The sequence below is a fragment of the Nycticebus coucang genome, chromosome 12 (genome assembly GCF_027406575.1).
Source record: "Nycticebus coucang isolate mNycCou1 chromosome 12, mNycCou1.pri, whole genome shotgun sequence".
Lineage (NCBI taxonomy): Eukaryota > Metazoa > Chordata > Mammalia > Primates > Lorisidae > Nycticebus > Nycticebus coucang.
In genome coordinates, this window is record NC_069791.1 from 49548277 (window position 1) to 49620365 (window position 72089).

General features: G+C 36.1%; 2 protein-coding genes and 1 pseudogene across 4 annotated transcripts; 1 reads left to right on the forward strand and 2 right to left on the reverse strand.

Annotated features, from left to right (window-relative positions):
* The first annotated feature begins 7916 nt into the window (after positions 1 to 7916).
* Positions 7917 to 33996, forward strand: KLRK1 (killer cell lectin like receptor K1). Of its 3 annotated transcripts, none has more exons than XR_008373464.1 (9): positions 7917 to 8028; positions 9068 to 9178; positions 10483 to 10590; positions 17743 to 17835; positions 18075 to 18110; positions 18459 to 18610; positions 18918 to 19021; positions 24921 to 25520; positions 33962 to 33996. XR_008373464.1 is itself a non-coding variant. In XM_053557652.1 (8 exons), the coding sequence occupies exons 2-8, from the start codon at positions 9139 to 9141 to the stop codon at positions 25036 to 25038; spliced, it is 651 nt and encodes a 216-aa protein (XP_053413627.1). In that variant the 5' UTR covers positions 7917 to 8028; positions 9068 to 9138; the 3' UTR covers positions 25039 to 28265. The 3 variants fall into 3 exon arrangements, 1 of the variants encoding a protein (XP_053413627.1); XR_008373463.1 differs by lacking the exon at positions 33962 to 33996 and adding an exon at positions 29878 to 29988; XM_053557652.1 differs by lacking the exon at positions 33962 to 33996 and having other exon boundaries at positions 24921 to 28265.
* LOC128561952 (C-type lectin domain family 9 member A-like) lies at positions 30492 to 37159 on the reverse strand. Its single transcript, XM_053556607.1, has 3 exons — positions 36913 to 37159; positions 34010 to 34137; positions 30492 to 30618 (listed from the first exon to the last, which is right to left on the reverse strand). The coding sequence occupies exons 1-3, from the start codon at positions 37111 to 37113 to the stop codon at positions 30492 to 30494; spliced, it is 456 nt and encodes a 151-aa protein (XP_053412582.1). The 5' UTR covers positions 37114 to 37159.
* A 29058-nt stretch (positions 37160 to 66217) lies between these two features.
* On the reverse strand, positions 66218 to 67988 carry LOC128562316 (G protein-coupled receptor kinase 5-like; annotated as a pseudogene).
* Positions 67989 to 72089: the final 4101 nt, after the last annotated feature.

Genomic DNA, 72089 nt, shown 5'->3' on the forward strand with positions numbered 1-72089 from the left:
GGTGTCCTGTGGGGTCAGTATTCCTCAGATCCCTGTTCGGGCGCCACCTGACCGAAACCACCCTAGCTAAGTTATTAGGAAAACCCAGGAGTAGACCAGTGTAGGATGGAAAAAAGAGACACAGCAAATAGCGGGATCAGGAGGACCTTTCCTCAATAGGACAAGGCAACCTCAACTTTATTGCACAGCTTTTATATATAGTAGCTTGAAGGAATGATTTTGTCATAATTGCATAACTTGATTAAAAGCAGCATAAAAGCAGAATAGCATTCTCAGCAGTCTGAGATGACCAAAAGGGCATGTCTCTATTCTAATCTGGTTCAAGAAAACAGCTGGGGCCAGGTTGCATTCGGTATTTGACTCAGATGTGGTTCCTCAAAACTTGGGACCTTTCCTCCCAGGAGGTTGGCTCCCAACAGCACACCTCCTCTCAAACATGGAAGCTAAACAGGAGGGAGGATAAGACACCACAGCCATTTCTTAAGAAGACTGGGGAGCCCGCCACAGTGGGTCCTAGGTGTGGGGGGAAACCTTAGTCAATCAGCATTCCAGCCCTCCTATGTGGAACCTGGGCTGCTGAGAGAAACCCCTACTTGTGCAACCAGGCATCAAGAGCCTCCACACTGGTGTAACAGCATCCGCACATGGGAGGCCCTGCCCCTGAAATCCTTAGAACTAGTCTTAAGGTCTCATTATGCTCAGGACTCAGGCTCTGCCACTTTAGGGTCCAAGATGGGACTGTGATTCCACATGTGATCTGAAACTCAGGAGTTTGGCTTGGACAAGACCCCATTGCTGAGTCCGCAACACTTAAGCTGGGCTGGTAGAATCTCCCTAAGGTCCAGTGCTGTACTCAGGGCCCTCTGGGCTTGAGCAACCATCACTCTAAAATTTGGTTTAAGTGTTTCCAGCAAAGGGGAATGGGTGCTCTACATTCCCATCAACTCAGAATTGAGAGAAGAGGAGCCAGATGAGAAGTAACTAGCAAAAGAACCCTGGCAACATGAAGAGCCAAAATATTTTGATATCCCTCAGAGAAAAAAATGTAACTACATAAGAGGACTCCATCCACAAGAAAATTGATGAAATAACAGAGATGTAATTCAGACTACAGACAGCAAACAAGATTGGAACTGAGGAGAAAGTTGAAAATCAACAAAACTAAACTAAAAAATAAGATTTTAGGAAAGCAATGAAAACTCTCTCACTAGAGAGTTAGACAATATAAGAAAAGATATAATAGAACTTAAATAAAAAAAAACACTCATTGAGGAAGTTCGAAATGCAGTAGAAACCTTTAACGGAATAAACCAAGGAGAAGCAAGAATCTCAGAACTTTTTTAGAGCTTGAAGATAACACTCTCAAAATAACCCGGTCATTCAAAGAGGCAGAGAAGAGTAAACATTTCACAAAGTCACTGAGAGATATAGGACTATGTGAAGCGAATTAACATTTGAATTATAGGTATGCCTGAGGGAGATGAAGAAAGTCCTAAAAGCATGAAAATTAGAGGAAATTAATTAGGAAAACCTCGCTGGAAGCACCACAAATTCAGACATACAAATACAAGATGGGCATCAAATACCCTTTATATATGACTGTTTACTCATAAAGATAACACAGGGAGAAGGGGGAAACTTTTCTGTTCTATTATACCTCACAGACTGCCCTTAAACAAACAAACAAACAAAATAAAATGAAGTGGCCTGTCATGGACTAAATTAACATGATAAAAATATTTCTTTGTTAACAAAAAAGACATTCCAATAGAATTCTTGAGTTTTAGAATATGGAAAGTTTCAACTGAGATGAGGAAAAAAAATCATTGAGTCATTTCTGCCTCAGGAAACCATGCCAGAAAGTTTAATTATTTGCCAAGATCACGGTGACCCACCTTCACCCCCAAAGTATACACTCAGTGTTGTGGAGCCCTGGGTCTGTGGAGTTACAATGGACTAGCTGATACTTAATGTGACTAACACAGTACAGAATACCTAGCTGAATGCATGATGGGTTCTGAATAAATATTTTTTCAAATACATTTGCAGAACATTTACTTCTACATTAGTCATCTTCTTACTTCTCCTTCAACATGCCAGAGCATATCCAAAGACTCAGCTCTGTATCTCCCAGTCCCTGTCATTTACTTCATTATCCATGAGAATTTTAGTGTTTGTCCTTGTCTGACATGTCTCTTGTCAAATCAAATGCATTTACAGAACAGTCAGGATCACAAATTTTCTTTTGTTCCAAACCACACATCTCTGCTTTCATTTCTGAGCACCTGTCCAGTAAATATCTCAGACCACATCTTGTTTTAGCATCACAGCTTGAAGTAAGCAGCCTGGCAAAAGCCCTGTTTCTCACCACAATATTGCACCGTGGCCACAGAACATCCTCCTCTTGTGGTACTTAGGGCTCAGTGCATCTCAGGCACTAAACCCACCTGCTCCTTACTGGCCAGAAAGGGCCTTGATTAGGGCTTGCTGGTTATTCTCACTAACGAAAGTAGTTTCTAAATACTTCGCTGTGGTAATGGTGGTTCTCAAATGACTGGAACATGGATTGTTTGCAAAAACATTGTAACCTTTCTTCTCACAATAGTTTTAAGAAGTCAGATAAATATATTGTGTGAAGTTCTTACATGCATGTTTGTAGCCAAATGGTTTGTTTGTTATTAATGCATAAATTCATTTTATTGGTTTTATTCCAATGATTGGAAAGTATTTTTTCTGAAAGCTTTGACATATTCTTTTTCAATTCCACATGACATAAACCATTACTGATGCTCAGAAAAGTCCTAATAAATGTCCATCATGTCAGTTGCTCAGCATTTAGAGAGAAATTGCAGTTTCTTTGAACATATTATTGCTCTAAGTAATTTTTTAAACTCAGCAGACAGGACTTATTTTAAAGTTTTCTGGGTTAAAAATCCTTTCCACACTCAGTTTTGTTTAGGGACCTTTATATAGGACACTATATGTCCCTTTGTTTAGCTTTGAATGGTATTTATTTCAAAAACACTTTTCTTATGGGTATGTTTTTCTGACTTCCCCATAGGCTGTAAGTTAGTTTGAACTAAACAAAATGAATAGGATATTCAAACACCCTGTTTCCACCTTATTCCTGTCTCCTTTTCTCAATCTTGTGTTTAAGAGACAAATAATTTCAGTTCTAAAGCTACAAATATAAGAATAAGTCTTCGGGTAAGTGTGATTCAGATTTTTCCATAAAAAGCCCACATTTAAACATCTATTCATTTCTTTCTTAAACCAAATATTTGTAAAAATGTGGTTGTAAGAATCAGCTTTTATTTTCCTTTACATAGATGTAATACTACATACATTAGTCAATGGAAAATGTCAATTAGCTAAACAGAATATTGGTATAAGAATGTTAGAAAATAACATATTTTTCTTCAACCTGTTTTCTATTCATTTATCTTATTTGTTTTATCTGTTGTATACTTTTTTATTTTCTATAACCTAACTAAAATGTGAGCTCCATGAGGGCAATACATTTTTGCCTGGATTGTTTAACTTTGACATTCTCAAGACATAGAAAAGTGCTTAGCAAATTATATTCACTAAAAAAGTATTGAATGAATATTTTTATTGTCCAACTTTAACATATCATCATATAAAAGCTGACTTCATGTTTTAGTATACCATTCATTTTTTGAAACTGATGATTAGCTTTCTTTGAAATTTTATAATGTGATCATTCTTTTATCTTATATCTTATCTCAATTATTTTGTATCAATGACTATAAATAAGATTGACATTTAACAAATCTTGTTCATTGATATCAACTCTCATACATTTACTTATTTTTATGTGCACCAAGGTGTATATTTAAATTTTGAATTCTTCTAGATATGATGTAAAAATAGTATAGATCCAATTTAACATTTATTGAAATTCTAAAAATTCCCAGCACTAGTTACCAAATAGGATCTCACTTTCTACTTCATCTGCAATATTATCTCATATTTCTTCATCTATGCACATGACTTTTTCTTGTCCATGCTTTTTCCCCTCCTAATTTGTCCACCTATAGCACTTTGTCTTCATTAACATAGTTTTAACATAGGTCCTAATATCTAGTAGAACAAGGCCCTCACATTTTCGTCATTTAGTATTCTGCTTTGTAAGGCCCACAACAAAATCTGGAATATTAATAGGAATTGGATTGAATCTCTAAAATACAAGAGCTGTCTGAAAAGTATCCAGCCATTCTTTTTTTTTTTTTTTTTTTACTTTTTTTCTTTTTGGAGACAGAGTCTCACTATGTTGCCCTTGATAGAGTGCGTGGCATCACTGATCACAGCAACCTCAAACTCTTGGGCTTAAGAGGGATTCTCTTGCCTCAGCCTCCCAAGTAGCTGGGACTACAGGCGCCTGCCACAACACCCAGCTATTTTTTTGTTGTAGTTGCTATTGTTGCTTAGCTGGCCAGGGCTGAGTTTGAACCCGCCAGCCTCAGTGTATGTGGCCAGCTCCCCAGTTGCTGAGCTACAGGCACTGAACCTATCCAGCCATTCTTAATACTATTTTTCATATTACATGGATGGCTGCATACTTTTCAGACAGCCCTATATTTTAGGATGAATTGACACCTTTATGATATTCAGTAGTCCTATCAAAATGTAGTTGTTTTTAAAAATATTTCTGTATCAGCTCAGTGCCCTTAGCATAGTGGTTACAGTCCCAGCTACTTGGGAGGCTGAGGCAAGAGAGTCACTTAAGCCCAGGAGTTTCAGGTTGCTGTGAGCTGTGATGTCACAGCACTGTATCGAGGGTGACACAGTGAGACTCTTTCTCAAAAAAAAAAAAAAAATATATATATATACCATAATACAATAGGTTCCATATAGATCTTATCTATTTTGCTACAATTACTCATAGTGACTTACAATGTTTTTATTGTTATTCTTAACAGTACACTAAAAAATTTATTGTTTTCTTTTTACTCTTGAACTCTATAAATACAATGATTTTTGCAAACTAAAGCTACCTGTAGTTATACTAATAATCCTGCTAAGTGATCTTTTTTAAATGTAGATAAAAGTATCATTGGTAAACAAATTTTAAGTCTTGATCTCTGAATTTCCTATGGTGTTTTTAAATGTGCTGAAGAATCTTCACAATATATTGAAATAAGCAGTATTAAGTGACTGCTTTCTCTTCATGAATTTTTAAAAGATATATAATAAAGTTAAAAATGATTTTGGAATAGGTCCTAGTATACATAGTAATAATTATTTTTAGTATGAAAATGTACTGAATTATAGCAAATGCACTTTCTGTCTTGATTTAATCATGTTCTATTATGTTAATATTTCTTTTTATTTCTTAATTATTGTTTGCACTAAATTGAATTTAAATATTTTTTCAAAGGAAAATTACTGCTGTAATACTACAACAAACTCTGGGCAGCACCTGTGGCTCAGAGGAGTAGGGTGCCGGCTCCATATACCGGAGTGGTGAGTTCAAACCCAGCCCCGCCAAAAAATGAAAAAAAAAAAAAAAATATATATATATATATATGTACTACAACAAACCCAATTTGATCATCTATATTAGTTTTATACACTGTCTGATTTGATTTGGTGCTATTTTTAGAATTTTGCTATAATGTTGACGAGATTGCTTTTTCCTTTTCTTTTCATAATACATTCTTGCATTCTTTGAGCATCAATGTAATTCTAATTTCCATGAAAGAAATACCAAATGTTTTTTCTTTATTCTTATACTGTCTAGAAGAGTTTATATAGCATAATTATCTCTTTCTTGAAAGTTTATTATTCTCCTTTAAAATTATATATAGTTATGTATCATAATACACATAAATATTTTATATAGGACTTTTGCATCCATATGAGAAGCTTTTAATAATCTACTGATTTCATTACAATTATTCTAGCTTTATACATATATTTAGATCAAGTTTGGTAAATGACATTTTTATATGAATTTCTTCTTTTTAATGGACATTTTCTAATTTATTGTCATAAAATTATGAAATTATCTGTTATTATTTGAATCATTCTTATTTGTATTTGTGTTCTACATTTTAGTTCTTGTAACTTTATCTTTTTCTTGATCAGTTTTATCAAACTTTTCTCTATTTTATAAGTCATTTAAAGTAATATTTTTGACATTGAGGAAATAAAATTCTATTTTATTTTTATTTTCCCTGCAGACCTTTGGTACCAGACTTTTAACATTTTGGCCTCTAATCTTTATCACTCTGATACTTGTAGAATATAGTTTTTCTAAAACTATATTCCAGACAGTAAAATTCTAATGTCCCACCAACATATATCAAAAGTAATTGCATTTTTCAAATAATTTTCTAATTTCATCAAAATTATCGACTTTATTTACTATCAACTCATTCAAAAAATCCCCTTTGTTATTATTTTGTAATGTGCATGGATCGGCTCGATGTCTGATTTTTTATTCCTGCTCATGCTAATTAATTTTTTTTTTTCTACTCTGCTGTTCATCTTTTTCAGGGGTGTGAGGATGGGAGACTTAGTCTTGCTAATGGATTATCAATTTCGCTAATGGGCTTATGTGAATATTCTGTCATATATTTTATGCATAGTTATAATGTCTATCTAATTGTTCTATTAGCTAAAGATTATTGCCTGATAATTACCTTTTATTTATTCAATTGAATGGCTATAAATTTATGAATGGAAGTTTTGTTTTCAGGAGACCACATTCAGTGAGAGTTAATGTAAGTGACTACTTCTTTGCTATTTCTCTCTGTATTGGTTTTTTCTTTTATGAGCCCCAAGAGTATTATTATTGTTATTATTATATTTTATAAAGAAGCTACAACTATTTATTTTTTACTAAAGTGTTTTATTTTAGAAGTTTTAAATTTACAGAAAATTGCAAAAAAAATTTGCAAAGATAATACAGCATTCCATATACTGTATACCCAGTTTTCCTTATTACTATTTTACATTAGTATGGTTCATTGTCATAACCAATGAACTGATGTTGACACACTAAAGTAAATGCTTTATTTAGAATTCCTAAATTTTTATTTCATGTCCTTTTTAATGTTCCGTTATCCCATCCAGGATGCCACATTACATTTAGTTGTCATATCTCCTTGGTCTCCTTTGAATTATGACAATTTCCTTACTATTTTCTAACATAATAGAAATTATGAGTAGCTGAAAATCAGAATGGTCAGACATTATTTGATCATGTTGCTGTTCTGAGATCATGAGATTTGGTGCTATTGTTCTGAGGAACCAAAAGAGAACAATATAATGAGTGAAAAGGAGAAAGGCACAGAGGGATCTGTCACCCACAGACATCATACATGGATTAATATGACCACAAGGAGATAATTATTTATGCTAGTTATATGATGGCTCATCTTGGAATTATTTATTTTGTATACATTGTATATTTTTATGATTAAAAGCTTATGTGTAGGTGTGTACGCATATGTATGAATATGTGAAAGATACATTTTTACAATTCCAACCTCCATTGACTTCACTCCAACTTACAATGGTTTGTGCACAAAATGACTAAAATTTTTATTTAATTTTTTAACAACTAATCTGTTTCTTTTCACACAGTTCTTTTACAATCATATTTTATAATAATTTTTCACTTTGATTAAGGAAAGGTTGTATCAGCCCATCATTTGTTTTTCCAAACCCTATGCTATTTCTTATCACCAAATTCATCATTTTCAAGTCCTAAAATGCTATTGAGACCTAATATTTATCCAGCAAAGGGTAATCCCACCTCATTTACCAAGCAGCTGAAACTTTTTGTGAAGTGATAAAGGAGGAAGCATTGTGGTTTGTTTTGTTTTTCCACAGGAAGATGAGATTAAAATAACATTTGTCATATGTTTCTCAAAGATTGAAATTAACTGAGAACCTGTAATTTCACTTCTAAGTTAGCAGCTCAGGACATGTCTACATTTTCTAGATTAATAGAAGGTTTTCTATCCACAAGAATCAAGATCTTTCTTCTCTGATCAGGTGTGTGTCTGTGTGTGTGCGTGCAAGCGTGTGTTTCTGTTATTCAAGAAATGAGGCACTATATTTCAACCTCAAAAAAGTTTCTAAAAATATTTATACCATAAGATAATTCTGTTTCTTAAGCATTTTCATAGAGTTACTGAGGGCAAGGAAAGCTTATCACTGCTGAAGTATATATTCTTTAACACTGTATCTGATGGTAAGTAATTAGGATATGCTTATTGAAGGATCAGAAGTTATGATGTTACTGTAAGAGGAATCCTTGGGTTTCTAAGCAAATAAAGAAGAATGAAACTTTACATGTGGGGTCAGTAGAGTTGGGTTTAAATTTGAATTTTCAAAGTTAAAAGCTTTATGATCTTGTGTAAGGAATTTACCTTTGATACACAACTTTACATGCAAAATGAAACATGTTATAATATCCATGCCTTTCAACTATCATGATCAAATGTGAAAATAACTTTATTTTTAAAACCTAAGCACTATGCATATTTATAAAACAGTTATATTTTTCTGAGAGCTCTGCTAGACTGTAAGATGTTAGATGTTACTATATAAAAATATGAGATTATTTTTGTTAATAATGATGGTGATAATGACAATTTGTTGGTGATGCTCCTGAGGCTATGGACAGAAACTGAATGAAAATGTATTAGGAAAAAAAAGACATGTAAAAAAGTTCATATATCTTACCTGAGTGTAGCTTGCAAAGAAATCAATTATCACAAAATTCAGTAAACAACTATAAACACTTGATCTTAGTCAAAGGCTGAGAAGTGATAAAAGTATAAAGAAAAAAACTGTGTGTGCTGTTATTCAACATCAGTCACCTAAAATATTTTTATTAAATATCTTCATATAGATGAATTAAAATACCCATTATATTGTTATGACATTTAAAAATAGTCATTATCTTACCATCAAAGTACATTTATAAATTAATTTCACCTGGCTTTATGTGACTTGTCTTTTCCATCCTTTCTTTGTTTTAAGACAAGTGTTGAGGGAAATTTTTCTGTATGTCACTTTTCCATTACAGATATTTTCTCACTGGAAGTAAAGAAAATAGAAAAAAAAATTAATGCCCGGTTGTACAGTCATAATTATACAATGGGGCTGGTTCGTGATCGAAAGGCTCATCATGGCTTGGGTATGTACTTTCCAAAAAAAGTGTGTTTTTTGCTTTTGTATAATTTTAATATGCTCAGAATTTTATACAAACATTTAAGGCCTAAGATATAAATTTTCTTTGATTCATTTTATGTTCACTTTATGTTTATTTTATGTTGTTAATGTACTTCTTTCAGTTTTCAAAGACTCGAAAACTTTTTTTTCCTTTATTTCATTAACTACTTACAGTAAAAACACAATATGAGCCAGCTTTGAATAGTGAAATGGCATTAGGATATAGAGTCAGAATTGAATTTTACTCAAACTCTTACCACTCTCTAGCTTTGAGATGGGTTAAGCTACAACCCTTATGCACTTTATTTTCTTTATCAAATTGAGATATAAAACATACCATATTTATCTTATTGAATTTATGTAGAATTCTAATCAACTGAAATGCATTTGAAAGTGTTTTTATCCTAAAAGTATTATAAATTGCTCAAAGTTGGTAACGTTAATTAAGCAATATGATTTTGACCATCTCTAGAGTCAATTCATTCACAAAATGAGGCAAACTCTTTAGTTGATTATGTTTAATAAGTGAATCATATATTATAGGTAAAAACAACATTTCATTTTTAGGTATAATTAATATTATCATTAAATTTATAAAACTTTTTTACTATTCAGTAAATGATTAATATTTCAAGAAGAGAGCAAAATGATTATTTTGTTCAGAGGCAAGATCCTTTATTTTTATACCAAAACTTTAGATTCTCTTATTTTAGTTGACACATGTCCTTTACTATAAAGAAAATTATACACACTGACATTTACTAGATGTTTACTATGCAACTGACATTATTGACCCTAAGTTCATCTCATTTTTTCACTTTTTAATATCAGAGTATGGTGACACTTCCTCGTTTTGCTTGCTTTCTTCTTTTGCAAGTTGGAGATTGGGATGCAAAAAGAAGTTATCAAGTTAGTCAATATGCATCTGTGATTTAAACACATGTCTATCTTTCTACTCCTGTCTTTTTCACTGTCTCAAGTGTCTTTATTCTAATGCTGGATTTTATTATGTATTATGAATTAACTCATTTAATAGCGCATAGGATTTCACTAAAACTGCTTTGCCATTGAATAAATATAATCCTATAAAGCAAAAGAAAAACATCCTAATAAAGAAATAACATAAGATAAATGTGAATTCATGTTATACATTTAAAAGGATATTCATGGGAAGTATATGCATGAAAATGGCAAGTAGAATTTTAAAATTTTAAGGCCCAGATGGCTAACAGGCCATGACTCATACCAGCCTGAATTATTTTTCTCCAGAAATAGATGAAGTGTATAGTTACAGCTTGAAAACAGCAAAGAACGATACTTCTACACAATGGCAAAAGCGAAGGTTTGCACCAATCACAAGCAAATCTAGAGAAAACTGTAAGTCCTATATTCTTTTTGTCTTCTTAGTATACTGAAGTAAATCTCGGAAACAGTGTGATTAAAGCTATGGCAAACATTCTGTTTATTTTACCTTCATAAGGAAAATGGAAATGACATTCACTCCAACATAATATTGGAAGATACTAAAAATTAGTATTAAAATTTTTCAGGCCCTGAAAAAATGATGAGATAATTTATCATGATAATGACAATTGAGACGAAAGGCTCTGAGGGATCCCTGAGAAAGTGGCTTTAAGGAAAACTAGATAGAAATGAAAAACAGAAGAGAAAAATAATTTTTAAATGCTCCAGAGTTACGTTCTTTTATGTTATAGAAGTGATGATTTAATGACCTTTCACAGAAATGTTTCTGAATGTAGTGATGTCCTCAATGTCTTTTTTAAAGCCAAAATATTATTGATAAGAGAATTTGAGATACATAAAATGGAAAACATCATACCTCCTTTGCTTATAAACTTTGATTAAAAACTAAGAGATAAATTATTAACAAATAGTATCACTTTACAAGAGTTAATTTAAGGAATTCAAATGGGCCATTTATAATAATTCCCCTTCAGACTGTAATTTTCAATCATTACAAAAATATAAAATACACATGCTCTTGACTCAGACAGAAATTACTGTTGAAGGAATTTCCGAGAGAAGAATCGAAAACTATGCACAGGGTGTATAAAAATGTACCACAATTTTTATTTTTTTTTTTAGTTTAATATATTCAGAGGGTACAAGTGCTTTGGGTTATTTTGCAGTGCTCATTCTCTGGCTATGGGTGTGCTCGTCACCCAAATAGGGGCCATAGCACCCATTAGGTTGGTGTGTTCCCTCTGTGCACTTCATTCTCATTCATTAGTTCCTATTTAATAGTGAGTACGTGGAGTGTTTGTTTGCCCTTTCTTGTAATACTTTACTTAGGAGAATGGTCTCCAGCTCTATCCAGGCCCTGTTTTGGGGGGGAAGAGGGAGCTGTAGTATTCCATGATGTATATGCCACACTTTCTTAATCCTTTCATGAATTTTTTATTCAGATTGATTTCACATCTTTGTGATTGTTAATTGTGCTGCAATAACCATTTGCATTCAGGTGTTTTTTTGACAATTAAATACTCAGTAGTTGAATTCCTGGATTGAATAGTAAGTCTTCTTCTAGTTCTTTCAGGAATCTCCATATTGGGTTCCATAGCAGTCGTACAGTTGCGCAGTCCCACAAATAGTTTGTAAGCATTCCTTCCCCTCGGCACCCATACCAGCAGCTATTGTTTGTGGATTTTTTCATAAAAGCCATTCAAAAGTGATAGCATATCTCGTTGTGGTTGTAATTTGCATTTCCCTGATGATTAGTGTTGTTGAGCATTTTTCTAATAGAAAAAACTAAAAAATTAAAATGCCCATTGGAAAAAACCTGAAAGTCTGTCAATAATTAAGTCCAGATATCAAGAAAATACAATGCAGCTATTTATAAAAATTTGGTATCATTGTAAGTCATGATGTGGAATAAAGTTTTAAGTGAGAAAATAATGAAAAGAATATTTTATGTAGCTTCTTAAATATGTATTTTAAAAATACATATTTTTAAAAAAGAACTGTCTTTTTAAATTTATTTTCTGTTGACACCTTATTCATGGGATACAGAGTGATATTTCCACACAAATATACAGTGCATAATGATCAAATCAAAGTAATAACCTCAGACATTAACAATTGCTTTGTGTTGGGAATGTTCAAAACATTCTCTTCTAGCTGTTTCAAAATATACAAGTTATTATTAAGTATAATCTCTCTGCAGTGCTATAGAACACTAGATATTATTTTTCCTCTCTAGCTGTAATTTTGTATACACAGCCAACATCTCCATATTCTCCCTTGCCCTCTATTTTCCAGCCTCTAATAACCACAATTCTACTCTCTACTTCTATGAGTGAACTTTTTTAGTTTCCACATAAGAGAACACGAGGCATTTATATTTCTGGGCCTGGCTTATTTCACTTGACACAATATCTTACAGGCTCATCTGTGTTTGCAAAAATAATGGGATTTTCTTATTTTTGTGGCTGAATAGTGTCCCACTGTGTATACATACCGCTTTCTTTAACTATTCACCTGCTGATGGATGCTTGGGTTGATTTCATATCTTGACTATTGTGACTAATGCTGCAATAAATTTGGGATACAGGTATCTCTTCAATATAATGATTTCTTTTCCTTCAGATAAATAGTCAGTAGTGGAAATGGAAGATCAATGCAATATCAAAAAAAAAGTTATATTTTTATTTTATTGAGGAAATTCTACCTGTTTTCCGTAATTATTGTCCTAATATATATCCCTTCAGCGGTATTAAAACATTTTCCTTCCCCTGCACCCTCAGTAGAATTCTTCTTTGTTTTTTTTCTTTTTGATAATGGTCATCCTAAGTGGAAAGAGATGATATCTCACGGCGATTCTGATTTGTATTTCCTTGATGATTACAGGTGTCGAGCACTTCTCCTTGTACTTACATGCCAATTACATGTCTTCTTTTGAAAAGTATCTATTCAAATTCTTTGCCCACTTTTATAGGATTAACTTTTTGGACTGGGTGTGGTGGCTCATGCCTATAATCCTAGCACTCTGGGAAGCCAAGACAGTTGGATTGCATGAGCTGGTAGTTAGAGACCAGCCTGAGCAAAGTGAGACCTCATCTCTCCTGAAAAGAGAAAAACTAGTCAGGCATCATGGAGGGCTCCTGTAGTCCCAGCTACTACCGAGGCTGAAGCAAAAAGATCACTTGAGCCCAGGATTTTAAGGTTGCTGTAAGCTATAATGCCACAAAACCACAAAACTCTACCCAGAGTGACTAAGTGAGACTCTGACTCAAAAAAAAAAAAAAAATTATTTTTTTTAGTTCAAAAAAACAATTCTTTTTTTTTTTTTTTTAATGTGGAGTTGTTTTGAGTTCCTCATATATTCTGTCATACAAACAGTTTGTAAATATTTTCTCTCATTCTACAGGCTGTGTCTTCTCTCTGTTCCTTGTATCCTTCTTGGGGTAGATGCTTTTTAATCTGATAGAGCCCCATTTGTCTATTTTTTACTTATGTTGTCTATGCTTTTAAAGTTTCATCCATAAAATCTTTGCCTAAATATTTGTCCTGCAGTGTTTTTCCTATGATTGCTTCCAGAATTTTTATAGTTTCAAGTCCTATGGTTAAGTTTTTAATCCATTCTGAGTTGATTTGTGTTTATGGTGAAAGATATGGGTCTAGATTCATTCTTCTGCATATCGTTACTGGTATCTGGTTTTCCCAGCACCATTTATTGAAGAGGCTGTCCTTTCTCCATTGTACGCCTTTGTTGAAAATCAGTTGGCTGTAATACATTGATTTATTTCTGTGTTCTCTACACTATTCTATTGATTTTCTTATACCAGTACATGCCGTTGTGGTTATTATAGTTATAACCACAGTTATAACCACAGTTATAGTTATAGTCAGGAAATGTGATACTGCCAGCTTTATTTTTGCTCAAGATTGCTTTGGTTATTCATATAGTTCCATATGAATTTGAGAATTTAGACCAGGCATGGTGGGTCATGCCTGTAATCCTAGTACTTGAGAAGCTGAGACAGAAGGATTGCTTGAGTCTGGGAGCTCAAGACCAGGCTGAGCATGAGTGAGACACCATTTCTAGATTAGACCCCCTCCCCAAAAAAAGTCCCTGCATATTTTTCATATCTGACATCACAAATAAACAAAAGATGCCCTCACAAAATCAGCATGCAGCCCCTAGTGCACAGATTAGACACCCCTGATCTAGAGTGCAGTTTTACTCCTATGTTTCTTTGTAATATGCTGCCTAGATGATTTGTTTATTGCTAAAAGTGAGGTGTTGGTGTATTGTAATACAGTACTCTTTTGTATTACAGTCTCTCTCTCCCTTGAGCATATTGATATACGCTTAATATATTTGAGTGCTCTTCTGTTGGGAGCACATATATTTATAACTATTATATCCTATTATTGAATTATTTCTTATCATTATATATTAACAGTAATCTTCTTTGTCTCCTTTTACAGTTTTTTACTTAGAATCTGTTTAATCTGACGTAAGAATAGCTACTCCTGTTCTTTTGGTTTCCATTTTCTAGGATATCCTTTATGATCCCTTTACTTTCAGTCTTCATATGTTCTCTCCAGGTGAAGTCGATTTCTTGTAGGCAGAATATAATTTGGTCTTTTTTTTAATCCATTCACTCTACATCTTTTAATTGGAGAATTTAGTTAATTTGCATTCAATGCTATTATTGATAGGTAAGGACTTATTATTGCTATTTTGGTGTTAGCTTTTTAACAACTTCTTTCCTTTTTTACTGTCTTCCTCTGTGATTAAGTTATTTTATCTGGTCATGTGTTTTCATTCTTTGATTTTTATTTTTTGTGTATTTGTTTTTGTTTTGTGGTTACTATGAGGCTTACAAAAATATCTTATAGATATAATAATTATTTTAAACTAATGGTAATTTAATTTTGATCACAAAGAATAGAGATAAAGAAAAAACTAAAAATTAGATAAAAAATTAGATAAAAAACTAAAAATTAAACATTAGAGTACTCTGAATTTGTCTGTGTACTTACTGTTACCAGTGAGTTTCATATCTTCAGATATTTTCTTATTGCATGATAGTGTCTTTGTCTTTCTGAGTGAAGACCTCCGTTAGCATATCTTAAAAGACAGATGTGTTGGTAATAAAGTCTCTCACCTTTCATCTGGGAAAGTCTTTTTCTTTTTATCATGTTGAAGGAGAGTTTTGCTGGGTATAGTATTTAAGTTGTCAGGTTTTTTTTTTTCTTTCAACACTTTTAATATCTCATGCCACTTCCTCCTAGCCTGAGGTTTTTGGCTAACGTGTCTGCTAACAGATGTATCAAAGTTCCTTTACAAGTTGGTAATTCTTTTTTCTTGCTTCCTTTAGAATCCTCTTTTTGTGACTTTTGAGAATTTTATTATTTGATTTAGGGTAATCTTATTTGGGTCAAAACTGCTTGGTAATCTTTAACCTTACTGTATTTGGCTATTCATATCTTTCTTCATGTTTGGAGACTGCCTACAGCCACCCACACCGGCACCAAACTAGGACTTGCCCATAGGGCATGGTCATTATGTCATGTAGCCATGGGAATTTACTTGATATCTCAGGCCAATTTAGATAGCCTGTGGTGAAGTGGGCTAAGATGAGGGAGCCCTCTGATTGGGCACCACTCTAGCATCAAGGGCCACCGGGAATTGTCTTCAACCATGTTCCAGGCATGAACAGCCCCAAATTCAATGCAAAGTCCAACATTAAATTTTATTTCCTTCACCCTAAAAAAAAAAAAAAAAACATTTTTTTCTCAATGCACTGTATTGCCTGAGGTTGTGGACAATGTGAGAATATAAAATCCAACCTTTTAATATGTTTTTTTCTTGTCATTATGCGAAAATCAGGTACCATGATAGCTTACCTAATTTCTTTAGCTCTTTTCAATGTGCTTTCTTGCATGGATAGTTATTCAGCTTGACATTTCTGTGAGAGGACAATTGTTAAAGGGTTCTACTTGGTCACCTTGCACTCCTGTCTTTTTCTTAATTGTTCTCTGGTGTTTTGTATATACCCTTTGTTCTTTTTTCCTCTCTTAAGGTTTATCTTGTACATTTGATGGTTTTGTGTACTGGTAAAGTGTGACTCCTTTCTATTTCTTATTTGTGTATCTGCTTTACCGGTGAGATTTATACTTTTGTGTGATTTCAATGACAAATATTGGCCTTTTTTTTTTTCAGATATAGGAGTCCTTTAAGCAGTTCTTGTAAGGCCAGTCTAATAGAAATGAATTTCCTCAATTGTTGCTTATTTGGGAAAGTATTTCTCTTCCAGTTGTAAAGGATAGCTTTGCATGATAGAGCAGTCTTGTGTAATAAAAGTTTTTTCAGTGCTGTGAGTATATCACTCCATTTTGTTCTGCCTGATGCTGCACAGAGTGTGTTACAGGTAAAGGTGGCAGTGGCGCCTCAGTGAGTGGCTTTCAGGCTCTGAGGAGCACATGAATAGCCTCCCTCTATTCTTGGGGCCACCACTCTTCTGAACTGGACCACCTAGTCACTGGATTTGGATCTCTGAATGGGCTTGATGCCAGGATCATGTCTGCATCCTTGAGTTCCACAGCTGTCACTCTGTGCAGTCTGTTTGGGGAAAGCGGTAAGATGTCACCTGGGCAGAAGGTATGTGAAGAGGCAGAAGCTATTGAGCTTCAGGGATGTGAAAATGTAGGAGTTTTGGGGCCCTAGGGAAAGGTGCACTTTCGTGGTGGCTACACTCTTAAAATTGTGTAGTCCTGCCACACCCTGGATCTTAAAGAACAGGGGACCAAGTGTAATTTTCCACTCTGGAATAATGCAGTTGCATGATGCCTGACTCAGGGCCTGTGAGGGTTGAGGGCCTCTCGATAGCTAGAATTGCAAGCATTTGTGATAGGGATGTAGGCTTTAGGGGATCTCCTGCTTACCTTTACCCCACAATTTGTGGTCTGTCTTGTTCCAGGTTGATCCTTGTCAGCTGCTTCAACTCTCTTTCTATGCTGCTACCTTGAGTTTCAGTGCCTCAGAGTCTTCAATTTTCTCAATGAATTCCAGGGTTCTTTCTTAGTGCTCTATTTAATATGTAGTTATTTAATATACAGGATGGACGTACAGTTCATGTGCAACTATTTAAATTTCACACAAACTTTATGTCCACCCTGTATATTTTTGTTTTGGTCCTTTATTGTGGAAGAAAGTACTGATTGCCTCTGGTCAGCCACCCTCATGATGTTCTTTTTTTTCTGTCTATATTTATTATCATATCTGCATAAAAAAATAATAAATGATAAACATAACTTATTCTGGGGATTACTGGTAAATGTGAAGAGAAGTATAGGAGTGAATATTACATTTTTATAATTCTATTCTTTAATTATTTACAAAGTACTTATATTATATGTTCTGGGACAATCAATTAAAGCAGAAAAAAGACTAATGCTACCCTCTCATTAAAAAAAAAATGTTTATGCTAAATACAAAGGTACTTAAATTCTTTATAATTATTTTTCTAATCTTTCCCTTTCTCTTTTCATCTTCGACAGCATCTCCATTTCGTCTCTGCCGGGCTGTTGCTGTGGCTATGGGAATCCGTTTTATATTTATGGTAACAATATGGAGTGCCATATTCATAAATTGTGAGTGATAACAGAAGTAAATTGCGGCATTGTTGACATAGAAGTTGCAATGTATTACTTTGATTAGTATTCAGAAACACAGAAAGAGAAACTAGTAATACTAAGTATGTCTTCATCATATATTTTCTGTTAATCTAGAAATGTTTAAACTATATTTGCTCAGGCTGTACATTACTATCAAAACAAATCTTTTTAATAATTATGACTATTTTAATAGCATTATTCGATTATTTTAATAGCATTATTCGACCAAGGAGTTCCAACATCTTTAAATGGTAAGTTACTTTTTTAAATATTTTAAAGAACACATCATGTACACACACACACTTACTCACCAAGGCATAAATATCTACCCAGTGGGGTGTTAGAAGGTAGAAAAGAAATGATTTGTTGTAGGCCATAATTCACAATAGCTTTCATTTTTAACAATGACAAAATATTTGTAAGAAGTGGAAGATATTTAGGTTTGGCATTTCTAAGAATGGGTAAGGATATGTCTTTGCTTATCACTTAATACTCTGAAATTTTGGAGTTGGAATTATAAAAGGCATTTAATTTGTCCAGAAAAAAAATCTGTAGTGTTTATACATGTGAAGAATTCATAATGTATTCTCCCTTTCTAGAAAGTTACTGTGGCCCCTGTCCTAAAGCCTGGATATGTTATAGAAATAACTGCTACCAATTCTTTAGTGAGAACAAAAACTGGTCTGAGAGCCAAGCTTCTTGTATGTCTCAAAATTCCAGCCTTCTGAAGATATACAGCAGAGTGGACCAGGTTGTGTATTTATTTTAATTCTATATTCTGTATTTCATTCTAACAATATGAGGCAACTCACTGGAATATGGAACATGGAGCAAAGGAGAGGTACTAAGACTTACATAATCCAATACCCTTCCAGAATTCTAATAGCCACACAATTTGCAGGTATTATATATGTGTTGTTTAAGTGAGAATTATATTAGTCAGGGGATAGAGTGCTTTTTTCCCAAGTGTGTAAAAAAAATAATTAAATAGTTGTGACCTTGTATTTACTAATATTGTGAGCAATGGTTTCATTTGTAGTGTATTTTTATTCCAACAGGATTTCCTTAAACTTGTGAAGTCATATCATTGGATGGGACTTACACAAATTCCAACAAATGGATCCTGGCAATGGGAAGATGGCACAATTCTCTCACCTAACCTGTAAGTCTCTGGACCAACAGGTCTCTAGTTTTGTATTTTATCCTAAGCTATCTCTACGATCTCTCTGATCAGTCATGTCACACAATTTCAGAACATCCCACATTCCAATAGATTTAGCAAAAAATGCTTTGGCCCTGAATTTAGGAGTGTGTTGCATTGGTGGCAGAGCAGCTAAGACAAATAATAAGTAATGCAAATTGTAAACTACGTGCTAAATACTGTGGATGGTAGATTTAATATTATGTCCATTTTACAGATAAAACTGAAGCAGAGACATCAAGTATCACATGTACTCTTTTTTGAATTTATTACCAGAGTTTTTGAGGTATAACAAACATACAATAAACTGCACTTATACTTTATAAAAAGTATAAATTTTATGTTTTAACAAATAAATACACTCATGAAATCATTAATAACAGTAAAATAATTTTCTCTTTGCATCTTGTAATCCCTCCTCTGTGCCTCTTTCTGCATACCTCTTTCTGTTCCCAGGCAACTAATCTGCTTTGTGTCACTTTAGATTCATTTGCAGTTCATAGAATTTATTGTTAATGGAGTCTTACGGCATACATCACTTTTAATGTCTTTTTTTTCACTCATCAAAATTATTTTGAGATTCAGTGATCTCATTGCATAAATAGACAGTTGAATTCTCTTTATTCCTTAAGTAATTCCTTAGAGTTATTCTAGCACAATGTATTTATCTTTTCATTTGTTGATATATATTTAGGTAGTTCTCAGTTGTTGATTGCAAAAGCTGCTTATAGAAAAGTGTAATGCTGGCAATAAAATAAAATAATAAAATAAAATGAAACAAAAAATAAAGCTTCTTGCTGTGAATATCTGTTTACAAGTCATTGTATGAACAAAGATGTTCTATTCTCTAATATGAACATTTAGAAGCAGAATGGCTGACTCAGATGATAGGTATATGTTAACTTTTTTGAAAGTAACAAACTTAAAAGAGATAAAGTCTCCTTTTTTACTGCTGCATAATATTCCATGGTATACATATACCACAATTTATTAATCCATTCATGGGTCGATGGGCACTTGGGCTTCTTCCATGACTTGGCAATTATGAATTGAGCTGAAATGAACAATCTGGTGCAAATATCTTTATTGCCAAATGATTTTTGGTCCTTTGGATATATACCTAGAAGAGGAATTGCAGGATCAAATGGCAGGTCTACATTTAGAACTGGAAAATATTATTCTTAGTAAAGTATCTCAGGAATGGAAAAAAAAATTATCCAATGTACTCAGTACTACTGTGAAACCAATTTATAATAACTCACACTTGCATATGAAAAATGAAACACAATTTTAGCCTAAGATGAAGGAGGGAAGGGGAGGGAGAGGGTTGGGGAGGGGGTGGGAGGGATAGAAGAGGATAGTAAGGGGACCACAACTACGGAGCACATTGCAAATATAAGTCAGATCTATCATGTGTAGAGCACAAATGTCCTAACGTTATAATTGGTTAAATGAGGTGAAAGCTATATTGATTAGTATGATGTAAACACTCCAATTTGTCCAAATAATCAACACACTAAAATTGGCATAAATGTATTTATGATCTATGTGAAAAAAATAAAAAAAAAAATAACAAACTTATCTAAAGTAGTTGTGAAATTTTACAAATTTTGCATTCCCTTTAGCAGTAGTCAGAGAAAATCTGCGAGGGCAGTTATCCCCCATCCTGGGCAACACTTGTTTTGGTTAGCATCTCAAATTAAGATGTACTAATAGTTGCATATTGGTATACCACCAATACACATTCCTTAGTGACTAATGATGTTGAGTATGATTTTCTGTGCTTATTTGCCATTCATTTAAAATTTTTCCATTTCACAAGTTTTGGCTTTGATCCTTATTATTTACTCTTTTATTTCTCTAGGCTAACTTTCCTTTTTTTAGTCTCTGTATGGTTTTTTTTTTTTTTTTTTTACAGTTTTTGGCAGAAGCCAGGTTTGAACCCACCACCTCTGATATATGGGGCTGGTGCCCTACACCTTGAACCATAGGCACAGTCCAAATGTATTCTTCCTTTTCTTTTTTTCTTCTTTTTTTTCTTTTTTTTTAGAGACAGAGTCTTACTTTGTTGCTCTCAGTAGAGTGCTCTGGTGTAACAGCTCACAGTAACTTCCAGCTCTTGGACTTAAGCGATTCTCCTGCCTCAGCCTCCCAAGTAGCTGGGACTACAGGCGCCCGCCACAACGCCCGGCTATTTTTTAGTTGCAGTTTGGCCTGGGCCGGGTTTGAACCTGCCACCCTCGGTATATGGAGCTAGCGCCCTACTCACTGAGCCACAAGCGCCACCCCTCTTTTTTTAGTTTTTTACAGTGAAATCCGAGATACTGATTTGAAACCTTTTTTGCTAATAAAATTTTTATGCTATTACTATGTGAGATGATTTGGCAACATTCCCATATATTTAGAAATACTGTTTTCATTTCTTCTAAGTTAAAATTGTTTATAATTTTCCTTTTGCATTTTTCTATATTTCATTGATCATTTACAAGTGTGTCATTTAGTTTTGAACATTTGTGAATTTTCCAGACATCTTCTTGTTATTGATTTCTAATCTGGGTCCATTTTGATCAGAGAATATACTTTGTATAGTCAGTCCTTAAGTTTATTGAAATTGGTTTTATGGACTAGATGAGAACTTATAATTTTTCTTTGGAAAGGTTTTATGTGCATATGAACAAAATGACTATTCTGCTATTCTTGAGGAGAGTGTTCTACAAGTGTTAATTAAGTCAAGTTGGTAGAGAGTTTTTCTCAATTCTTCTATTACATATTCTTTCTGATTTTCTGTGTGTTTGCTTTTGATAGTAGTTCAGTTGTTGAAAGAAAGGTGTTGAAATCTTTGATGATAATATGGATATTTATATGTATGTATATTTCCCATCGCAGTCCCAACAATTATTTTGCCTGACGTATTTCAAAGCTCTGTTTTTAGATGCACAAATATTGGAATTGTCTTGATGAATGTATGACTTTACCATAAATTAAGGAATGTATCACATTATCATTACATAATGAGCTTTTCAGCTAATTATTCCTTCTGCAATGTCTAATTTTTCATTATTGTATACGTATATACAATACGTATATTTTATCTCAGATAATAAAGTTTTTGTAGTCAGAAATCTAATGACCCTGATATTTTTTGTACCTTCCATGTGTGTACTTACATTTTGAACGTATGAAATCCAGTCATAACAGCCATTATAATGTCCTCCTAGTCACTATAGAATTTGTGTTTCTTCTGATCCATTTTGATTGATTGATCTTCCTCCTAATTATGAGGATATCATTCTATTTCTTTGTTTTTTATCTTTATTGAATTCCATCAACTATGAATTTTCTCTTTTTTGGTGTTGCTTACTTTTTATTCTTAAAATAATTTGTAAGTTATTTACGCACATGTTTAGGTCTTGCTTTTAAGTACTATTAGTCACGACATTCTGTCTAAAGATAATTATTTCCAAATAATGAAGCATAAAAGACAGTAGGTAATTTACTTAATTCCTTTTGAAATATGAGGTTTTACAATATGACTAGTAGAAAAATGCATGAGTCCAGGCCTTATGTAAGCACTGAGTATTGTTTCCTTTTAACTTTTTTACACAGTTCTTTCTCTATCCTTGGGTAGGTTTTCTACACACATGCAATAGGCAGTACTCCACTGAATACTCAAGAGGAGCCTTCTGCATGTCTCTGGATATCTTTATTTGTTTGACTATCTCCTCTCAATTTTTGTGAACTGTGAACTCTAGTTATGGGTTGGTTTTTCTGGACTCTCAGGTATCCCATGTCTTGTTTTTATCACCTACTCTTTTTAACCATTTGATTGTACAGAACTCTGCACACCAAGGCTAGAGGAAATGACAAAAATCTTAGTATTCATTGAATTCATGCATTTAGCTTTAATCCTTTGCTTAAAAGCTAAAGTAGCTCTCAAGACACGTCATTTCTACCATTTGAAAGATCTGACCTATCATTGTACTGTTAAATAGTTTCTCATGGCACTAAAGTCAGAAAAAAATATCTAATTTTTTTTTTTTTCAAATGCTGCTTGCTTTTCCTTTCCTTCAATCTTGTATCACAAATGTTGCAGAATATCTATAGGCTATAAATATTTTAGTTATTTGAATCTCTAATTCTTCAGTTAGTAACAATGTCGATGTTAACATTAGGTTAATTGGGTGCTTCCTGTCTATCAGACAGTTTTAAGCACCTTATGTATATCTTCTCATTAAGTAGGCTTAACAACCATATACAACAGGTTTTATTTTTAACCTAATATATTGGTAAGGAACAGAATTTTAGAGTGTATGATAACTCCCCTGTTAGTAATTTTTGCAGTGAGGATTCAGATATATGTATTTCTGACTACAGAGCCAGAATTATCATTAAATGACTTAAATCATTTTCATTGATTTCAAAATCTTCATGTTTACTTTGTTACTTTAATGGTTACATGGCAATGATCAACTCACAATCTTTTACCACAAAGTTTTTTTCCGTCATTATTCCCCTGTGTTCTTTATAACAAAAACTACCTATCTTCTTATGTTATTATATATTTGTACTTTGGCAGCCTCAGCAAACCTTAGAATTTATCTAGTCCAACCTCATTTCTGTATGATTTCAGGGTTTATTTTTAAACAAAAAAATTTTTTTCTTAAAATACTAAAAAGAGTTTTGTATTATATTATCTCATATTTCCCAATTTGCAAGTGCAAAATTTCCTTTCAGAAACAAGACAACCAGCATACTAAATTTCTGTTTATGCATGTGGTAAATTTTTATTTAGTGGTGTCTGATTCCCAAGAACTATAGAGAGGTAACTACAGAGATAAGTAGAATATGACTCCTTCAAGATCTTCGAACTCTAATCAGAGACGTTGTTATCCACAAATAAGTGTAATCCAGTGTAATCAATATTCCAGCAGAAGTGTGGTCAAAGTGGTATTAAAAAACAGACACAGAAATTGAAATAACATATGAAAAAGTAAGATTAGAAGCAATGATATCTAAGGTGTTTAGATTGAGACCCAGTAAGATTACTTATTAAAAAAACTCTTAAATTTTTTTCTCCTGAACAGGGGCCAGTTGTTTTTATATGAGCAGAATTCATTACCTTTGTCCTTGTAAATACAGGTAGCATAGGATCATAGTCTTTTTTATTTTTTGCCAATTTCACATGCTATGATATTGTCACTCTTCTTTGAGCTTTCTGTCCCACCTGTTACTAAAGAAATAAAAAAATCACCATTATTATATTAATTATATAACCCATTCAATATCTCAGAGTAAAGTGTACACATATCTATGTACATGTCTAAACACACATGCATTCTTGTATATGTGTGTTTATGTATGAAGATTTTATAATTTATTTTCATTTTATTACCAAGTAAAATCAAAAATATGTGCATATCTGAATAAAGCTGTCTATTTTTGCACAAAACACAATGTTTCATTTTAAGCAGAATTCTGATTTCTAACCTAAATATTTATTTTTATTTTTTTTAATTTGTATTGTTTTTATTAAATCATAGCTGTGTACATGGGGCACCATACACTGGTTTAGTTAAATAAATATTTTAAAGCTTTTTTAACTTATATGAAGAGAGATTTTAGATTTCTAAATTGGTTAATTCTCAATGTATGAAAAAACAGTGGCGTATTACTTAAAAGAGAATGTAATTTTTACTTTTATTATTTTGAATTAGCAATATCTGGCGTATCTTTGAACTGGAAGGGCCAGATGTGGTCCAAAAATCTCCTGAAGTGATACGTAAAGTCCAAAAAATATTATTTCTTTACATTTATGCATTAATCAAGTCATAATTATAATTTGTACTTGTCTCTCATCTAGACTAACAATGATCCAGATGCAAAAGGGAGCTTGTGCAGTCTATGGCTCAAGCTTTAAAGCCTATACTGAAAACTGTTCATCACCAAACACATACATCTGTATGCGGAGGACTGTGTAATGACCTAATCGACCATTTCAACAAAAGTCAGAAAAATAGAAAGGATTATACCAGCAGAACACTGCCACCTGGAACTAAAGAAAACAGAAAAAAGCAGGACAAAATGAACAAAAGACTGTCAGATTTCTTAGAACCCACAGGACCAGACCACAGAGCAATTCAGTTGTGAACATTCTCTAAGACAAGGGAAGAAGGACCCTGAAGGCAATTCAGAGATCTTCGAGGCTGCTACTCTTACCAGGGCTTAGAGAATGGGGATAGTCTAATTCAAAGGGTGAGACCAAAACCCTTGGGAGCCGTGAGGGAAGAGTGGCTCATCAGATCCCTGGGGCCCAACCTCCACCTCCATAGCAAACTACTGTATGAGTAAGACCCCAGCAGAGAGCCACACAGTGTGGGCAGTGCCTTCCCCAAGTGTGAGAGTGGTATTGCAGCCCCAGTGGGTACAGGAGGTGGGAACTCAACCGCTACTGGATGAAGAGGTGAGAATGCTGCCCCAGTGGGTTTGGAGAGGAGAGTGCAAAACCAACGAGAATTGTTCTAGAACCTTAGGATATTTTGGAGTTTGCCTTGTTGGGTCTTGGACTTGCTTGGGACCATTTACCTTTCCTTTTCCCCTATTTCCTTCTGTCTTTGGGCATGGATTGTGTATCCTATACCTGTCCCATCATTGTATTTTGGAAGCACAAGATGTGTCAGGTTTCACACGTACACATTAGAAAGTTTCTTTTACATATGGTTTGATGATATTTAGATGAGATTTTGGACTTTTGACTTTAGAGTTGGTGCTGGAAGAAGTTAAGACTTTGGGAGTTGTCGAGATGGAATAAACGTTTTCTATGTGCAGGAAGGACATAAATTTTGCCAGGGAAAGAATGTTATGGATTGAATGTTTGTGCTTCTTCAAAATTCAGATTTTAAGTCCAAACTCCCAATATTATGGTATTATAAGGGGGGCTTTGGGAAGTAATTTAGGTGTGAAAGTTGATCACAAGAATTCTGTCATTTTTGTTATACCCAAAGTTGAGTAGTATACAAAAACCACAGGAGGCTTCTCCCTGTGCCTTCTGATGGTTCACTGAAGAATAAACTCACAAAAGGCTGACTAACTGGGAAAAAGGCACACAAATTTATTTAATCTGATTAATAAATTATTTAATCTGATTAAAAATATTTATTTTAAATATTAAATAACAAAGTATTTAATCTGATTAAAAATAATCAAATTTGCTCCTTACTCTAAAAATATATAGAATGATTTCTACATTATTCTACCACTCTCACAAATATTTTCTAACTTATGTTTAACTTGGACTTCAACAAAGGTCATGAGTATGTGTATTCCTCATGAATGAAATTAGTGTCCTTGTAGAAGAGACCCCATAAACCTCTCTAACCTTCTTTCTGTCACATAAGGATACACAGAGAATTCAAGTCTGCAACCCAGAAGAGGGTCTTTTTCAGAACCCAACAATGCTGGCATCCTGTTCTTGGACTTTCTCGGCTTCCAGAACTGAGAAGAATAAATTTCTCTTGTTTATAACCTATCCAATCAATGGTACTTTTTTATACTAAGCCAAAACTAATGGCTTATAGAAGAATTGAAGATTTGAATGCTGTTTTAGTATGTTTTTTGCTGCTATAACAAAATATCACAGATGAGGGAATTACAATAAGCAGAAATTTCTTAACTTTCTGAAGTTCTGGAGGCTTGGAAATCTAATACCAATGTGCTGCCATTTGATGACATTCTTACTGTATCATCCTATGGTCAAAGGTAAGATAGGAGAGAGAAAACCCATACCCAAAAGCCCCTTTTTAAAGGTACTAAACACACCCACAAAGGAAAAACTTCCTTGGCCTAATTATCTCTTCCCCAAATCATTACATTAACAATTACATTTCAACCTGAGTTTTTAAGGGACACATTCAAACCATAGCAAAGATTTTCAAATATCCAGTATTATCACCCTAAAACACATAACCACTAAAAATGCCTCCAGGTTCCTTCTCCCCAACTGTAGGTTCTCTGCCTTGGGCAAGCTCCAATCCATGAAAACCAATAACAAGAACAGTGGCAGTTTCCTGATTTGCTCCTTATTCTAAAATTAAAGTCATTTGTTTATAATTTCATAGATTTCTGATGCCATAAAAATGCATTTTTAAAGCTTATAAAAAAATTCTTTTTCTGTTTTGATTTTTCCTTACCATATTTTATCTGGAAACAGAAATGTTCTCTGTTACATTCCTGCTTCATTTTACAAATATTCCCCTGTATCTCACTGAGGATTTTTTTATAATGCTTATTTTAATTTTGTTAAATATGAATTACTGATTATATAAAATAGAAATTTAAATTTGCTATTTTTTTGTTTTTTTCTCCTTGGATATCTAGTAATTTTGTAATTATTATTTTTTATTAAATCATAACTTTGTACATTGATGCATTTATGAGGTTCAGTGTACTGCTTTGATATACAATGTGAGATGCTCACATTAAACTAAGTAACACATCCCTCGTAATTATACTCATGTCTTAATAGTTTTGAAATGTACCACTGCATTATGCACATTAGGTGAGGTCTCTCCAAAGACCCTCCCTCCTCCCAAGTCCTCCCTTCCTTCCTCCCTCTCTCCTCTTCCCTTCTACTTTCTGGACTATAGTTATGTTTTGCCATTCACAAGAATGTGATATTTAGTAATTTTTGTCTGTGGCCTGACATCATTTGGCACTTTCAGCAACTCTGTTTGTAATTAATGTACAGGGAACTGGCGGGATGCCTTCTTTTTATGTTAGTTTGGATGAATTTAAGTAAACATCTTTCTCATAGTTTTCAAATATTTCTGTTTTCTATTTTCTTTTTGTCTTTTCCAGTATTGTATATCAGACCATTTTTCTCTTTCAGATTTGGGAGGCAGCCACCTGACCTTTGTTTCACCATAGGGCCTTTTCATGTGCTGCTTATTTGTATTTCTCTCTTGGAAACATTCTAATTTCTTGGATCCTGTCCCTATTTTGTTGATAAAATTATTTGCTTATTAGATTTCCCCATAAATATTAGTACATTGGGGAAGTCTTAAGTTTAGATCATGTTTTTTGTCGTTAATTGTATGGTAACCATCTTGCCATTCTTTGGGAGAAAATTTATTTGTAATTGTGTATGTATTAATGTGATTATTTTATTAATATCTATATCCCCCTCTAGTTTGTAAGCTCCATGAAAGCAGATATAGATTCTCTTGCCTCGGCCTCCCGAGTACCTGGGACTACAGGCACCCGGCTATTTTTGTTGCAGTTGCCACTGCTGTTTGGGCTGGTCCGGGCCGGGTTCGAGCCCATCACCCTCGGTATATGGGGCCGGCGCCCTACCCACTGAGCCACAGGTGCCGTCCAAGTCTTTCTTCTTTTATTATGGATGAGCTGTGGTGTTAGGGCAGAAGCCCATCCACACCCACACTCCCGTTTCCCTTCCCTTCCCTTCCCTTCCCTTTCCCTTCCCTTCCCTTCCCCCACCCCAGGTTGATAGATGTGGATCTGATGTGGGCAGTTTCTATGGCTTGGTTTTCAGCATGCAGAGGGAGCAGGAAATAACTAAGCTTCCTACACATTGGAATGGAAGGTTGTCTACTATTTGCTTCCATACCATTCCAATAATCAGGTTCCCACTCGCCGCCCCTTCTCTCCCCCCTCCCCCCACCCCCCCCACCAGAAATTCTATCTTTCTGTTATGCCACTAGCATTTATCCCATCGAGCACTACTGGTGGGCACATGTCCCAGCTTTTGGGTGAGCCACTTTCCACACTGCCAAGTCAGCGTGGGGCCTCCTCCTTCTGTTTAGTACTTTAAACATGTTCATTTGGGATTTTATATCAGGATACCAGAGTGCTGACATTTCAATCACCTAGCCAGACGGGGTGGCTCATGCCTGTGATCCTAGCATCTTGGGAGGCAGAGCCAGAAGGATCCCTGAAGCCCAGGAGTTGGAGACCAGCCCAGATGAGGTGGCGAGACCACCCGCCTACTAAAAAAATGCTTAAATTTCTTAAATCAGGGCGGCGCCTGTGGCTCAGTGAGTAGGGCGCCGGCCCCATATGCCGAGGGTGGCGGGTTCAAACCCGGCCCCGGCCAAACTGCAACAGAAAAATAGCCGGGCGTTGTGGCGGGCGCCTGTAGTCCCAGCTGCTCGGGAGGCTGAGGCAAGAGAATCGCGTAAGCCCAAGAGTTAGAGGTTGCTGTGAGCCGTGTGACGCCACGGGACTCTACCCGAGGGCGGTACAGTGAGACTCTGTCTCTACAAAAAAAAAAAAATAGAAAGCAGATATAATTGTCTGATTTGAACAACTATGTATCCCCAGTATTTAAAACTCAATGCCTGACCACTGGCAAGAAAAAAAAGAAAACTCTGAAGTTGAATGAATTAAATTCCAGTAGAGACTATCCATTTTCATACTCTTTGCACCTTATTTATCTAATAAAGTTTTAATATCACTTGACTATCTATAACCTCTTTTAAACAAATATTTTCTTTTTTTTTTTTTATTGTTGGGGATTCATTGAGGGTACAATAAGCCAGTTACACTGATTACAATTGTTAGGTAAAGTCCCTCTTGTAAACAAATATTTTCTAACTTATATTTATATAAAATATAATTTTTATTTAAAATTTCTTTTATTAGGCAAATTTGTCTTCTTTCCTTAACCATTCTTACCATAGATCACTATAATGAGGCACATAAGAAATAGTATTTTATAGAAATCTGGGCAGTAGTATAAAAGTGTGACAAAATTTATTTTGAAAGTACTAGAAAATTAAAATATCTTAAAACTTACTTCACAGGCTGGGCATGATGGCTAACACCTGTAATCCCAGCACTCTGGGAGGCCAATGCGGGTGAATTGCCTGAACTCACGAGTTCGAGACCAGCTTGAGCCAGAGTGAAACCTCATCTTTAAAAATAGCCAGGCATTGAGTGGCACCTGTGGCTCAAGGGGTAGGGTGCCGGTCCCATATGCCAGAGGTGGCGGGTTCAAACCCAGCCCCGGCCAAAAAAAAAAATAGCCAGGCATTGTGGTGGGCACTTGTAATCTCAGCTATTTGGGAGGCTGAGGCAAGACACCACAGCACTCTACCAAGGATGACAAAGTAAGACACTGTCTCAAAAAAAAAAAAAAAACCTAACTTCACAAGGGATTTTTTTAATACCTCTCTCTCTCAATAGTGTTCTTTCACATTCCTTATTTTCTTTGCATTATTTCCTATGTTTCTAGTATGTTATTTATTGAACTTAACCCAATAAATACTTACAATTAAAGTTAAAGAATACAGAATAATATATGGACATCAATATTTAATGATGCCTACTTTTAGGTAGGTAAAAAAAAATCACATAATTGAAGTCACCACACTGAAAAATTTCAGGTATTCATATTTTTCTTGGTATCATATTTTATTTAATCAGAATATGTTTTTTTCTTACAGATACAGTAGCCATATCTTTGGCAATCTTCAGCAGCTATGTGGCCATATTTTACAAATACACACTTATTATGAGCATTCTTAGGATCTGGAAGTTGAAGCCTAGAAAATAAAATACTTCACATTAAATGCTGAATTGACTTGATACATCAATTTTATTTTAAAAACAAATTAATTTTGATATAAAAAGAAAAATGCTACTTTCTTAGTTCTCTAATAATACAGATGATGAAAAATATATTAAATATGATCCAAAAACTAAATATAGAATTGGGAATGGTAAAAATATGTTTAATTCTGGTTATATCCCTGCAACTTTAGGCAATTTCAGAATATCTTCCATTTTCTCTGGGATTTACTGTATTTCCTTTATACATCAACATTTTGATAATTCTATATTAGATACAAGACAACAGAATAGTTGTTAATCATCTATAACAATTAACTTCCTCTCTAGAAAATTTACCCTGCTCCTTTCAGATTAGAGATGAGAATCCTGTATAGTAGGAAATATAGACAATCCTTTGAAAAGATAAAATATACGAATATATCATTGAGGACCAGAACAATTTAGGAAAGGTTTCATAAAGTACGTGTTACATTCCCCAAAGAATTGGGGAACCTAACATTTCCTACGTTAGGTTCAGCAATTAGAAAGAAATACACAATCGTTTAAAGGTCTAAGTCAAACTAAAGTATTTGCTCGAACACAGGATTTGTGTTGGAAAATTATGTCTTCTAAGTGTGGGCACATTGCAAAGATTCTGGGATATTTTATTCAAAAGATTTTATAGCTGAGATCATATTTTTAAAATAAACTAATATATTTAACAATTTATTTGACATTATTTTACTATTAAGATTTGAGGTAGGAATAGGAAGAAGGAGAGGAAGGTAGAATACCTTTATTGAATTTTGCTTTGTGCCAGACACTTTCTACATGCTTAAATTCATCAGCTAATGAGCTTCTCACAACCACCTTATAAAGCAGTTTCCTCCATTTGTCAGATATTGTAAATAAAGAAGCAGAAGAAACGGAGACACAGAGTGCAAAACTATCGCCCAAGTGGCAGAGCCAATACTCAAATCCAGGCATTTTAGCTTCAGAGACTATACTATTAATTACTATATTGAGCTGAGGAAATTAAAGCTGGAAAATCAGGATATTGATATTTCAGCATGTCCCAGAGTCTTGCTAAACTTGCCTTTACACATATAGTGATCCTCTTGGTCATCCTGGGAATCACACAAGGCATTGCATAGGGATATGTTAGTGGTAAATAAAATAAAAATCAATACATAGGAATTTAGATTAGAAAGAGAGTATCAATTTTAAAGAAGAAAAATCAAAAATAAACATGGAGATGGATGATAAAGGATATATACAGTGAACCAGAGCACATAGACTGTGAATCAGGAAATTTCATCCGTATTGCAAATTGACTGTTACAGTTTTTGTAATGTATTTCAGTGTGTGTATACGCGTATTGTACATGCAGGTGTTTGAACTGAATTTTTAAATGAGAATGGTAGATTAGAAACACACAATCTTAAGAAATATAACCATCAAAGCAAAACATTAAAATTTCTGATTTTCAGAGTTGATTCTTGTCTACTGCATGGTTATCATAACTGAGTTTCATAACTGTGTTCACTGTGTGACAGTGAAACATGAAGCGGATATAAGGGCACCTCACTTAGAGATGCTTTCTCTATGATTCAAAGTGATGCATTGTTTGAAATCTTTAGCACCTACTATATCTGTAATTTCATAGTAGGATGTTTAACCACCTATATAACTAATTACAGATAATTGTTGTCACCTCTTCAGAAGAGCTTTACAGGAACATGTGGCTTTTTCAAAATCTATTAGTAAGAAAATTTTACTGTTAATGTTGGAGCCACTTATTTTTGGCTAAGTTTATCACTAGTAGTCAGAAGTTTCTTCTCTCCCTTACTCCATTCAGTTGTTGATGGTTTGATTGTACCAGAGAAGTTCCGATGCCATATTCAAAATATTTTATTTATGGCTCGGCGCCTGTGGCTCAAGCAGCTAGAGCACCAGCCACATACACCACAGTTGGCGGGTTAGAGCCCAGGCTGGGCTTGCCAAACAGCAATGACAACTACAGCCAAAAAATATCCGGGTGTTGAGGTGGGCGCCTGTAGTCCCAGCTACTTGGGAGGCTGAGGCAGGAGAATCACTTAAGCCCAAAGAGTTTGAGGTTGCTCTGAGCTGTGACGCCACAGCATTCTACCGAGGGCAACATACTGAGACTCTGTCATAAATAAATAAATAATACAAAACACTTTATGATATTGAAAGATATATATCACGATAACACAATAAATTTTAAATTATAGAATATATTATAATTTTAGGGAATTATTTTTTAGAACACAATTTTCTACCTCCCATTTCTAGATAGCGTAATAAAATTACCTAAGTTGGAGCTCTTAGAATCTTCATTTTTAGAGAGTTTGTAGAGGGTTGACTATGTCTGCCTAAAATTAGGGCCACCCAGAATATTAGAAGGTGACCATATTTGGAAATAGGTTCTTTATAGATGTAATTAAGGTAAGCATTGGGATGAGCTCCTATTGGATTAGGCTGGGTCCTAGATCCAATGAGACTATCCTCACAAGAGACAGAAAACAATACAAAGAGCTGCAGAGAAGAAAGTAAATGTGAAGTTGGCAGCAGATACATGAACGGTGCATCTACAAGATCAAACACAAGGATTTCCCCTAGCTGTGGTCTCTGCAACATCAGGCAGTTTCAGAGTATCTCCCATTTTTAATGACGCTTAGCATATGTCTTTAATGTATTCCTATTTTGATAAACATGTTTTGTTTTATATACAGTACAACAAAATTGTTAATTATAGAAACAATTCTCTCCCTGAAAAAGTTTATCTTTGCTCCTTCTACGGTAAGGAGCTTCCAGAAGGAATTCACTCTACCCACACTTTGATTTCAGACCTCTGGCCTTTTGTACTGTGAGAGAATAAATTTGGTTGCTTTAAGCCACTTAGTTTGTGGTAATTCGTTATGAAATCCCTAGCAAATGAGTATAAAGCAAGCTGATTAATTTTGAATTATAAACCCTAGAGGGATAGCAAGTATACTTTAAGAATATTTCATTATGTGCCCATGTTTTATAGTTAAACTACATTAAAATTAAAATATCAAATATTAAATGTACACATTTTATAATCTTGCGTAGCTTTATTGATTCAATTAATTTTAATAAGATAAAAAATCATACTACCTCCATCATAAAACGGATAAACAGTCTAAACGTAAAATATATAAACAAGCATGGTAACTATTTTATCTCCTCTTTTCCATTTATCCTGTCTTTTCCTGGTTGATTGATTATGGATAAATTCATCATGAAATCTAACATCTGTCCATACCAACACCATATGTTTATGTTTGCAAGAAATTAATCCTATTCTGGACTGAAATTTTAAAATAGCAGGAGACTTACTTGTCCAAGGTAAGAGCTGTGCCATCTAGCCAAACCCATTTCAGCTGTTTGCTGTCATAAAATAAACTAATCCAGTATCTCTCTTGATACATGCCACATTGCATCTTTGATAGTTTTGTTACAATAGCCTGCAGAGAGTTATAGAAAAATAAATAAGAATGTAGAACTTTTCAGGAGAGAGAAATAAAATGATTTCAATCTGTATATTTCATTTACAAACTTCCCTTGGAATGCTCTAGTCTATAACATCAAAAGAATGTATCAGAATTAATGATAGGTTGTTTAATCATACATTGGGTATCAATTGCCAGAGACATTTACTGCCTGAGCAATATTTCTGAATTCTATATTATATTCTAGCTATATTCTTAGCTTATGGATTATAAAAGTGAGAAAATAAGCCTGCAGTTGATGCAGTTACTTGGTTTAGGCACTGAAAAATAGGACATTAATCAAGCCTATTTCTTTTATTTCAGGTTAATATGAGGGTACATATAATTAGGTTACATAAATTGTGTTTGTAAGGTTAAAATCTGTGTTTTAGTTGTGTCCTCTACCCAGGAAATGTGCCATATATGCATGCAATGTACCGTAGCGTGGGAACTTACCCCTTTCCCACACCTCGTATTTGAGTTTAATTTTGTTTTTCTCTCATGTGAGCACATACTTGTTAATCTACTAGTTTCAAATTGGCACTGAATACATGTGCTGCTTATTTTTCCATTGTGATATATTGCTGAGAAAAATATTCTCCAAAGTAGGGCACAGGCCCCATAGACTGAGGGTGGCAGGTTTGAACCCAGCCCCGACCAAATTGCAACAAAAAATAGCTGGGCATTGTGGCAGGCACCTGTAGTGCCAGCTACTGGGGAGGCTGAGGCAAGAGAATCACCTAACCCCAAGAGCTGGAGGTTGCTGTGAGCTGTGACATCACAGTACTCTACCAAGGGCGACAAAGTTGAGACTCTGTCTCTAATAAAAAAAAAAGAATATTCTCCAAAGCTCCACAGTTTCTTACAAAAGATAAAAAGACTCCATCTTTTTAAAAGTTGAATAGTATTCTATGGTATACGTATACTACAATTTATTAATCCATGCATAAACAATGTGCTGAGGGACTCTTGGGTTGTTTCCAAATCTTTGCACTTATGAATTGTTCTTCTATGAAGATTTAAGTGCAAATGTCCTTATGGTAACATGTTTTTTTCTCTTTTGAGTGGATACATAGCAATGGAATTGCAGAATCAAATTGTAAGTCTACTTTTACTTCTTTGAGGACCCTCCATCCCTCTTTTCCGTGGAGTATGAACTAGACAGCAATCCTATCAGCAGTAGATGAGCATTCCCTTCTCTCCACCCCCACACCAGCATCTGTTGCTTTGGGACCTTGTGATATGAGCCATTCTTACTAGAGTTAGGTAGTATCTCAAAGTGGGTTTCATTTGTATTTCTCTGATTAGAAATAATGAGCATTTTTTCATGTGTATGTGGGCCATTTATCTGTCCTCCTGTTCATGTCTTGCCCAGTTTTTAACAGGGTTGTTTGCTCTTTTCTTGTTGATTTTCCTCAGTTCTTCGTAGATTCTGATAATCAGCCCTTTGTGGGATTCGTAGCATGCAAATATCTTCTCCTATTCTGATGGTTGTTTCTTTGCTTTGTTGATTATTTCCTTAGCCGAACAGAAACTTTTTAACTTGAATAGTTTCAATTTATGTATTTTAGTTGTTGCTGTGATTAGCAATAGGGTCTCCTTCATGAATTCTTCCCCTAGGCCAATAAGATTAAGAATTTTCTTTCTTCTAGGGTTTTTATAGTTTCGTGTCTTAGATTTAAATCCTTTATTCCATGTATAAATGGTCGCTTTAAGCCTGTAGGATGCTTTAGGAAGTATAGACATTTTGACAATGTTGATTCTTCCAAGTTATGAGTATGATATTTTCTTCCATCTGTTAACATCCTTTGTTATTTCTTTCATCAATGTTTTGTAGTTCTCTCTGTAGAGATCCTTCGCATACTCTATTTATTCTGATAAATAATGACACAGGCCAAAAGAAAAGAAGTACAGGACCAGAGAAGATCCTTAGCAGAAAATTTTCACAGGTCTTAATGGGCCAAGAATGTTTTCCAAGGAGATTGGTAAATAAGCTAAAATCATAAAAATGAGGAAGTGTTAAACATGGGAAGATAGTTTGGGCTGGGACAGGAAAGAGATAAAATGTGTTACAATGGGACAGAGCAGTAATTTGAAAAACATGGATTGAAAGAGCACAGGAGACCCATGGTGATTTTTTTTCAGAAGTTCAATATGGCTAGAGATCATGTCATGCTTTTCTTAGAACCTTATAGTGGAGAGTTAGTAACAGCAGATAAGGGTAGGACTCAGATCACTTCATATGAATGAACTTATACACATTATTTGTGCTTTACTCTAAGTTCTGAGAAAATTGACTTAAGTTTTATTAAATTATACATCATAGGCTCAGCGCCTGTAGCACAGTGGTTATGGTGCTGGCCACATACACCACAGCTGGCGGGTTTGAACCTGGCCCAAGCCTGCTAAAACAACAATGACAACTGCAACAATAGCCGGGCATTGTGCGGGCACCTGTAGTTCCAGCTACTTGGGAGGCTGAGGCAAGAGAATAGCTTAAGCTCAAGAATCTGGGATTGCTGTGAGCTGGGACACCAGAGCACTCTACTGAGGGCAACATAGTAACACTCTGTCTCAAAAAAAAAAACACACCAAAAAACCACATCATAATTAGTCAAATTGTGCAGATTTTCATGAAAGTAGTATGAGAGATGTTTTAGAACAACATAAAACTTGAGTGATCACTATAATTCTTACAATTTTCTGATACTAATATTCACTGAACTTTATGACACAAAATCTTATCTTTACCATCTCTCCTTCAGTACTCAATTTAAGAAATCTTGAACCTAAACCAGTACAGTAACGGCTACATTCTCTCCAAGGAAGAGTGTTTCTTGAGAAAAAGTAGCAGTTTTCTCCATGCTGATCCCAGTTGTTTGAACAAGCAGGACATTCCCAAACTAGGTTAAAAAAAAATAAAAAAGTAAAATATAACTGATTGCCTTCCATCAGTGCAAATTCACATCCAATAAAATCACATAGAAAATCTGCTCCATAGTGTCATTTGAGCTTTACATTTATACAATGTATACACATAAATGTACTATTATATTTATATTAAATTAATAATTCACACCATTGAAAACATTTGGCTTTTAAGATTCATAAGATGGGCGGCGCCTGTGGCTCAGTGAGTAGGGCGCCGGCCCTATATGCCGAGGGTGGCGGGTTCAAACCCAGCCCCGGCCAAACTGCAACAAAAAAATAGCCAGGCGTTGTGGTGGGCGCCTGTAGTCCCAGCTGCTCAGGAGGCTGAGGCAAGAGAATCGTGTAAGCCCAAGAGTTAGAGGTTGCTGTGAGCTGTGTGAGGCCATGGCACTCTACCGAGGGCCATAAAGTGAGACTCTGTCTCTACCAAAAAAAAAAAAAAGTTCATAAGATGCATATAGAGACAAATTTGTCTAAAAATTACAAGATTAGAAATATACAGGGAAGCATATCCAGTATCTATAACTATTACATTTGTCAATATAATGTTCCTAGTGTTCAAAGTAGCAAAAAAGTTTATTAAAAAATCTGTAAGTTTAAAAATTTAAATGAGAAATGCATAAATAAAATCATAAATAGGTATCTACCCAATATAAGCCAATGCCCTGTTAAAGTTTTTTATTTACTCTAAGTCAAGATTTGATAGTGTAATAAATTTTAGTATAACCAATATGTAAGTATATAACACTACATGAGAATTACTCATTGATATAGAGTGGATAAAAATACAATTGTTTATATCCAGTTTCATGTATCAAGCAGATAGTCCATGCATGATTAATTCTTCCCTTTCTTCTGCAAATAAAATTATTATTCAGATACCCTTTTGAAATTACCTGTTTTATTTGCTTCCTTGTTGGAGGAAAAATTTCCTGAATACCTTTCTACTTGAAATGAGTTCTTGTTCACTGTAAAAAAAAATTCAGGTCAGTTTTAAACTCACATCAAAAAATTGGATATTCTTGTCTATAACACAGTGTTAAATTTGGAAATACAAAAAATGATTAATAACATATCACTTGCTTCCAAAAATTCAAATAAAATAGGAAAGTCATAAACCTAAAAGATCAAATTACAAGTATGACATGTTCATATTAGGGCATTAAGTAAGATTTATGATATGCTAAGAAAATGGGCAGTAATTTTGTATTTCTCTAAAAAATCACCTCTACTTCTGTGTAGAGAATATTGCAGTTGGTCAAGAAATTAATTGATTAAAAATATATTATCTTCAATAGAGTCCACTTTACCAGTAGCAAAAATTCAGTCTTCTATTTTTCATAGTGACTTACACTTTGTAGCTAAGATTCCAACAGATGTAAGAAGTATTAGGCAAATGACGCACAAAACGACTGCAACACATTTCCATGGGGAAGATGGAGCAGGAAGCTCTATAGAAAGAAAGGAATAAGCCTTGTAGCATCAGTTCTTGAATCTTAACTTGGAGTTCTGCCTTTGTTTTAGGTGCACTAAATTACATGACAACATGATTTGCTCCCTAAAAACAGGAGAAGATAAGATAATCTATAAAATAAAAAAACATTAAGAGTGAAGAAGCACCTGAATTAAAAAAACAATCAGGCACATTTCTCCTATGTTTTCTTTTAGTAGTTTTAAACCTTTTGTTAAAGTCTAATTCATTTTGAGTTGCTTTTTGCGTAGATATAAGGATCCAAGTTCGTTCTTCTACATTTGGATATCTGGTTTTCAGTAGACTATCCTTTCTCCATTGTGTGTTCTTACTACCTTTGTCAAACACCGGTTTACTATAAATGTGTGGATTTATTTCTGATCTTTGTATTTTATTCTATTGTTGTATCTGTTGTTATTTATACAGTACCATACTTTTGATTACTGTAGATTTGTAATTGCTTTAAATTTCATAATATTATGGGAGTAAAAATGTTTTTGTTAGGTGGATTGTTTTTGTATTCCTTGAATCAAAGTTATAAGTGTGCCCATCACCCAGATAGTGTACATCATACACCCTCCATGCATAAGTGCAAGATCTATGTCAGTCAGATGTTTATAATTCAGGGATGTCCTATAGTAAATAGCCTCCATTCCTAAGTGGGAATTGTACACAAATGAAATGTTTGTATATAGAACTGTCTGTATATGGAAGGGAAGTAAGGAGAAGAGCAAAGGAGGGTAGGAGGAAGGATCAAAAAGCTTAGAAGAAAGTCAGGGAAGCAGAATGTACTAGAAGCCAGCGAAGTAAAAAGCTAGTGAGAGACTGAGTAAGATTAAGACCAAAATTGACTTGTGGAGGTCACATTTTGGGAATCATAGTATGCTTCATTGGTAAGGGTTTACTCATTTGATCCTCAAATGAATGATGTAAAGTAGCCTAATTTAATATGTTTATTTATAAAAAAGAAAAATGAGAAACATAAATGTTAAATAATCTAGTTAAAGTGGGCGGCGCCTGTGGCTCAGTGAGTAGGGCGCCGGCCCCATATGCCGAGGGTGGCGGGTTCAAACCCGGCCCCGGCCAAACTGCAACAACAAATAGCCGGGCGTTGTGGCGGGCGCCTGTAGTCCCAGCTACTCGGGAGGCTGAGGCAAGAGAATCGCGTAAGCCCAAGAGTTAGAGGTTGCTGTGAGCCGTGTGACCCCACGGCACTTTACCCGAGGGCGGTACAGTGAGACTCTGTCTCTACAAAAAAAAAAAAATAATAATAATCTAGTTAAAGTTATACAATTTGCAAAAAAGCGAAACCTGTCATTCAAGGTATGGTAGTCTGAAGTAGAAGCATGAGTTTCTGACTACAGTGCTGACTCCCTTGTAGAGATAGTAACAGTGTGATTGCATCCATAATTTCTTTCTAGATATTAGAATTAGTTTTTAATTTTTATGCAAGTTTTTTTAGAATTTTGCAGTACAAATTTTTAAGAACATGAGAAAAAGAGATTCAAAATATGACATAAACTGAAGAGACATAAACGAATACTCCAGCAAAGTCAAAATTCATCTAATAAGAGACTTGGAAACTACAAATGATAAAATAATTACAAAAAGAATAGAATCATTCTTTCAATAGATACTAGCATTTTAGAAAGTGTATTCTTTATTTTTATATAAGCTGAATTTTAAGTACACAGGGTATCAATCATTTCTATTTAAAACTTTTTTCAAAATAAAAGATTATATTGACAATTGTTTAGCCACTTGGGGGGAAAGTATCAATATGGAGGCTCATCTAAAATCATACAATGAAAAATAGCTCCCTGTATCTCTGGGTTCTAAATTCTTAGGTTCAACAAATATTCAAAATATTTGGGGAAAATTGATGATTGTGTCTATATTTTCCCCCAAAATATTTGGGGGAAATGGATGATTGTGTCTATATTGAATATGTAGACGTTTTTCATATGATTTTTCTATAAACAATGCAGTTTAACAACTATTCACATTACACTTACATTGTATTAGGTATTATACTTAATCTAGTGGTGATTTAAAGTTTATTGGAGGATCTGAGAATCTATGCAGGGAAAGGGTCCTGAGACCAATTTCCCTATGGATAGTGAGGGACAACTGTTAATTCTAAAAAATTTGAAACAGTACAAGGTATAACAAAAGTCTCCATACATAGGAAAATTAGCAAATTGAAAGTATATTCACTATTTATAAAAATATAAAACATATAAATATGTGCTTTAAAAATATATCTATAATAAAATACATGTTATAAAAGTTTAAAATGAATTTTTTATATTTTTAACATTTTTATGTTTACGCAAACATATATGTATGGAGACTTTTCTAGAAGAAAATAGAGAGGTATCTCTGTTGTGGAAATTCACATTTAAAAGTAAAAATATCACACCTGCTAAATGGTTACTTGGCCACAGTGATCTATGTGACAGAGGTCCAAGATAAATGAAAACAAATAAAAAAATCCACAAAAAGACTTGTATCAAAACAAACCAGCCTGTACACATATCAGTATAGCCAAAACCTAGAAATACCAGTAACAGGCCAAATAAAAATTCTACAGTATATCCGTACAACAGAATACTCCTCAGCAAAGAGATGGGAGATACTAGGAGATGTAAGGTAATTTATGGTGATATACGTTGCAAATGAATGCCCATTGGATTTTATTTGATAGAATAATGACAGTACATTTAAAAGTGATAGAATTGTTGTCTATATTATTGGTTTGATTATGCATGCATTATAATTCATATAATTCAACTTAAGATGTATATTTTACTGTAAGTTATACCTCAGTTTTAAAAATTGATTACCATAAAGGAAATACAAATGGCAAATGTATAAACAGTTATTCAATTTAGATAGTAATCGCAGTAATAGGAAATGTGTTCTAATAATTTACATTATGAAAATTATAATGGCCAATGATTTGAAGGCAGAAACTACATGTACTGCTAATGAATTTATAAATTATGACACACAGGGAATGTCATTTATCGATATTCCTCTAGAGCCTTTACATTATTTATAATCATAGAATTTCATAGGTCTAGGAATTTCACTTCCTGGACCTACCTGTCTATTGTTTTGGGTACTGCAAGAAAATTCCTGTCTTTATTGTCTTTGATGCTGCAAGAAAATTAAGCACTGAAGAAAATAATTTAAGTAACTGTTTTCTCAGTTCTCTCACTGGGCATTATTGTCTCATTTAATTCCCACATGAGAAAGGCTGGTACTCTAGCACTGTTCCAGCATAGGAGACAAGTTAATTCATCACATTCAGTGCATACCTGAGCAGGTAAGGGCTTTATTCTCATGTCTAAGAAGTGTATACCCTATGCTAAGAAATACCCTTCAAAAACCAATAGAATGGATGAAGAGGGATGTCCTAAATTTTATGTTAATTTTGTATTATCTATAAAACTAAAAGTCTATAAATTGATAATGACGTCAATTAAGGTAAATTGACTTGATCTATGGTACATAGTCATTAAAATAGGTTTTACAAGCAAGCATTTAAAGAATGTAAAGATATCCATACAATATGTATGTCACAGCATGAAATAATGCTCAATATACATGCGTGCATCCACGTATCCAAAGATGATTATCAGTATAGGGTATATAACTTAGTAAAAAGAGAGGATGGGGAAAGAAAGAAATGTTTAACTTATAAATAACAAAGAAATTAATTAAATTCATGTAATGGAACATCCTGTGACCAGTTTAAGTACATCTTAGAAAATCTTATAACAATGTGAAAATCGACCTAACAGTAAATGTAGTAAGAGGAATGCAGAATTAATGCCTATATTAATTTTCTCATACATATAAATATACATGGACACACGAATTTTTGCTTTTTATAACACATAAAACAAAAGTAAACCTGCATTTTACTAAATGAAAAAAATATTTAAGTAATATATATGACATTATTTTACTATTTTTTGTGTATGCACTCATATGTGAGGTAATTATGTGTAAATATAATTTGAAAAAAATTTTCAAATGTTATTTATATTATTTTTTGTGGTATAAGTAATGTTCAATATTATTTCCTTCTTTTCTCTTTTTTTGGAAATGAATACTTTTTGCCTATAAATTATGTTATAATTTTAGAATGATAATACAATAAAAATTTTACCCTTAAACCAATCTTATCTTTCATGATTTTTTTTTTTTGTTTTGTTTTGTTTTTTTTTAGAAACAGAGTCTCACTTTATCGCCCTTGGTAGAGTGCCGTGGCGTCACACGGCTCACAGCAGCCTCCAGCTCTTGGGCTTACGTGATTCTCTTGCCTCAGCCTCCCGAGCAGCTGGGACTACAGGCGCCCGCCACAACGCCCGGCTATTTTTTTTTGTTGTTGCAGTTTGGCCGGGGCTGGGTTTGAACCCGCCACCCTCGGCATATGGGGCCGGCGCCCTACTCACTGAGCCACAGGCGCCACCCCCTTTCATGATTTTTTATATCGCCATGAAAACATCACCACATATATGAACTAAATACTGACCATAAACTTTCATAAAAAGTGAAACCTGAGGGCTGAAAGTTATCTCCCACTAACATTTTGAGAAACATTCACAGATTCATTTCTACCAATTCAAAGTGGAATATTTATCAGACATGTCAGAACTTAGTTGTAGATACCTGAGTTTTATATTCAGCAAGGAAAGTATTTCAAGAAATTTAATTAAAATAATGAAAGGCAGAAAAACACAGAGCATGACTCTGTTTATATTTATATACTGGGTATAAGCATGAAAATTACCTTGCAGAGTTCTTTTTGTTATTGATTTACATATATAAACTGTGGAAAAAACTAGAAAGATTTGTTAAGTGAAAAGACATTTAAAAGATTTAACAAGTCTAAGCCATTCTGTTTTGACATATGGAAAAAGAAGAATAATATAGTGAAGTATGTTTGTTAACACATGTATGAGTAGACATACCAACAAATAATAATTTTGTTAATAAAGTTTTCCCATACAAATCTAAAAGGAACTACATAGAATGGTATATTTAACTATTAATCAGGAATAATAACAAAAGAATGCAATTTTTTTTTTTCTGAGACAGAGTCTTACTCTGTTGCCCTGGGTAGAGTGCCATGGTATCATTGCTCACAGCAACCTCAAACTCTTGGGCTCAAGCAATCCTTTTGCCTCAGCTTCCCAAGTACTTGGGACTACAGGCACCTGCCACAATGCCCAGCTTTATTCTCTATTTTTAGTAAAGATGAGTCTTGCTCTTGCTCAAGCTGGTCTCAAACTCTGGAGCTCAAGCAAGCCACCCACGTCAGCCTCCCAGAGTGGTAGAATTAGACACTTGGCCTAAAAAATACAATTTCTGAATAGCTCATAGACAGAGTCAAGTGTAAAAGATGTGTGTAATACATCAAGCAAAATTCCAAGGTACTTCCTTTTAAGTCATATAGTAAATGTCTCACATACCATAAATAATGCTGTAATAATTAACAATCTTAAAAAATTAAAAAGTAAGCAAAATTTAAAACAAGACAAAAATTGAAAAGTAAGCAATTGAGACCCTAGTTAAAAATATACATGTTAGCCAAACTCATGAATTTCCATTTACTATAAAACAGAAAAATACAATGAGTAAGTCAATATATAATGTACTTCTAATCATTCATTCCATATATCAATCTAAAACATTGAAGGAATGTAAATTAGCAGCAGTGAAAATGTTTTGTTTTGGTTTTTTTCGTTTGTTTGGTTTTTTTTTTTTTTTTTTTTGAGACAGAGTCTCAAGCTGTCGCCCTGGGTAGAGTGCTGTAGCATCATAACTCACAGCAACCCCCAACTTGGGCTCAAGCAATTCCCTTGCCTCAGTTTTTCTATATTTTTTTAAGTAGAGACAGGGTCTAGCTTTTGCTTAGGCAGGTCTCGAGCTCATGAGCTCAAGTAATCCATCTGCCTTGGCCTCTCAGAGCACTAGGATTATAGTCGGTAACCACCCCACCTGGCTGAAATTGCATGAACTTTATTGTTTTTACTGTTCGAGACAGAGTCTCACTTTGTCACCCTTGGCAGAGTGCCATGGCATCATATTTCTCAGCAACCTCCAACTCTTGGGCTCAAGAAATCCTCTTGCCTCAGCCTCCTAAGCAGCTGGGACTATGGGCACCCACCACAGGGTGGCGGTCATGAGAGAGACTCAGGCTGGTCATGAACTGGGGAGCTTGAGCAATCCTTCTGCCTTGGCCTCCCAGAGTGCTAGGATTACAGGTGTGAGCCACCATGCCTATCCTAAAACGTTAAGTAAAACATATTTAAAATGATAGCAAGTTAGTCAAATTCCCTATAATCATATATCCTGATAACAGTATTATATGTTTGTCAAGATAAGTACATGATATTTTTAAAAGGTACATTTTTAATATACCATACTAGCAAATATGCAAGACAAGAAAACAAGAAAAAAAAATCTTCAAATCACAGCAAGTGTCAGAATAATGAGGATTATTTTATCACTTCTCTATCAAAAATATTCTATTATATAGAATTGAATAGAATCTATGAGATACAAAATGACAGAATATAATAATTAACATAATTCAATCTCGAGTCGTCCACTCATTTAAAAAAAATTGATTTAGTGTTTGTAACGCAGTTAAAATTACTAAATTTCACAGAAAAAAAGTCTCATCTGCTTTCAAAATTCTTAACTGGTAAAATATATACATTCAAATTGTAGGTGCATGCACTGGTTTGTGTGCTAACATGGTAAAGCTTAACTTTTGCATATAGTGTAATTTTTGAAATACAAAAATGTAGACCCACACATACCTGATGTTTGAAACATCACTGACCTTCGGTTCTCTGTGTTTCAGGTCTTGGCAATCTCCGAAGCTGGGATGAACGTTGACATCGCAAATGAGAATAGGTTACAGCTACTTCACCCATTACTGAAGGGCAGCAAGAAAACAAGACTGAACAGAAAAATATTTTTTCAATTCATATAAAGTGTGGGGGGAAGGGGAAATTTTTCTGATTAAAATATTTTAAAAATTTAAAAAGAATCTACGTGACTTTTTTTCTGCTATTTTGCTGGAAGATAATAATGTAAAAATCTATGTGAGTTTTTTTTCTACTGTCTTGTTGGACGATAATAATGTAGCCCAGTTTTTCATAACCAAAAGACACTTCTTTTGGGAAATTAATTATGTTTTACCCCAATAGGGCTTTTTACATCCCTGTTTGTTTTGTTTAAGCCCCTATTTTATATATTTAATACTTTTTAAATGTCACAAAATATTTTATCACATATTTACCAGTAAAAATAATAAAATTACTAAAAAATAAGTAACAATAATTAGAGTAGCCTCTGTAGACTGTACAAGCACACCTGATTTCCCTTCTAACAAATCTTTTTCTTTTAATTCCTCCTTCCTCCTTTCCTCTCTGTTCCCCATCCCTACATCGTCACCTTTTCTTCCAAATGAATGATATACATATTTATATATAAAATATGTATGTATCTCACTTATATATGCTATATATACACACACACACACATATAATATCTCATTTAGGTGAAAAATAAATCTGTATGCCAATATCAATCTTTCTTTGAATATATCCTTTTAGTTTAATTCAATCCAACCTCCCTCAGAATTCTAAAATCACATCTGAAGAAATAGAATGAGTATCTGAGAAATTACAAATACCTGGCCTTTAGATGAAAATGTCTGAACTTCTGGAGAGTACATGTATATATCAGGAAGAAGCAGATCTTAGTTCTTACGCAGTAGTTTGAATTTAAGAATTTTAATGGTCCTTAGTGTGGAACATGAGTGTGGAAAAGACAAGAAGTAACACAGGACCGTAACACCTTTGCCTGTCATAGGTGAGCACAGAATGTAAGAGTCTCCTGGATGCAACCACACAGGAAGCTGCTTCACTGCTGCTCAGCTGAGCTTGCATCATCTCTAGGCTGGGCCAGTAGGACACCCATTGCATTTGCACTAATGACCCTTCTATTTCAGTCAACCCTTTTATTTTAAGAGGCTTAACTGAATACGTCAATGATTATCAAGTAGCTTTAAATATTTTTAATTATTTTCAATGTACTTTAATTATTACATTCTACATTCAGTTAATATTCTGGGAATATTATTGTTTAGAGTCACTTTCGTGATGTCTCTTTTGTGAACTTTCAGGCTGGCATAGGTGCTGTTTCTCTTCACTAGGCGATGAGTGCATATCGTTTCTCAGAATATCTCTGCATTTATTGTTAGTGGACTGTCCATCTTTATCAATTACAATTACTAAAATGCAAAAAAATAAAAAACTAAAAATAGTAATTTGTGCATTATTTACATTTATGTAAAATTCTAGTTCTCAAAATAATTTTATTCTTTGTGTAATATTTAAACATTATGAAAATTCTAGCATTGTTTTAGACTGGTTTACGTTTATATTTATTTTGAGCTATATTTAATATTTTCAAAGACTTTTACCTGATTAATCTGATCATTTCTTCATCTTTTCCAAGAAAATAAGCCTATTTCAACTACTAAGTAAAAAGAAAAGATATTCAGATTACTACAAAGTAGAAAAGGGGGGGCAATAAACCCTTTACACTTTCATAAGTAATGTAGAAATTTAAAAATATAATTATCTAAGGCGGCAGGAAAATTTTAGAACTGGAACATAATAAAATACACTTCAAAGGAACTGAACATATATGACCCCCTGAAATTTTAGCTTCCGATTCAATTTTAAAATTTAATATTGAAAATAAATAAGAAGAAAAATAAAGTATACAAATATACGTAAATAATTAGTATAAATAATTGTAAAATTTCTTTTGAAAATCTAGTTCTGTAATATGTAAAAAAGATCTACAATATGGAAAATTCACAGACTTAATAAAAGTCACTACTAATCAATCAATTAAGAAAGAAAAAAGGAGGAAATCTCAAATTACAGTAAGATACAGCTATATAATTAATTACAATTGCATATATAACATACATATTCTTCTTTCCTTTTGTTAACCAGGCCCAGGCAAGGTTCACCACCCCTGATGTGCAGAGCTGGCATGCTAACCACTAACTCATGGCACCCAGCTACACTTGTAATTATTGTTTAAGCAAAAATAGTTTGTGGTTTTGATTTACTAAGTACTATTAGACCAATATTTTAAAATTGCATCTAATATTCATTCTCCTTTATTCATAATTCCACTACTGGAAAGCAATTCAATGAAAATACGTCTAGGGCGGCACCTGTGGCTCAGTGAGTAGGGCACCGGCCCCATATACTGAGGGTGGAGGGTTTAAACCCAGTCCCGGCCAAAGTGCAACCAAAAAATAGCCGGGCGTTGTGGCGGGCGCCTGTAGTCCCAGCCGCTGGGGAGCCTGAGGCAGGAGAATCGCTTAAGCCCAAGAGCTAGAGGTTGCTGTGAGTCCTGTGACATCATGGCACTCTACCGAGGGCGGTAAAGTGAGACTCTGTGTCTACAATAAAAAAAAAGAAAATACACCTAAAAGGATAAACATTTTATCTTTAGTTAAAAGAGAATATAAGTCCTAAGAGAAATGAAAAATATCCACAAACAGTATAAAGGGGAAAGACTTACACATATTTACTAAATATAATATAAAGTCATAAAAAAAATTGATCAACATATGATAATGTAAAATATTTATGGCAGTTTGTTTGTTCATTTAGTTAGAAGAGTAACGACTAAAAAAATGTAATGCTAAATTAATTGCCCTCACTTGAAAGTCACTGAAGCCTTCTGGGTATGTGGCTACATTTCTTACATATTTTCAATGCTCATACAATCAACAAGCAACAGTACGCTCCGGAGTGAGCACACGTTCCAGGAGACATGGCACTGAGGTCCCTGTAAACGGGAGGGGGTGGGTCTGTTGAGATTTGCTCTGTGGGCTTTACTGGAGTGTGGTGGATCTCACTGAACATTCCCAGCACCTTGATGGCTGTGGATGTGGGTAAAGTTATCTGATTAGGCTCTGATGTGTTGTAGTTCCCAATGCCTGGGACGGGGAGGGGGAGGGAAGGTGGGGTATTGGTTGGGAGAAGTATATTGTGCCCTGTGGTGTTTCTTGTGATAGGCGTGGTCACCCTTATCTTGTTATTATTACAGTATGTTCTCTTAGTCAGCATCCCATTTGTTTACTTTCTTGCTTTTTATATTTTCTTTGCTCTGACCCCATTATGTTAACATTCCCTACTTATTAACATTCTGTGGCACTTGCTGTCACTCTCATTTTGCAGCCCTCATGAATAAGATTAAGTGTCTTTATAAAAGGGCTGGAGGGCACCAGCTAGGCCACCTTTACTAAAAATAAAAGAAGTAGCTGGACATTGTGGTGGGTGCCTGTATTTCCAGCTACTTGGGAGGCTGAGGCAAGAGCATCACTTGAGCCCCAGAGTTTGAGGTTGCTGTGAGCTATCACACCAGAGCACTTTACCCTGGGTGACAGACACTCTGTCTCAAAAAAATAAAATAAAATAAAATAAAAAAATAAGAAAGAGAATGTATTTACTGTTCATTTAGTGGAAGTGAATCTTCATAAAGGTCTTCATCCTCATCTTCATGTTGAGTACACTGAGGAAGAGGACAAGAAGGGGCTAGGCTTGCTGTCTCCATGGTAACAGGGGAGGTAGAGGAGCCAGAGGGGTGGAAGAGGCTGGCATACTTGGTGCAACTTCATGGAATGATATTGTAATATGGGCCTGACTTTTTGCTTTTTCATTTCTCTAAAAATGTTTCTATCTATTTCCAATCCTTTTGCCACCATTTGCTTTAGTTTTAGTGGCTATATCACGGAAGAGTCCATGTTGAAAGAAAGTCAAAAGCAGTGTTGCTGTCCACTAGCCCAATCAACCACACAGAGATATCACCGCAGATGGAATGATTTATTAAGGGAAGACTGAGGCTCGCTCAGGCCTACGGCAATTGTACATCTTTATTCACTGTATTATATATTCAAACTCATCAGATAAGTAAGAATAAAGAACAAAAGCATTAATTGAGACTGCCATAAAAAGGTTGTCCTCAGCATAAATGTTGCAAAGCACATACACGTCATTTCTAAGTCTGGAGCATATAACTTAAAGATAAACTACAAGGACACCGGGCTGTTTGTTTCTGTTCACCCACCTCCCTAACAAGTTAAACGAACCTTTTGTGTAATTTGAAGTTAGGGAATGAAGAGTAACAGTTTAGCTCCAGACAGGTGCTAAATCTCCAGCTACGACTTGGCGGGGACCTCAGGGAAACATTTCTCAAGGCCTTTTCAGCAAGCAGTGAGGAATTAACCCCTGTGTCTCTGTTGTGTTAGCAAGCAGGGAGGAATTAACCCCTCCCCCCCCACCCCCAGTCTTGCTTAGAGCCGAGAATGGAATTTTCCTGTCTTAGGTTCTCGTACTTCAAGGAGCACATATGAGACAAAGCCACCTTTATGGGGTGCTGAGAACCGTGTCCCTTCAAAGCAGACTTAAATAATTGCAATTCTTCTGCCACAGTGTCTAATGTCAATTTGTTTTTTGGCACTGCTTCTTCTATTTCATCCTCATTGGTTGGCACTAGTTGAGAAGTACTCATTGCCATCAAATCGCCTTCTGCTAATTCTTCTTGTGTGATGTCTATGGACTCTTTAATTTCTCCAAGACTTATATCTTGAAACTTTTCACCCTCACACATTTTTTGGCCATATTCATGATATCTTTCAGGATTTCTTTCATGAGCTGAAATAAATCTTATGATGTCATATATAACATCTGGACACAGTTTTTCTACAGCAGGAATTTATTGTTTCAGGTCTTTCACAGCTTTTTCTATAACAATGAAGCCATCTTCAATGGTGTAATCCTTCTAAGATATTCATGATGCTCTTTGGGGGTTCTCTTCCATAGCATTGGCAATATTTTTGATACAGCACTGTGAACCTTAAAATTCCTTATCCCTCTCTGATCTAGAGGCTGAGTTAGAGATTCTGTGTTTGGGGTCAAGTAGGTCACTTTGATATCTTCAGTATTAAGCTGACAGGTTCTGGCTACCCAGGGGCATTGTAATATCAAAAGAATTTTTTAAAGGACTTTTTTTAAAACTCTTTTTTTTTCTCTATTTTTTTTATTGTTAAATCATAGCTGTGTACATTACTGCAATGAAGGGGTACAATGTGCTAGTTTCATATACAATCTGAAATATTCTCATCAAACTTTTCAATGTAGCCTTCATGGCATTTTCTTAGTCACTTTATGTAGACATTTGTATTCTGCATTTAGTAAGTTTTGCCTGTACCCATTCTAAGATGCACCGTACGTGTGGCCCCACCCATTACCCTCCCTCCACCCTAACCTCCCCCCTCCCTTTCCCTTCCTTGGCCCTTTCCTCATATTCTTGTGCTATAGTTGGGTTATAGCCTTCATGTGAAAGGTATAATTTAGCTTCATAGTAGGGCTGAGTACATTGGATACTTTTTCTTCCATTCCTGAGATACTTTGCTAAGAAGAATATGTTCCATCTCCATCCATGTAAACATGAAAGAAGTAAAGTCTCCATCTTTCTTTAAGGCTGCATAATATTCCATGGTATACATGTACCACAATTTGCTAGTCCATTCGTGGGTCGATGGGCACTTGGGCTTCTTCCATGACTTAGCAATTATGAATTGGGCTGCAATAAACTTTCTGGTACAGATGTCTTTGTTATATTGTGATTTTTGGCCTTCTGGGTATATACCTAGTAAAGGAATTTTAGTATCGAATGGCAGGTCTATTTTTAGGTCTCTAAGTATTCTCCAAACATCCTTCCAGAAGGAACATATTAGTGTGCATTCCCACCAGCAGTGTAGAAGTGTGCCCTTTTCTCCACATCCATGCCAACATCTCTGGTTTTGGGATTTTGTTATGTGGGCTACTCTTACTGAGGTTAGGTGATATCTCAAAGTAGTTTTGATTTGCATTTCTCTGATGATTAAGGATGATGAGCTTTTCTTCATGTGTTTGTAGATCGTGCATCTGTCTTCTTTAGAGAAGTTTCTCTTCAAGTCCTTTGCCCACCCTGAGACGGGATCACGTGTTCTTTTCTTGCTAATATGTTTGAGTTCTCTGTGGATTCTGGTTATTAGACCTTTATTGGAGGTATAACCTGCAAATATTTTCTCCCATTCTGAGGGCTGTCTGCTTGCTTTATTACTATGTTCTTGACTGTGCAGAAGCTTTTTAGTTTGGTCAGGTCCCAGTAATGTATTTTTGATACTGTTTCAATTGCCTAGGAAGTTCTCCTCATAAAATATTCACCCAGGCCAATTCCTTCAAGAGTTTTCCCTGCACTTTCTTCAAGTATTTTTATAGTTTCATGTCTTAAGTTTAAATCTTTTATCCAGTGAGTGTCTATCTTAGTTAACGGTGAAAGGTGTGTTTTTTACAGATCGCCAGCCAGTTCACCCAGCACCATCTTTTCCCCACTGAATATTTTTAATTGGCTTGTCAAAGATCAAATAATGGTAAGTAGCTGGGTTCATCTCTTGGTTCTCTATTCTGTTCCAGACATCTACCTCTGTGTTTTTGTGCCAGTACATGCTGTTTTGATCGCTATCAATTTATAGTACAGTCTCAGGTCTGTTAGCATGATTCCTCATGCTTTGCTTTTTTTTTTTTTTCTGTAGAGACAGAGTCTCACTTTATGGCCCTCGGTAGAGTGCTGTGGCCTCACACAGCCCACAGCAACCTCCAACTCCTGGGCTTAAGCGATTCTCTTGCCTCAGCCTCCCAAGCAGCTGGGACTACAGGCGCCCGCCACAACACCCGGCTACTTTCTGGTTGCAGTTTGGCTGGGGCTGGGCCTGAACCCGCCACCCTCGGCATATGGGGCCGGCGCCCCACTCACTGAGCCACATGCTTTGCTTTTATTACTGAGTAATGTTTTGGCTATTTGAGTTTTTTTCTGATTCCATATAAAATGAAGTATTATTTTTTCAAGATCTTTAAGATATGACAATGGAGCTTTAATAGGAATTGCGTTAAAATTATATATTGCTTTGGGTACTATAGACATTTTAACAATGTTGATTCTTCTCAGACATGAGCATGGTATGGTTTTCCATTTGTTAACATCTTCAGCTTTTTCTTTTCTTAAAGTTTCATAGTTGTCTTTGTAGAGATCTTTCATGTCCTTTGTTCGGTATACCACCAAATATTTCATCTTCTTTGTCACCACTGTGAAAGGAATAGAGTCCTTGACTGTTTTTTGGGCTTGGTTATTGTTGGTATATATAAAGGCTACAGATATATGGGGTGTTGATTTTGTAGCCTGAGACATTGCTGTATTCCTTGATCACTTCTAAAAGTTTTGTAGTAGAATCCCTAGTGTTTTCGAGATATCCAATCATATCATCTTTGAAGAGTGAAAGTTTGATCTCTTCTGACTCTATGTGGATACCCTTGATTGCCTTTTCTTCCCTAATTGTGGTGGCTAAAACTTCCATTACAATGTTAAAGAGCAATGGAGACAATGGGCAACCTTGCCTAGTTCCTGATCTAAGTGGAAATGATTTCAATTTAACTCCATTCAATACAATATTGGCTATGGGTTTGCTGTAGATGGCCTCTATTAGTTTAAGAAATGTCCCTTCTATACCGATTTTCTTAAGTGTTCTGATCATGAAGGGATGCTGGATATTATCAAAAGCTTTTTCTGCATCAATTGAAAAAATTATATGTTTCTTATTTTTTAGTTTGTTTATGTGTTGAATTACATTTATAGATTTACGTATATTGAACCAGCCTTGAGACCCTGGGATAAATCCCACTTGGTGATGATGTACAATTTGTTTGATGTGTTGCTGGATTCTGTTTGTTAGGCTCTTATTGAGTATTTCAGCATCAATATTCATTAGTGATATTGGTCTATAATTTTCTTTTCTTGTTGGGTCTTTCCCTGGTTTGGGGATCAAGGTGATGTTTGCTTGGGTAACATTCCTTCTTTTTCTATATTTTAGAAGAGGTTTAGTAATATAGGTACTAGTTCTTCTTTAAAGGTTTGGTAGAATTCTGATGTAAAGCCATCTGGTCCTGGGCTTTTCTTTTTAGGGAAATTTTGTATAGTTGATGCTATTTCAGAATTTGATATAGGCCTGTTCAACATTTCCACGTCATTCTGGCTAAGTCTTGATAGGTGGCATACTTCCAGGTATTGGTCTATTTCTTTCAAATTTTCTTATTTCTGAGGGTAGAGTTTCTTGTAATATTCGTTAAGGATTTTTTGAATTTCTGAGGGGTCGATGTTATTTCATTGTTAGCATTTCTGATTGATGAAATTAGAGATTTTACTCTTTTTTTTCCTGGTTAGGTTGGCCAAAGGTTTATCTATTTTATTGATTTTTTCAAAAAACCAACTTTTGGATTTATTGATCTGTTGTATATTTCTTTTGTTTTCAATTTCATTTAATTCTGCTCTGATTTTGGTTATTTCTTTTCTTCTGCTGGGTATGGGGTTGGAGTGTTCTTCCTTCTCCAGTTGCTTGAGATATCCCATTAAGTTATTAACTTCCTCTCTTTCCATTTTCTTGAGGAAGGCTTGCAGTGCTATAAATTTCCCCTTTAGGACTGCCTTTGCAGTATCCCATAGGTTCTGGTAATTCGTGTCTTGATCATTGTTTTGTTCCAATAATTTGGTGATTTCCTTCTTAATCTCGTCTATAACCCATCTATCCTTCAGCATAACATTGTTTAGCTTCCATGTTTTTGTATAGGTATGCAGGTTCCTTTTGTTATTGAGTTCAAATTTTATTTCATGATGGTCTGAGAAGATGCAAGGAATAATTTCTATTTTTTTAAATTTGCTGAGGTTAGATTTGTGGCCTAGGATGTGGTCAATTTTGGAATATGTTCCGTGGGCTGTTGAGAAGAATGTGTATTCAGTTTTGTTGGGATAAAATGTTCCTTAGATGTTTGTTACGTCCAGATGTTGAATGGTTAACGTTAAATCTAAAATTCCTTTGCTTAGCTTCTTTTTGGAGGATCTATCCAGTACTGCTAAAGGGGTGTTAAATTTCCAACTACCATGGAACTGGAGGAAATCACGTTGCTTATGTCTGTTAGAGTTTCTCTTATAAATTGAGGTGCATTCTGGTAGGATGCATAAATATTAATAATTAAAATCTCATCATATTGAGTATTACCTTTAACAAATAAAAAGTGTCCACCCTTATCCTTCCTTATTTCGGTTGGTTTAAAGCCTATTGCATCAGTGAATGGGATTGCAATGCCTGCTTTTTCTGCTTTCCATTTGCCTGAGTCTATATTTGTCTTTTAATGTAAGGTGAGATTCTTGTATGCAACAGATATCTGGCTTGAGTTTTTGTATCCAGTCGACCTGTGCCACTTTAGAAGACAATTTAAACCATTCACGTCATTTGAGAATATTGATAAGCCTTTCGAGAGTCTAGTGGACATTTTTAATCCTTTTGTGACTGTGTAAGTTGGAATTTGATCAAAATTTTCTGGGTGGGTTTACTTTTCTGGTGTAGGATTATGCTGGTCTTTATGGAGGATAGGTCTGAGAATATCCTGGAGAGCTGGTTTAGTTGTGGCAAATTTCTTCAACATGTGAATGTCATTGAAGTATTTAATTTCTCCATCATAAATGAAACTCAGTTTAGCTGGGTACAAGATCCTGGGTTGAAAGTTATTTTGTTTTAGGAGATTAAAAGTCAATGACCATCCTCTTCTAGCTTGAAAGGTTTCAGCAGAGAGATCTGCAGTTATTCTAATATTATTTTCCTTGTAGGTGATGGTTTTCTTTCATCTGGCTGCTTTCAGAATTTTCTCCTTCATATTAACTTTAGTGAAATTGATTATGATGTGTCTGGGGGATGTCTTCTTCGGGTTGAGTTGTGCTGGAGTTCTGGAACTGCTATCTGAATTTCAGAATCTCTTGGCATGTATGGAAAGTTCTCTTTCATAATCTCATAGAGAAGAGATTCTGTGCCTTGTGAAGCCACTTTGTCGCTTTCAGGGATCCCTATAAGACGAATTTTGGTTTTCTTCAAATTATCCCAGAGCTCTCTGAGAGAGTGATCTTTTCTTGCCCTCCATTTCTCTTCCTCTTTGAGACTTTGGGAGCTTTCTAAAGCTTTGTCTTCAAAGTCAGAAATCCTTTCTTCTGCTTGCTCCATTCTGTTACTGAGAGTTTCTACTGCGTTTCTCAGCTATTTGAGGGCTGCAACTTCTTGTCTCAATGTGTCAAAATCTTTGGTCATTTGGTCTTTGAATTCATTGAATTCTTGAGATATCTTTTGGGTTACTGCTTGGAATTTGAATTCAATCTTATTTGCTATCCAGATTCTGAATTCGATTTCTGACATCTCAGTTATTTGTTTTTGCATGGTATCTTGTGCTGTGTCTGCCCCATGGATCCTTGGGGGAGTTGATCTACTCTAATTATTTATATTGCCAGAGTTTTTCTGTTGATTTTGCCTCATGATTGTTTTTTACCATTGCCTCTGGCCATCCTCAGAGTTGGGGAGGTCTCTCTCCAAGATTAGACCCCAGTGGGATCACTCTACTGTTGCTGGATCTTTGTAGGGAGTGGCCCTGTGTAGTTCCTCTGGGGCTGCCCCAGCCAGGGAGTTCTGGTTGTGGAAGCAGCTCTGGAATGTGACACACCTGGATCCAGCATCAGGGCAGGAGGTGGTTTGCATGGTTCTGGGAGTGCCTGGCACCCAGTGACTTTGGCACAGAGAGCACAAGACTCCAGCAGTCTCTGGCCAGGAGAAGGGCTCTGCACAGAGGCTGGGAGGGCTCCGGAGGGCATGCGGCTACCAGAGTCCCTGGCCAGACTAGTGGGCCAGTGTGGAGGCAGGGAGGGTACAGGAGGGAGGACGCAGTGTTGTGCAGCTCCCACAGTTCCTGGTCAGGGCATGTGGAGGCCTGGCTGGCATGGGTCACAGGTCGGGGTTCATGGCACAGCTCTTCTGAAGGTCTGGGCAGCAACAAGCCCAGGAGTTTGAGTTTGCTCTGAGCTGTGATGCCACAGCACTCTACCCAGGGCAACAGCCCGAGCCTTCAGTGTGCCAAAACCAGTCTCACTCTGCCCCTGAGAGTTAAGGTTGTAAGGTGGCTCAGTCTCCACCTTTAGGCTACTCAGGCACTAGGTTACTAGCTCCCGCCCAATCCTTGCTCTGCGACCCTGAGGGCAGAGCTTGCCAGGGCAGTTCTCTCACAATGGCTCCCTGCGGCCCATAGCCAAACACTATTAGCTCTGTCCCGCTCAGCGGCTCAGTCTGGGGCCCTAGACAATGCTCAAAGTTCTCTGCACTCTTTCTCAAGCTCTCCCCAAGGCAGTTCAACTGAGTGTCAAGTCCAAAAACACCAAAACAGTTCACGGGTAAGGCCTTTCCGGTTTGCAGTCTCATTGCTGCTTGTACTTACGTCTGCTGGCCGGATTAGGTCGATCGAACACACGCAAACACTTGCCAGTTTTCCAGTATTTTTTTCTTCCTCTTTGGGTCCAGAAGTCCCTTGCTGACTCCCTGTATCCTCAAAGGGATGATTATAGGCAGATCTCACTAACCAGAGATGCCTGGACTCTTATCTCCCCAGACTCACCATGCCCAGTTGCAGGGAAGCTGTTACTCGGACACCATCTTGCTCCACCCCAAGTTTTTTTAAACTCTTGACCAACAAAGCATCAATGGAAGCAATCCAGAATGAGAATTCTCATTATCGAGGCATCCTTGTTATATGGCCAAAAGACTGGAAACTATCATTTATATTTTCCATTCAAGGCTCGGGATTAGCATCTTTATAGACAAGGGTAGTCCTGATCCTAACCCTGGACAAAATGGTAGACTTTTAGCCTATCCCTTCTTGCCTAGTTACTAGGCAATCTTCTCTTCCTAGTTAATGTCCTTTGTGGCAATTTTTTTCCTCAAGAACAAGGAACTTTCTTCTGCTTTGAAACCTTTTTTCAGGCAGATATCCCTTCTCATCAATGATTTTCTTACTGGCATCTGAAAATTCATCTGTTGCCTCTTGGTCAGTAGAAGCTGCTTCTCCTGTTATCTACACACTTGTTTAAAGCCACACTTCTTTCTAAAATTATCAAATCATGCCATGACGCATTTAATTCTCCAGTTTTTGATCTTTCACCTTCTTTTTGCTTCATCATTTAGCAACTTCATCTTGAATCATATTAGGTCTATAAGTACTCTTATCTAATAGCAATTCTGAACCCATATAAATTCTGTGTTTTCAATTTGAGATTGCAAAATTATTTCACAAAAAGAGCAAGGTTTTTCAGTTTCTAGCATACTTACAATGACAGCTTCCCAAATTTCCTTTTTCTTTTTTACAGTGTTCAATACCCTGGATTCATTTCTCTTGAAATGATGGTCAACCACATCAGCAGACCTCAAAATTTGACACAAGTCAAGCAATTCAACATTTTAGTATGATGTCTTGATTTTTAGAAGCACTTCCAGCACCACTAGTGGCCCTTTAGATGGGTTCCATGGTGTTACTCAAAGTTCACAGTCTTACAGTAAACACCATGAAAAATACCAGAGAACTGTGAAAGATTACATTTTAGTATAATACACAATTCATTAGAGAGACCCAGGGATGATTAGGGCCACGAGGTATTTTGAGCATACACTCCTAACACTTGAGTTCACCACAACAGCAATGGGAGATACCTACAAAAGTATGACAGTGGCATGAACTACAGTTAATTTGATACAGGTATAACTTAATATAACATCTTTACATTTGTTTTCATTTTTCTTTACTATGAATGTTACCATGTACAGTCAATAAGTGTGTGGGGGCATAAGTTTTGATAAATTTTAACTTTTTATAATAGATTTATAATAGATTGATGAACATTTTATGGCAGTAAATGATAAAGTAGACCATAATCTGTATATTTTGTACACTCGTGGTATTTGTAACTTTTCTAGGCTATGTAGTTTATCTGTGAGTTTCTTCATATTGTCACAAATCTCCTAAAATTTTCCTAGATATTTTTTTAATCTGTATATAAGTAAACCCATGCAATCCAAACCCATCTTGTTCATGAGTCAACCACACAAATGAAAAAGAGTAATCCCTAAAATCAGAAAAATAAACCTCATTGCACAGGTACGGTTTTAGTAAAATTAGAGAGGAAAAAAATAAGAGAGAAATTACTTCAGGTGTTTTTAAAATACGGTATTTTAAAAAACATATTATGAGAATAAAAAGAAAAACTCAAGGAAATCTTAAGCTGTATTCAGCAGTCTCACTGTTTTTGTTTTGTTTGTTACAGGGTCTCATGCTGTTGCCTGGGCTACAGTAGTAGTCTCATTGCTAATAATATCAGTGTCCCACACAGAAAATTCTGTATGTATATTATGTATTTTCAGTTTAAGAAAAAAAGATATGTAAGTTTTTTTTAATTCACAGAAGTGAAACCCTGTGTTCTAGTTATTAATTTATTGGTTCACAACTACAAATACAACCATCAATATTTCATGTTGTAACATTGGAACTGGAATCTGAAATGTTTCTTTGCCAGTTGACATTGTCCAGCTCTACCAGTAAAGGGAGATAAACTGTGATACATCCACTCCCTGCAAAATTACTCAGCAACTAAAAAGGAAAAAACTAGACTGGCTAGATCTCAAGGGTATAAGGCTGCATGAAAAAGCCAATCTCAAGAGGTCATGTATGACATGACATGATTCTGTCTATGAAATATTCTCAAAAGTGACAAAATCAGAGAGCTGGAGAACAGATGACTAGATGCCAGGAGTTGAGAACAGAGACGAGGTGAAAGGTATGTATGTGTCACTATAAAGAATAACACAAGGAAGATCCTTGTGATAACAAATAATTTTGTATCTTGATTGCAAAGAACATCACAAATATTCACATGTGACAAAATGGCAGAAATACACACACACTGTATTATTATCAATTTTCAGATTTTGACATTGCACTGTAGTAGTTAGGTGCTATATAACTGTTAGGAAAGTTGAGTGAAGGGCACTTGGCTTCCATATATCTTTTCTGCAACTGCTTGTGTATCTATAATTATTTCAGAATGAAAAATTTAAAAAAGAATAAGGAAACACAAAGGAAACTTTGTATTTAAATATCAAACCTAAAATATCAAATATATTAAAATAAGTTAATGGTAGTATCAAAAGAGTAAATTCATTCTTTACTATTTATTGACTATTATAGGTTGCCAGTGTAGCAGATTAGCACTATGAAAATTGAGAAATGAAAGGGAAGCCCCATGATTTTCCTTGTCTTTCATGAACAAATTAAGTTCTAGGGCAACCAAATACTTGCTGAGCAAAGAGATCTCAATAGGATTCTAGCCTAGTTGGTGTAAAAGAATGAAAGATTTGTTCAATCACTGATGTTCAACCTTAATGAAATTATGGATCTAACACCAAGCATTAGTTAAAGGTGAAACTATTAGGTAAAGGGCTAATGGGGCACTTTCTAATCAACGAATCCACCTGACAATACCTGAATACACTAAAAGCAAGATTCCTCATGAATGATGTGCCTCTTAACTGCACAACACCACCTATGAAATATTCTTGACAAAGGAAGAACACAAAGAGAATCAACCTTCTGCATCTCACTACCAGTTTATGTGAAATAACTGTTATGCATTGATAAACTGGGAAAAACTGAGAAGATATCACAAGGAAGCAATCAGCCAAATTCAGAAGGTGAACAGTCTACAGGAAAACTGACTTATTTTGTCAATAAACAATAGCTTGTAAAAAAAAAGGACAAAGTGTAGTGGACTACAAATAAACACAATATTGAACATTCTTTCAAATTGATTCAAACCAACCAACCATGTAAAGACAGTTTTCTAAGACAACGTCTTAGAGATATGAATATGTATGGGATATTAGCTGACATTAAGAATTTAATGTTAATTTATTGTATAAGTTTACATATGTTTTTACACTCCAGTCCTGATCTATTAGAAATGCATGTCAAAATATATCCAAATGAAATGTTATATTGTTTGGAATATTAGAAATACTCTAACTCTTACCTCTGCCTTCCCCCATATTGGTGTGGAATAGCTACAACAGGATTAACATCATGGTGATAATTTTGAAAGGTGAATGCTGAGGATCCTGGAGATCATGATACTGTTCTTTTATGTATGTACCAGGTTTTCCCAAGTTTAAATTTTTTAATTTAAAGTTATATATATTAGAAAAGCTGAAAATTGAGCAGTAGAGCAGACTTCGCCTGTGATTGTTGACTGGAGGCACCACCACAGCCTCCATCTGGAGAGATTTCAAGATGACTAACACAAAAACCCTTCCTTTTAGTGTTTATTTGCCAAGTGCCAACTTTTAATAGTATTAGAGAAAATCAAATATTAGATGTTAGTGCAATTAGTACTTATATTTAACCATTTAGTTTGGGGTTCTATATTACTTGATGGGAATTAAATCAAAGTGGTTTTCATCAATGTGTTGTTTGTTGAATGGTTGCAAAAACTGTAGATAATATTACTGAGGACTATACATATATGAAGGTGTGGTATCAAACTGCAGGTTGAAATTGTTGGAAGCAAGATAAACATTCATCTTACAACTAGATAGCATAAAGATATTGACTGTGATGACACTCACTGCATTTTTTTTTCAGAAATGAAAATTATGAAACCTTTAGATCCTCATTCCATTTAACAAGGACATGTTAAATAAGCATTGTTGTTGGTGCTAATGGGGGAACGAATGTGTTCCTTCATTGTATGTGGGCCTTTTGTATTGCACTCTCAATATTAAATTAAATGTGCCTTAAAACAAAAAAATAAACAGAAAAAGAACAACTGAAAATCAATGAGCTAATCAACATCTATGTCAAGAAGTTAAGGCAAAAAAATAAATTTAACCTGAAGGAAATACAAGGGAGGCTATAATTTATAATCACAAATCAGTGAGATTAAGGAACAGGTATATATTGGAAAGCACCAAGGAAGTTGACAATTGTAGATAAGGCTCAAATAATGTCAGAAAGGGACTTTCTGTATATGTCCTACAGATAGGACAATGAAGGATTTTGTGAACAACTTTATAACAATAAATTAGAGGTTTTTTAAAATAAATTAGATAAATTCCTAGAAAAAAAGATGATCTAGTAAAATTATGTAAATAGAAAAATCTGAATAGTTTTAATGCTACTAAAAATATTTTAATTGTACTTAATAGCCTTTCTACAAAGAAGCTCCAAGCCAGAACAGCTACATCGATAAAGACTACAAAACATTTAAAGAAAAAATAATGTCAGTTATACACAAAGGGAACACTACTCAATCCATTTCATAAGACCAGCATAATAATGGTATTAAAATTTTCTAAGCATAGTACAAGAAAAGAAATCAAGGTCACTCTTTCTCATTACTGGAAATGCAAATTTGTCTATTAAAAATCTGCATTAAATGCAAAATATCTGTCTTTAATATCTGCATTAAGCATAGAAACTAGGCCAGGTATGGTAGCTCACACCTATAATCTTAGAACCTGGGGGGCTAAATCAGGGAGGAGTACTTGGTATCAGGAGTCTGAAACCAATATGAGCAAGAGCCAGACCCCCATCTCTACTGACAATAGAAAACTCAGTCAGGTATTGTATGTAGTGAGGAAACCCTGTAGTCTCAACTACTTAGGAGGCTGAGGAAGAAGAATCAATCGAGCCCAAGAATTTGAGGTTGCTGTGAGCTAGGTTGATGCAGTGTTATTAGTCATGGTATTCATATAGTAATTCTAACATCAGTGTCCATATTATAGGAAATATATTGATGCTTTTTAGGAAACAGAATTCTTTTTTTTTTTTTTTTGTGGTTTTTGGCCGGGGCTGGGTTTGAACCCGCCACCTCCGGCATATGGGACCGGCGCCCTACTCCTTGAGCCACAGGCGCCACCTAGGAAACAGAATTCTTACCATGGGCAAAGGAAGATACAAATGTGTAATGGGAGCAGGTCTCTGGAGTCAACAGGAGACCTAGGATGTTCACATTTCAATTGGAATGTCAGTGAACAGTCATGATTTTAAAGTATTGCTGTTCACCAGAAAGGCCTAGAAGCAATAAAACCTCAGTAGAAATGAGCACACCTACTATGTATACCACAAGTCTAGTTACTGCATGCCACTCATACTATAGTCTTCAAAAACAACAGACTCTAATGGAGACATGGATCACTAGTTTGAGAGTAGGAAAAGTACAATTGAACCTCTATTTTTTTGGTGGCAGAAACAGGAATGTGTTCATAGACCAGTGGAAATACATTTAAAGGACAGAAGACCCAAGTTAAAGGTTCTCCCACTGGCCGATTAAGGAAGCATTTCAACCTCAAAATTAACAATGACCATGGCAGATTGAAGCTCTTGGAATAAAAAAGATAGCCTAATGGGTCCAAACTGGAATGAAAAATGAATGATACTTATGGCAGAGGAGCAGGGTTCTACTTTAAAGAATGGAAGCTAATCAATGTAGGGGGATGATAGAATTATAAGTAGGAATGAAATAATAAATGCAGGCAAGAAGCAATCATGGAACAAGATATTCACATGGCCTCAAAGTATAACCTTACATATTATTCTTACTAACTGGAAAGAAAAGGGCAACTTTTACCCTGGACAGATCTGATGGACACCACTTTAACTAAGTGACCAAACTTATTGTCACCAGTAATGGAACTAATTGATATTATGTGCCTCCTGATATGATCCAGTGGGAAATGTACAAGACAACCCATATAGTATTTTTGCCCAGAATGTTTAACCTGTATATATAATGAGGATACAATCAGTCAAATAGATTGTGAGACCATTAAAGACAAAAATTGTGGCTAGGGCAGTGCCTGTGGCTCTGTGAGTAGGGTGCCGGCCCCATATACCAATGGTGGTGGATTTGAACCTGGCTCTGGCCAAACTGCAACAACAAACAAAAAAATAGCCAGGCATTGTGTCAGGCACCTATAGGCCCAGCTACTCAGGAGACTGAGGCAAGAGAATTGCCTAAGGAGGTTGCTGTGAGCTGTGACACCATGGCACTCTACCAAGAGTAAATAATTGCATTTGTAAACATGCAATGATTGATCTTTGATTGGTTCTGGATGGGGAAGAAAATGCTGTGAAAAAATATCTTTTTTGTATAAAAATATTTTGAAGATACTTGGAGAAAATTAATCATAGGTTTATGAAAATCATAATATTGTTGCATCAACATTAAATCTCTTGAGTATAATAATGTTATAAGAATGCCTTTTTTATTTTTTGAAGAGGGGACAGTTAGAATATTTAAAAGTACCATAATACAGTTGGCCCTTCATATCTGTGGATTTCATATTGGTTAATTCAAGCAAACACAGATCAAAAATATTTAGGGGGGGAAACCTGGACAGGATTGGACTCTATGAAGCCAAAGGTGGGGAGCTCAGCCAAGAAAGAAGTTAGGCAGGCTGTGTCACCAAGGAAGAGCATTCAAGAAAACAAATTACAGGTACAAAGCCTTTTGACTAGAGGATGGGAGAACCCTCCCAAGTGGGAGGCATGGGATCTCTGAGAGCAAGCAGGGAACAAAAGACCTTTCATTTTACCTCACTGGAGAGAGCTAAACACCAGGTCTCTTTCTCCAGGGAAGTCCCACTTGTGAACCTAGACATCACCCCACTAGGCATAAAATTGAACAAATATTTTCCCCCACAATTCCAAACTCTCAGTCCACCCTTCCCCCCTCGCATAGTAGACTGAGGTTCTGCCCCCTGCAGAGCACAGTGTTTGGTCTTTTCCTGAGAGATCTGGGCATAGTGTGGACTGCTGAACATCAGGATGGAATCTGTGACTACTGAGGAAGAAAGAGGGTGTGGGAAGAAAGGGGTACTCAGTGGGAAGAGGAGAAGTTCCCTGGTTATAACTTTGCCTGGCCAGTGGTGGTATTGACCTTCAGGTATGGCTGTGTCTGGCAGGAGAGGGTGAAGAACCCCCCCATCCCTGATGGTGCCCACAAGTAGAAGAGTGGTTGCCTGGTGTGGACTGAGTTCAGTGGGTGAGGCTTGTTCCTGGCTCCAGCAGGGAAGGTGAGCAGAGGCTTGCTAGGTGTGGAATGAGACCTGAGGGCAAGGGTGTGGTCCCTTTACTCCAACAGAACTTACCAGCAGAAGCTTGCTGGGTATCCAGACTTGAGGGCCAGGGCATGGTCCCCTGACTTCAATAGAGCCAGCAAGCCTCCAGGTGTGGACTGAGATCTGCTAGCAGGGGCTTGATCCCCTGACTCCATCTCAGCTGGCCAGCAAAGGCCTCAGACCAACAAAGATAAAGATAAGGACGGTCACTACATATTTGTCAAGGTAAACACCCAACAAGAAGAGATTTCAATAATTGTCATTTATTAATTCTGCACCCTATGAGAATGCCTCTAAATTTGTAAAGCAAACACTAATGGAGATGAACAACTTGATATCTTCCTGCACTATAATATTTGGAGATTTTAGCACCTCTTTGACAGTCTTAGATAGATCCTCCAGGAAGAAACTAAACAAAGAAATATTATACTTAAACCTGAGCATGGAACAAATGGACTTAACAGACCTCTACTGAATATTTCATCCTAATAAAATTGAATTGAATAAACATTCTCATCAATCCAAGAATCATCGTCCAAAATTGAACATGTCTTAGGACACAAATTTAACCTCAGAAAATATAAAAGAATAGAAATTATTCCTTGTATCTTCTCAGTCCACCATGAAATGAAAGTTGAAATTAAGAGCAACAGGAATCTTCATACACAAGCAAAGTCATGGAAATTAAATAATCTTAAGCTAAATGATAGCTGGGTCAAAGACAAAATTAAAAAGGAAATCACCAAATTTTTGGAACAAAATGATAATGAAGACATAAATTATCAAAACCTGTGAGATACTGCAACGGCAGTCCTAAAAGGGAAATTTATAGCATTGAAAGTATTTTCTTTTTTTTTTTGAAAAAGGTTATAGAGATGGATTTAGGTAAATACAACCAATCCTTTAAAGGTGAACCGTGAATCATTTTCTACATTTAATAAAAACATTTTCTCATTTGAGGCTCTGGAAGTCTTGAGTCACATTATTTTGGGTAAACCCCTCCCCACTAAAATGTCTTAAAACACATGGCTTAACAGTGGCTGCAGAGAAAATATACACCCTCAAAGTCGGACTTTCATTTAAATACAAATATACAAAACGTAAACTGAGACAATAGAGAAATTTATAAAACTTTTCTTTAAAAATAATAATAAGACAAAATTCAGTTCTAGTTAGAATGGTATTAAATTACGTGCAAGTTGTCATATCCAATTGGATGTCTATTGCAATGTTTGACAACAGTAATCCAGTCCACCCCAGATGGAGCTGCCTCAGAAAACAGACCTGAGTGGAAATTTCTTTGAGAAACCTTGAGGTTCTATGTCAACAGGTGGACGGCCTCCTTCCTCGGCTCCCGGCCAGCTGCCCTGGCCACCTGGCCAGAGTAGAAGCTCCGCTGGTTCCGCCTTTAAGCGGGAGGGTCTGGGCTGCTTCCCCCGCAGACCTCAAGGCCAGAGCCAAAGCTAGCTGCTGCCCATGGAGTTAAAATTGACATGGTTTGAATTTATGTGGTGATTAAAACTGGTCTTGGAGCTGGGCGAACTCTTGGAATTGTTCTGGTGCTGACGTTTAAAGATCCTCTGTAGCAGCCCTTTCTTGGCCGGTTCTGGGGGGTGACTCCTGTTCAGGTCTAGCAAGAGGGTGACGTTAGGTCCAAATACATTCAGCTCCTTGAAGGATTCTGTCTCTATCATTCTCATTTTGCCATGGGATGGACATGGAGCCTGTGGAGAACTTGGAGTAGAAGTCATCATCTGTGTGGTCTAGGTTGATGCCCTTCACAGTGGAGAACTGCTCGATGTCCAGCACGTCCTTACAGTACACGCCCGGGGGTTTGGAACAAAGGGAGGGTCCAACATCCTGGCTTCTAAGCACTTGAAGTTCATGTTCCTAAAGAAGGGGTGTCTCTTGACCTTGGCCACCCCCTCCTCCTGGCAGCCCAGCCTCTACTTCACATCCTTGGTGAGCAGCATCTTGCAGATGGACTTGGCCTTCTCGGAGAACTTGTGGGAGTACACCTCCTCAGTCTCCAGGACCTGGCGGTCCACCTCCTCTCGCTTCACCTTCTCCTTGTGGCCCTGGAATGGCAACTGGCCCTCAATCATCTCATAGACGAGGCAGCCCAGGCCCCAGTAGTCAGGGCTCAGGCCGTACCTCTGGTTGTTCAGGACTTCTGGGGCCATGTAGCCTATGGTGCCCACTCGGCCGCGGATCAGCTCTCCTTCAGAGATCTTCACAGCCAGGCCCAGGTCTGAGATCCTGATGTGGCCATAATCGTCTAACAGGATATTTTCAGGTTTCAAATCTCTGTAGACAGTGTTCTCATGGTGGAGGTCCTCCAAGCCACAGAGGATCTCAGCTGCGTAGAACAAGGCCCGTTCCTCCTTGAAGCCGGGGTTGCCGATGTTGTAAATGTGGAGCTTCAGGTCACCCCCATTCATGATGGTCAGGACCAGGCATAGCGCATCCTTGGTCTCATAGGCATAGGCCAGGTTGACCATAAACCAACTGTTGACCTTCTCCAGAATCTGCTTCTCATTGAGTGCCATGGACTCCCCTTTCCTCTTCTTGATCCTTTTCTTCTCCAGGCGTTTGCAGGTGTACATTTTACCCGTCACCCGAACCTGGCAGGCACAGACCTCTCCAAAGCCCCCCTTTCCTAGCACTCGATACTGCCTGAAAGTGTGTTTGGTCACTGGTTTCCTTTCCAACCACTTCCACTGGAGAAAGTGGTCAAAGTACATGTTGCCCAGGTACTCATGGAATGGTTCTCCCCTCAGGTAGTCATGGACGGACTGTGCACAGGCAGAGAAGAGTTCTTTGCACGGCCTCTGCAGGAGCTTCTCCTCCATCTGGAGACCAGGTCTTGGCCAACTTGGGCAATGAACACTGGGGACTTAGGGGTGAAGAACTTGGTCAAAATTTCCTTCCCTTTTTCTCCCAGTTTTTCATCTGGAGTAACTTCATATTCTGACACTGAGTCCAGGAACTAAATGTAACATTCCAGCCCGGCCTGGTTTGGCAGAACTGCTGGAAAAGCAGCCTCCCAATCGGCTGCTTGTCACATAAACTGCAGTAAACTCTGTCCATGGTCCTTCGGAGGTCTTCACACTGGCTAATGTGAGGGAACTTCAGGATTTCCTTCCACTTCTTGCTTTTCCCTTTGCACTTTCCTCCACCCCCTTCTCTGACTTTCAGCAAGACCGTGTTGGCCACGATGTTTTCCAGCTCCATTGACAGTCAGTGGTCAGCCGGCGGGGCTGTCAGTGCCTGGGGTGCTGCTGCCACTGCTGCTCAGGCTGCCACTGCTGCTGCCGAACCGGAGTGAGCAGCCTGCCCCACTACTGCATTATTCCTGCCCTGAACCTCGGAGTTTCCCGTTCTGCAAAGAGGAGCCGCCACCAAAGCCACTTCTTCCTCCCTCTGTGTCCCCTCTCACCCACCTCTCTCAACACTTTTCCCCCACCCCCCACCCTCCTCGTGTCTCTGTCACTCCATTCAGCATTGAAAGTATTAATCAAGAAACCAGAAAAAAGGAAGCCAATAACTTAATAGATCATCTCAAGCAACTGGAAAAGGAAGAACATTCGAATCCCAAACCCAGCAGAAGAAAAGAAATAAACAAAATTAGGGCAGAATTATATGAAATTGAAAACAAAAGATTCAGAAGATCAATGAAACAAAAAGTTGGTTTTTTGAAAAGATTAATAAAATTGATAAACCTTTGGCCAACCTAACCAGAAACAGGACAGTAAAATTTCTAATATCATCTCTCAGACACAATAAAGCAGAAATGACAACAGACATCTTAGAAATTCAGAAAATCGAGAGGAGAGATTAAAGATGGCAGCCAAGTAACAGCTTCCCTGCAACTGGGAACAGTGAGTCTGGGGACACAAGACTCCAGGCATCTCTGGCCGGTGGGATCTGCCTATAATCATCCCTTTGAGGATACAGGGAGCCAGCAAGGGACTTCTGGACACCAAGAGGAGGACAAAAACAGTGGTAAACTGGCAAGTAGTTGTGTGTGTTCGATCGACCTAATCACGCTGGCAAGTGTAAGTACAAGCAGCAGTGAAACTGCAAACCGGAAAGGCCTTACCTGTGAACTGTTTTGGTGTTCTTGGACTTGGCTCTCAGTTGAACTGCCTTGGGGAGAGCTTGAGCAGGAGTGTGGAGAACTTTGGGCATTGTCTGGGGCCCCAGACTGAGCCACTGAGCTGGGCACAGGAAGCCATTGTGAAAGAACTGCCCCAGCAAGCTCCTCCCTCAGGGTCTCAGAACAAGGATTGGGTGGATCAAAGTAACCTACTGACTGAGCAGCCTAAAGGTGGGGACTAAGCTGCCGTACAGCCTTAATCCTTAGGGGCAGAGTAGACGGTTTTGGCACAACGGAGCCTTGGGCTGTTGCCCTGGGTGGAGTGCCATGATGTCACAGCTCATAGCAACTTCAAACTCCTGGGCTTGGCACCGCCCAGACCTCCATAAGAGCTGTGCAGCGACCCCTGACCCATGACCCGCACCCACCAGGCCTCCACATTCCCTGACCAGGAATTGCGGGAGCCACGCAACCCTGCGTCCTTCCTCCTGTGTCCTCCCAGCTTCCACACTAGCCCGTTCATCTTGACAGGGACTCTGGTAGCTGCGTACCCTTTGGAGCCCTCCCTGCCTCTGTGCAGAGCTCTTCCCCTGGCCAGAGCCTGCTGGAGTCTTGGGCTTTCTTTGCCAAAGTCACTGGGTGCCTGGCACTCCCAGGACCATGTGCACCACCCCCAGCCCTGTTGCTGGATCTGGGTGTGTCAAAAACGGGAGCTGCTTCCACAACTAGAAATCCCTAGCTAGAGCAGCCCCAGAGGAACCACACAGGGTCACTCCCTACAAAGATCCAGCAACAATAGAGTGATACTGCTGGGGTCTAATCTTGGAGAGACACCTCCCCAACTCTGAGGACAACCAGAGGCAATGGTGAAAAACAATCATGAGGCAAAATCAACAGAAAAACTCTGGCAATACAAATAATCAGAGTAGATCAACTCCCCCTAGGATCAATGGGGCAGAAACAGCACAAGACCCCATGCACAAACAAATAGCTGAGATGTCAGAAATTGAATTCAGGATCTGGATAGCAAATAAGATCGAATTAGAATTCCAAAAGTTATCTCAAGAATTCAACAGACTCAAAGACCAAATGACCAAAGATTTTGACACATTGAGACAAGAAATTGCAGCCCTCAAAGATCTGAGAAACACAGTAGAAACCCTCAGTAACAGAATGGAGTAAGCAGAAGAAAGGATTTCTGACTTTGAAGACAAAGCTTTTGAACTATCCCAAACCCTCAAAGAGGAAGAGAAATGGAGAGCAAAAACAGACCACTCTCTCAGAGACCTCTCGGATAATTTGAAGAAAACCAATATTCGTCTTATAGGGATCACCAAAAGTGACAAACTGGCTTCACAAGGCGCAGAGTCTCTTCTCCATGAGATTATGAAGGAGAACTTTCCAGACATGCCAAGAGATTCCAAAATTCAGATAGCAGACAGTTTCAGAACTCCAGCATGTCTCAACCCAAATAAGACATCCCCCAGACACATCATAATCAATTTCATTAAAGTTAATATGAAGGAGAAAATTCTGAAAGCTGCCAGACGAAAGAAAACCATTACCTACAAGGGGAAGAATATCAGAATAACTGCAGATCTCTCTGCTGAAACCTTTCAAGCTAGAAGAGGATGGTCATCAACTTTTAATCTCCTAAAACAAAATAACTGTCAACCCAGGATGCTGTACCCAGCTAAACTGAGCTTCATTTATAAAAGAGAAATTAAATACTTCAACGACATTCACATGTTGAAGAAATTTGCCACAACTAAACCAGCTCTCCAGGACATTCTTAGACCTATTCTCCATAAAGACCAGCATAATTCTTCACCACAAAAGTAAACTCACCCAAAAAATTTTTGATCAAATTCCAACTTCCACAATCGCAAAAGGATTAAAAGTGTCCACCGGTCTCTCGAAAGGCTTATCAATACTCTCAATTAATGTGAATGGTTTAAATTGTCCTCTAAAGAGGCATAGGTTGGCAGACTGGATACAAAAACTCAAGCCAGATATCCGCTGCATCCAAGAATCCCATCTTACATTAAAAGACCGATATAGACTCAAGGTGAAGGGATGGTCATCTATATTCCAGGCAAATGGAAAGCAGAAAAAAGCAGGTGTTGCAATCCTGTTTGCAGATGCAATAGGTTTTAAACCAACCAAAATAATTAAGGATAAGGATGGAAACTTCATATTTGTTAAAGGTAATACTCAATATGATGAGATCTCAATTATTAATATTTATGCACCAAACCACAACGCACCTCAATTTATAAGAGAAACTCTAACAGACATGAGCAACTTGATTTCCTCCACTTCCATGGTAGTTGGAGATTTTAACACCCCTTTAGCAGTCCTGGATAGATCCTCCAAAAAGAAGCTAAGCACAGAAATTTTAGATTTAAACTCAACCATTCAACATCTGGACTTAACAGACATCTACAGAACGTTTCATCCCACAAAAACTGAATACACGTTCTTCTTATCAGCCCACGGAACATACTCCAAAATTGACAACATCCAAGGCCACAAATCTAACCTCAGCAAATTTAAAATAATAGAAATTATTCCTTGCATCTTCTCAGACAATCATGGAATAAAAGTTGAACTAAATAACAACAGGAACCTGCATACCCATACAAAAACATGGAAGCTAAACAACCTTATGCTGAAGGATACATGGGTTATAGACGAGATTAAGAAGGAAATAACCATATTTTTGGAACAAAACAACAATCAAGACATGAATTATCAGAACCTATGGGATACTGCAAAGGCAGTCCTAAAAGGGAAATTTATAGCACTGCAAGCCTTCCTCAAGAAAACGGAAAGAGAGGAAGTCAATAACTTAATAGAACATCTCAAGCCACTGGAGAAAGAAGAACACTTCAACCCCAAACGCAGCAGAAGAAAAGAAATAACCAAAATCAGAGCAGAATTAAATGAAATTGAAAACAAAAGAACTATACAACAGATCAATAAATCCAAAAGCTGGTTTTTTGAAAGGATCAATAAAATAGATAAACCTTTGGCCAACCTAACCAGGAACAAAAGAGTAAAATCTCTAATTTCATCAATCAGAAATGGTAATGATGAAATAACAACAGACCCCTCAGAAATTCAAAAAATCCTTAATGAAACGCTACTCTCAGAAATATGAAAATCTGAAAGAAATCGACCAATACCTGGAAGCATGCCACCTACCAAGACTAAGCCAGAACGAAGTGGAAATG

Coding starts and splice junctions, on each gene's coding strand:
- LOC128561952 (XM_053556607.1), bottom strand. CDS start 37,113: ATGGAAGGCAATCAGTTATATTTTACTTTTTTATTTTTTTTTAACCTA. Junction 34,138..36,912: donor TGAGTACTGAAGGAGAGATG/GTAAAGATAAGA, acceptor AACTCTCTGCAG/GCTATTGTAACAAAACTATC. Junction 30,619..34,009: donor ACAGCTCTTACCTTGGACAA/GTAAGTCTCCTG, acceptor TTTATTTTCTAG/GCTTCAACTTCCAGATCCTA.
- KLRK1 (XM_053557652.1), top strand. CDS start 9,139: ATGGGGCTGGTTCGTGATCGAAAGGCTCATCATGGCTTGG. Junction 10,591..17,742: donor AAGCAAATCTAGAGAAAACT/GTAAGTCCTATA, acceptor CATCTTCGACAG/CATCTCCATTTCGTCTCTGC. Junction 18,111..18,458: donor AGTTCCAACATCTTTAAATG/GTAAGTTACTTT, acceptor CTCCCTTTCTAG/AAAGTTACTGTGGCCCCTGT.